At 45.5% G+C, this 72,089-nt stretch overlaps 1 pseudogene; it reads left to right on the top strand.

The window, feature by feature from the left end:
- The first annotated feature begins 6,752 nt into the window (after nt 1–6,752).
- LOC144251395 (tyrosine-protein kinase SYK-like) lies at nt 6,753–52,059 on the top strand (annotated as a pseudogene).
- The last annotated feature ends 20,030 nt before the right edge of the window (nt 52,060–72,089 follow it).

Below are 72,089 nucleotides of genomic sequence, written 5' to 3' on the forward strand. Positions count from 1 at the left end.
AAGAAGATTGGGGCTGGAGAAGCGTCAGGGAATCAGATGAGGAAGCATTTCCTGCCAGAAGCATCTGGCAGATCCTCATCAGGAAGAGCCAGTTCCTTCCCTCTAAGAAGGGAAGCTATGAACTCACACAAGAACCAAGTCCCAACCAAGTGGCTGCAGGACAGATACATCTATAAGTTTGGACCTACTTATCGCCAAGGGTCTCTGGACGCGCAGCGACTGGACATTTAGACTGTTATTAGAAAAGCAACATGCATTCATTGTAGAATTCTAAAGAGGAAGGAGCAACATGTTTCTATTGAAGAGTTATTTTGTGGAGAGCTTGCAGACCCTGAAGCATGAGAAAGTCAGTTAAAGTTTTCAGATCTTTGATGCGTACATTTTAGGATAAGAGAAGGCTTACAAGGATGTTATGAAGGAGTAGGTTCTTTGGTTAAGTTAAATATGAGTGGGGAGCAGCCAGATTGGGCACAGGCAGACTCCTGAATCTGGAGCCATCAGGGACCATCTGGACCACCCTCCTTAAGAGCATGATGTCGAACTGAGACCTCAGGTCAGAGAAGGAGAAAGGCAGCCAGGATACAGGTCCATGGCTGGACATGGACAGACCTGACCCATGAAGACAGGCAATGAGGCTATGTGGCTGGACAGGGGGAGCAAGCTGAGCCTGGAGGTCTCAGGCCAAGGCAAGGAGAACCTTGTAGGAGAAGAGAGTTTGGAATGTGGCATGAGAGGAGAGAGGTCACCTTGCCTGTGAGTAGGGAACAGACAACCAGGAGCACAGGACCAAAAGCAAGGACCAGAGCAGATGCCTTCACCTGAAAGATGGGCAGCTGCTGCTTCTCGGGCAGCCTGGGGAGATGGTGGGAGGCAGAAGTCCCGGGGATGTATTCTCAAGGAAAACTGCTGAGAGAGCCCAGGAGACCAGCTCATCTGGCCTCTTAGAATCCTCAACTTCTTGGCTGATGGGTGGACCTCAGTGCCCACGTGAGCTGCTGCCTCTTTGGGAGGGGAGCCTGCCCCAGCATTGCCCGATGCTTCTGGTAGGAGCAGGTTCTTTTCTGACCTGAGATGTGCAGAATGGAGGAAAGGGAAGATACCTCCCAGTCTCTAGGTCTCACCCTGACCAAACAGTTGTAGTTGGTATCATTTCCTAAGTGAGGAGACTGAGGGAGTGATATATTTGGTGAGGTTATAGGCATGAGGAATTGAAAGCCCCTTCTTAGGTCTCGAAAGATTGAATTGCCTCTTAGATATCCAAGCAATGATAGGTAAGCCAACATACAGATCAGGAGCTCAGTGGAGAGAGATGGGTATCCATTAATCCACCAGTATTTCCTGACCACCCACCATGTACTAGGAGCTGTTAGGACCATGGAGACCTGGCAGTGGACAGAGGCTTCCCTATTCTAACCTTCTAGAGCTGGCCCTCTGTAGGGGGGGAAGAAGATAGACTCAAATGTGACAATCAATGAGGATGTGTTAAAGGGCTGTCACCTTACGGAGATTTGCTATAGGGAAAAATTAAGTAGAGGAGGGAGAGATGCAACCCAGGGAATCATCGACAGTTATTCCATGTTAAAAATAATTTTTCTATTCCTAAGGGCACATTTAACCTGCATCATGAAAAGGCCCCAATAGAGCAAGGAATTCTGTTTTTAAGGGGCTCACCTGGCACCTGAAAACCATTTCTGCTGAAGAGCTACCTGCACAGGTGTGTGCTGAGGTGTATGGTCTGGTAGGCTGAGGGGCACAGGTATTGGAGGGCCTTACTGGGGATCATGTGATGTTACCCCCCTGTCGAGTTGTAACGAAAGGTCTTTTTTGTTTCTAAATTTTCTGCTGTTAAAAAAAAAAAAAACTGGTCATACACATGGAGAAAAATAATGGGCAATGTTGAATTAACAAAAAATACAGAGTGCACTCTAAGTAGCACTGAGAAAATGATCCCCAGAGGAAGTAAACTTGAACTCTGGACTTTCCCTGCAAACAGAGAAGGGGTCGGGGAGGTGGTGAGCAGAGTGTGTAAGCATCAGTGACGGGGACCATGGTAGAGTTCATGGGCACGCAGGAAGAAGGCTCATGGCAGGTGTGTGGCTGGCTCCCCCTGTCTCAGGACCCAGGCTTGGTGAGAAGGTGGAGCTCCTTGAATCTGCCAGAGTGGCTGAGAGTGAGCATGGAAAACAGAGCTGAGAACAGCAGTCTGGCTGTGAGGTTGGGGTGGCTGGTGGCTGGGATGGAGTGACCATCTTGAAGCTCGGGAAAGCGGAGGGCGGAGACCAGGACCAAGTGGGGGGGCCAGCCCTGAGAAGGCAGAAGTGCCGCCATTGCTGCTCGATCGCCGATTCTGTTTGTGCCTTAAGTTTAATAGTCCAGGGATGCCGTCAGCAGTTCCTATAGTGAACAGCTCTCCTGGCCAAGCACCCACCACACAGGACAAGGTCACTCTTCCTTCAGATCACCACCTGGTCACCTCAGAAGGAAGAGGGCCTCTAGGCCAGGATAGGGCTAGTATTGAGCACAGCGGGCTCTTTTTCTCCCCAGGGAAACCAGAGGTGGCCTTCTGCTCAGGACGGAGGTGGAAATGCAGCATCGGGGTGGAGGTTCCCAGAGTCTGGGAGGGTGGGGGCAGGGGCAGGGGTCCCCAGGGACAGGGTTACAGTTAGACAGAAGGTTCTACTGCACAGAAGGAGGACTGCTGTCGTTTCCATCTGGAATGTCCCTCAAAGGCTCATGTGTTGAAGACTTCCATCTTATCTGATGCCACTGTTGGGAGGAGATGGAAACTTCAGGAAGCGGAACTTAGTTGGAGGAAGTGGGGGGTCTCTCTCCTTGCTGGCCACCATGGAGCAGCAACCTTTTCTCCACCATGCACATCCACCACGGTGTGCCACCACTTTGTAGGCCCATAGTGACAGGGTCAGGTGACCAGGGACTGACACCTCCAAACAAGAAGCCGAAATAAACCTTTCCTCCTCCAGGTTTATTTTCTCAGGTATTTTTGTCACAGCAACAAAAAGCTTATAAATACAGTGACTGTCAACAGTATGTTGTAGATTTTAAAATAAGGGGGTTTTGAAAGTTTTCACCACAAACATATGAAAACTGACGTGGATATGCCAATTACCTGGATCTGATCAGTGCACATTTTATACATGTATCAAAACATCACACCATGCCCCGTATATTATTAGAAATGAAATAAACAAAACCAAAATGAGCTATAAAGGACTTGTACCTCAGAGGGCCTCTAGAGGACCCCAAGACCTTGTGACAACTTGCTCTGTCTTCTGTCGATGCACTTGAACATGAGATTCAGGCCACATCACCAGCAGAGCTGTAGCTATTACTAAGAAACCAGTGAACTTTCAATGAAAATGAGGTTCTGATTTATATCAATCAAAAGATGGTTGTTAGCATTTCATTTAAAATATTGTTCCTTTAAAAAGTTATTCAGTTGGAGCTCTTAGTGGATTAAAGCTACCTGAGGAGGGACATGGGGACCTGGAGGGGGTATGAGCAGTCAGTGACAGTTACACATCACGGGGCATAAGAGGTACTTCTGTGAGGATGGATGAGAGTGGTCAGGGGTGTGGGGGAGGCCCCAGGGGGCGTGAAGTGGGCCCAGGAAAGGGCGGGTGTCCGTGGCAGCCCTGGTGAGGTCCAGAGAGCCGAGGAAGGGATGCCCAGAGTGAGCCTCATGGCAGGGGCACAGGCAGCCTGGAGGGTGCACAGTCTGTGCGCACAGGAGGGAGGCCGTGGGAGGAAGTGTATGGTCAGGGTGCGTGGGGTCAGAGGTGAAGGTCAGCAGCTGCAGGTGAAGCTTGTCGTGGTGCAGGATGAGGACCATGCACACAGCCCTTGGGAGTCACTCCTGGGAGAACACAAGACTGAAGAAGGTCCCCTGTGTCCCTTGCTGGGCACTGCCAGGGGATCCACATGTGGGCAGGCAGCAGATGGACGCTGTGGCCTCCCCAAGAAGGCGGGAACAGCAGCACAGCAGGACAGCCTGCAGAGTGAAAGGAGGTAGGAGGGATAGTCCAGGCCCTACAGGCCCAGCACCCCTGGCTAGAAAAGTGTGGAGTGTGACAAGAGAGGACTTAGGGGTGGGGCCGAGCCTGCAGCAGACACCATGGCGAGAGAACGAGGGAGGGGAAGAGTCAGAATAGATGCACCTCACAAAAGACACTCGGTTTCACCAGAGACGTCCCCTCCTTAACAGCATCCTCAACCTAAGAACAAGTTAGACTGTGCTTTAAATTCTTAGAAACTTGTCTGACAAAGAAAAATCAGACATTAACAGTCAAATACTATGAAAAGCAAGCAAAAACATGACTGTGCATCTTATCACTCTGGACCACACCCCCGTCTTTGCAGGGCCACTCAGAGTGAGGATACTGTCCAGAGAAAATTCAGTGACCTGCATCAGGTGGGTGTTCCTGTGCTGTGCAGCCAATTCGAGGACAGTTCACATCCACATCCGAAGGGGTTGTTTCGTATAATCATGTGGGGGCTGTGCTATGTGTCATGTGGGGTGTGTGTGTATATGTGATGTAGTCAGTGGATATGATGTGGCATGTGGTGCAGGCATGTACATGTGATGTAGGGTTTGTATGATGTGTGTATGGTGTGTATATAGTGTGTTATGTGTGTAGTATGTGTGGTATATGTGTATGTGATGTGTATGTATGCGATATGTGGGATGTGATGTGTGTGGTATGTGCGTAATTATGCTGCGTGGAGCATGTTTGGTGATGAGTGGTGTGTATGGTGTTTGTGTTGTATGTATGTTGTATGATGTGTGTATGTAAGACACATGTATACATGATGTGTGATTGTGATATGTATGTTGTGTGAATGATGGTTGATGTGTATACGTGTGTGGTATATTGTGTTGTAGGTGTGGTGTGTTGTCTGTTATGTGTGTGAATTTGATGGTTGATATGTATATGTGTGTGGTGTATTGTGTTGTCGGTGTGGTGTGTTGTCTGTTATGTGTGTGAATTTGATGGTTGATGTGTATATGTGTGTGGTGTATTGTGTTGTAGGTGTGGTGTGTTGTCTGTTATGTGTGTGAAGTCTGTGACATGTATATGATGTGTGTATGTTGTGTGGTGAATATGTGATATGTGGCATGTTTATGGAGTGTGTATGATGTAAGGGTGGTGTATGGGTGATGTGCATGACATGCATGTTGTGTTTGTGAGTTGTTTGTGGGTTTGGTGTATTTGTTGGATACCTGTGTATGTGATGCAGTGTGTATGTCATATATGTGCGTGTGATGTGTGTGTGGTATGTTGTGTATGCCTGAGGTGTTCGGGGAGTCTGGAGAACATGAAGGGGCCAGTGCTTTCTCCCCAGATGAACAGTGAGGCCATCTGGATAATCTCCTTTCATGACCAGTCCCTTAGTTTAAAAAACACGCCTCTGTGGATACTTCCTGGACATCTCATTTACAAAGCTCCATGTTAAAACTGCATCTGCACCAGGTACAGTAGCGAATACCTGGAATCATAGTGGCTCAGGAGGCTGAGGCAGGAGGGTTGCAGATTCAAAGCCAACCTCAGAAATTTAGCAAGTCCCTAAGCAACTCAGAGACCCTGTCTCTAAAATCCAGTGAAGTGTTGGGGATGTGGCTCAGTGGCTGAGCACCCTTGGATTCAATCCCTGGTATCAATCAATCAATCAATCAATCACCTTTGTCTGCAGCTCCATTTCCCCTCTGCAGTGTGTGCTGGCACCAGGGGGCAGTACCTTCCTGCTCAGATATCCTTGTAGCTGTGAGCCTGTACTATCTATCACCCATGCATTGGAGGAGCCCTGGTCACCTGGGAAGCCATGTGACAAAGGGAGGTGATGGAGTGGAGTGGAGTGGGATCTGGGCATACTGTTCCCACGCTCAAGCAAACTGCAGGAGGATGTGGCTTGGATGCCTCAGGCAGCTACTGTCTGGTCTCCACCCCACACCACGGTTGGGGAGGCCTGTGGTGACAGAAGGGGACAGTGTTCCATGGTCACAGATGAGGCCCCCACGGCTGCTCTCTGGATATCAACTCCCCCAGTGGCTATCTGGAGTCATCTCTGTAGTTCAGATAGAGAGGCAAGGAGGGCTGGGGTGTGGCTCAAGCCTGGCATGCGCGGCCCGGGTTTGATCCTCAGCATCACATACAGACAAAGACGTTGTGACCACTGAGAACTAAAAAAAATAAAATAAAAAAAAGAGAGGAAAGAAGTTCAACAGCATCTTTACTGGCAATGCGCCCTGCAAAAATAAAAAATCGTCGCCATCTCCAAAGAAACCCTGGCTTTAAGCTTGTATTGGTCTCTGCTCCTGGGTGCTGCCGTCCACCCACACAGGGAGTGCCTGAGCCTGTTTTGCAATAACACTTCTGTGTACTTCTCTTTTTTAGTAGGTTTCTTCTTAAAATTCTTTGTCCCCCACCAAAAAAAAAAAAAAAAAGTGAATTTGGTGACTTTGGCCAAAGGCTGTGATTTGGGGTTATTTATGCAGAGGGCGGGTTGGGAAACCCTAAGTCGTGTGAGCAGAAATGACAGTGCATGATGGGAAGTCCAAAGAGGGAAGCACTTCCATTCTGAGCTGGGAGGATCTGTCTCCAGCTGGCAAGGGTTCAGAGGGATTCAGCCCACATTTCTCACAGCTTGAGTTGCTCACTGAAGTCTTCTCATCTTTGTCTTGTCCCCAGGTGTCTCCCTGCCTGGGCCCTGTCACTTCCTGAGGAGACGGCGCAGGCATGGCCAACAGCCCAACAGAAAGCACCAACCACCTGCCCTTCTTTTTTGGCAACATAACTCTGGAGGAGGCCAAAGATTTCCTGGTCCAGGGGGGCATGACAGATGGGCTCTACCTGCTGTGTCAGAGTCGCAATTACCTGGGTGGCTTTGCCCTGTCGGTGGCTCATGGCCGGAAGGCACACCACTACACCATCGAGAGGGAGATCAATGGCACCTATGCCATCTCGGGTGGCAGGACCCACAGCAGCCCTGCTGACCTCTGCCAATTTCACTCCCAGAAATCCGATGGCCTCATCTGCCTTCTCACAAAACCCTTCAACCCACTCCCCGGAGTGCAGCCCAAGACAGGGCCCTTCGAGGACCTGAAGGAAAACCTCATCAGGGAATATGTAAAGCAGACATGGAACCTACAGGTGGGTCTCAGTTGGACCTGCACCCTGTGTTCATGGGAACCTGGGATCCCACACAGATGTCCCCATGACATGCAAACCTAGTGTGCACAAATGAGCACCCAACTCCTTAACCATTAATTTTAGCCAAAAAGCGACTGACTCTAGGAAGACTACCATTCCTCCTTTATATGCTGAGGCAGGGAAACTTCATGCCTGGGATGTGGCTTTCTACACTACAGGAGATGTTGCCACCAAGTTCATGGAGGGACTTTTCAAAGAGACATTGATATTTACCTAACAGGGTCATGCCGTGCATAATGATTGGCCCTTGAATTTACAGATTCTTAATATCTCTCTCTGAATGTTCTGTCTCACACACACATAGGTGCACCACCCTTTCTTTGGCCACCTGGCATTGCCCACTGGGAACCATAATTTATTTAACTAGTATCCACTGATGAACCCTTTTATCAATATAAATACTGCTGCTAATGATATCACTCTATGCCAATACTAAGCTGGATTGCAATATCTCTGGTATAAAGCCCAAGAGCCAGATTTGCCATGGCAGAGGATGCTTGTGTTTAATTTGGACACGTGCACAAAAGTTTGCCTCTGGAAAGTTGGCAAAGGTGTCCACATTCTTACCTACCCTCCTTGCTCTTCTCAGCTACATATTTGGGATGGTTTTATTTTTATTTTTACTTCTTGGGTTTTTCTTGATTAATGCAAATTCAAACACTGGCTTCTTCGTTAGTAACTGTTGAAAAGATTGGTTTCTTTCCCACTAAGAAAGACAAAGTAGTTGATTGACTAAGTGCTCGGCCCAGTTTTCCACCGTTGGTTTCCATCTCGCTTTGCTCACAGGGGCAAGAGTTTTCCCCTGTGCTTTCTTTGATGATGCTTCCTACAGGTACAGGGTCAGTGAGGTGCCCAGTGTAACTAGGTAAAGGGGACCGGACACCTCAGGTGCCTTCCTTGTTCACCTCTTAGGGCTTCTTGACCTAAGACCTTCTTGGAATAACCAGGTTCTATCATAGAACTGTCTACCTAGTGGATGATTTGGTTTTCTGGGCCTTGGTGTTTATACCAGGTGGTATTCAACATTTTGTCTGGTTTCGAAAAGGCCAAACTCTTTCTTCCAAAACATCTTTCTTATTTATACACTTGAAGGTATTTAAGTCACTTTCAAGATCCTACAGTTTGTTTTTTTCTGAATGAATAAGTGATTGGATGGATGGAATCTGATCCTCCTTGGCCACATTAGAGCTCACCAAACATCAGACATGGCTTGTGTGGATTTTTTTCCATTTCTACCTGGTGTGGCTCATTCTCTCTCCCTGGTCACACAGGGCCAGGCTCTGGAACAAGCCATCATAAGTCAGAAGCCCCAGCTGGAGAAGCTGATCGCCACCATGGCCCATGAAAAGATGCCCTGGTTCCACAGGACATCTTTTGGGATGAATCTGAGCAGATTGTCCTGATAGGATCAAAGACGAATGGAAAATTTTTGTAAGTATTATGTGTTTTCCCCTCACCTTCTATCTCTGGACTTGCTTGGATAGTTAAGGGGAACTTGGCTTCCCCCTGAGTAGATTCCATGTGACCCCAGGAAGGGGTCACATGTTTTCATCTGATGACACATGTGCTGACCTGTCCTAAGGACACTTCATATTAAACTATTAACCGTGACCCAGTGTGTTTTGCCTAGTGTGTTCCTGAAGTGCACACCCTTCTTGGGTATAGAGGGACTCCATGTTTAAAGAAAATGGCGTTCAGCCACAGACAGTTGAATAATCCTTATCCAAAATGCTTGGGGCCAGAAGTGCCTTGGATTTCTGATATTTTTTTTCTAATTTTGGAAATATCTTGGGAAATACACATTGTGTATAAGAGAATCTCAGATGGTATTTTTGGTGCACCTATTTTGACCCACTACATAAGACCAGGTGTGAAATTTTGCACTTCTGGTAACATGTTCAAGCTCCCAAGTTTCAGATTTTGGAACATTTCAGATTTTCAGCTCAGAGAGGATCAACCTGAATTCCACTTTTCATGGCAAATATGGGGAGCACAGACAATGTCTGTGATCATGGAACAGAAAGGCAAACACAAATTTGTTCCTTCAGATCCTCCCACCCCCAACCTCAGACTGTACTTCTATTTTTTTCTTGGAACTAAGTGCTAACAGGGTAGACTTTTTCTTTTTTGTTTTCAAAAAGATTCCTGGGAGTAGTCTATATAAACAGTGATTATAGCTATTTAATCAGAATGGGTTTGCGGACTTCATTTTATAATCTCAAACATCAGAAGGTATGAATCCTGGGTTCTGTTACTCCTGGTCTTTATTGGGTCAGTGTAAACCTGAATTTGAGAAGGGCCTTGGAGGAGTGGGCCAGCTGGGTGGAGTCATGGTCCAGAAAGGTTGAGAGCTGTTTTGGGGTGAAAGCACCTGTCTCCCAAGGTGCTCTGGCAAGATGAAAGGGCAGATGGTTGCTGGCAGAGAGAAGGCTCATGTGCATTTGTCACAACTCAGTGTTCCCAACAGAGATGCTTCCCGGGGACCACAGAGGACCCCATTCTTGCCTCAGAAACTGAACCAGAAACAGTGAGGTAATCTAGTGGTCAGGCACATTGGTGAATACCCGGCAGACTCTGTCAACTTTTGCTAGAAACAGAAGTGTATTCTCTGAGTATCCACCTATTTAAAGAATTTTTCTCATAGTTCTGATTTTTTAAAATGATTTTAAACACAAACTTAAAAAAAATAAAAAAGTAGCCCAGGTTGAGATGCATGATGTCAGATTGTGACTTTCAGGGTGTTGCAGCCCCAGCTGCTGGCACTGATGGTGTGCAGAAGAAAAGGTGTTTGCCCTCCGTGTAGACACCTAGAAGCTCATTTTCTCAGTTTGGACTTTTTCCATTTCCTCAGCAATAATTTCCAACACACATTGCACAGGACTGCATTCTTCATGTATTGAGTGCCCGAGGGACAAGACCCAGAGACAAGGCCTTTGGCTCTTTGCTAAGAGGACCTGTTCTTAGACTCTTTGGGAAATAACCATGGAGCAGATTTTATTTCTCAAAGTTACCTGTTGCTGAAAAAAGTGTTCACACCCTACATGGGCCCAAGTCCTGTTCTCACCTTCTTTCTTCAAGGCCATGTATGAATTTCATGCAGAAGGCAGGGGACCCGGTGTGCATCCTTGTCTGTCTGCTGCACAGACTGACATCCCATGCACCCTCGTGGTCCTGGGGCTCACAGTTAACATAGGAGTGTCTCAGAACCACTGTGCATCTGCATCAGCCGATATTAGAGCTCATGAGGTGCAGGGCCCCTTGGAGAGGGCTTTTCTCTCTCCACTAACTTTTAGTGTTCCTTCTCCAACATCCACATTTTCATAGTCCCCCCAGTCAACTCTATAACTGGGTTCTTGTTTTTTTTTGGTGGGAGAGGGGTACCAGGGATTGAACCAGAGGCTCTTAACCATTGAGCCATGTCCCCAGCCCTTTTTCACATTTTATTTTGAGACAGAATGTTGCTGAGTTGTTTAGGGCCTTGCTAAATTGCTGAGGCTGGCTCTGAACTTGCCATCCTCCTACCCTCCTGCCTCAGCCTCCTAAGTCATTAGGATTCCAGGTGTGTGCCAGCGCTGCCAGCTATGGACTGGGTTCTTGCTCTGCCTTACATGGTGATCTCCAATCTCTTGGATGCTACCTTGCTTGTTGCCCACACCCCAGTCCCCACTCCTTCCTGGCGCTGCCAAACATCAGCACCCTTCAGTTCAGGCCTTGTGTCAGGGAGGTTACTATTGACAGGCAGGAGCCCATGGTGGAGCTGGAGAGTCCCCACTTCACAACCAAGGTTCCAATGCCAATTGTAGGACCTCAGACTACGGGATGACCTTCCTGAGGCTCAGCTTGTCTGGGTCTGTGGTCAGTGGTGATGTTGCCTACTGTTGCCTTGCAGATTCAAGGAAACACATGCCAAGCTCACAGCAGGGCATGGACTCTGGGTCCATACCAGTCTGCGTTTACCTCTCTCCACTAACTTTTAGTGTTTCTTCTCCAACATTAGAACCAGGAAATTCTCTTCACTAGGAACCTTCATGGTTATTTGTTACAGATAAAATATAAAGAGGCATCCTAGAAACCTTTACTATTGAAGGTTTTATTTTATGACGATGAGTCCTCCTGCAATACCTAAATGGGGTACTTGGTGGAGACCAAGACATTTCTGCGAGACAGTGGTGTACAGTGCTTGCGTGTCTGAATATGGGCTCATGTACTTTTGTAGACTGTGGAGTTTCTAGCATCCTGATTTTGGCCCAGATCCTCCTTGTGTCTGGCATGGAGCAGGGTCTATGTCAACAAATGTGATGATTCTCCCAAGTTCAGGTTGCCTCCAGGCTGGTCCAGATTCCTTCATCTTGACAAGTATCCGCTGGTGTTTATTTCGTGGGAAGTAGAGCTAACAAACTCCAGTGACTCTTATGAGCCAGCAGCAGATCTTGAGGCTGCACAAGTGCCATGAGTACTCCTGTCTTCAGTCTATGACAGGCATCTGTCCTACCTGCCCCTGTGGGGGTGCACCACAGTTGCAGGAGATCCCAAGCCTGGTTTTGAGTGATTCAGATCTGACCTGTCCTAAGATGTTCTTTCCTTCCAACAAATAGCCATGGCACAGGGTGTTTGAAGTCACAACTGGATTCCAGTCATGGCTGGGCATCCTCACTTAGAAAAGGCGGGTGTCACCAAGCTGTTGGTTTCTTTCTCCTAGTCCTTCCCAAGCCTTTATTTAGATTTTCCCAAAGAATGTGGCTGGTATCTCCTCTCCTGTTATTATATCTGCTCATCTACCCATGAACCAACATTACTGGAGTCTGTAGTTCTGTAAAGCACCAAATACTGGGTGCCCTGAGGGGTTCTGCAGTGGGAGAACTCAGCCCTGCAAGTATCTGCCTTTATGGAGCCAGCTTCTTAGTGAGAGACACTGAACAGTTAGAAGTGCTCTCTACGGTCATCACTCCACATCCGTGGGGCAATTTGTTCCAGGATCCCTTTCAGATACCAAAATCCACCAGTGCATGAGTCTCTTGTATAAAATGGTAAACTATCTGCACATAACTTCCCAGATAGTCTAAATCCTCTTTACATAGCTTGTAATACCTAATGTAATGTTAACCTTGTGGAAAGAGTTGTTAATCTATGTTATTTAGGAAATAATGACAAGAACAAAGTCTGTGCATGCTCAGTACAGACTGATTTTTTTTGTTTTTGTTTTTGAAATAATTCAGTTTCCCAGTTGGTTGAACGAGTATTGGATGTGGAAACTGTGAATATGGAGAGCTGATAGTCTGTTGAGGGCACTTAACTAGGATCCTGTTTTATGCCAGGTGGTGAGGGAGGGCCTCATTGCAAAGGAGAGACCTGTGGCCATAAGGATGCATCCCACCTGAGCTCTTGTGAGTGCCTCGAGGCAGGGGTGTGCTTGAGGGCTGGGCCCCAATGGGAGGCCAGCTAGATGGTGCAGAGGGAGGAGGGTAGGGGTGGAGGAGGAGGGATAACCTGGAAGGTCTCAGGCTTTGGTAGGCTATGCTCCAGGTGAGTTGGTGGGGCCACCTTTGGGATAGTTAGGGCCAGATGCACCAGGTGTTCAGGGTGGTCTTTCTGCCTCTCATATCCTCAACAGGCTCTGGAGAGAAAGGGGGCCCACCCTTCAGAGCCAGGCCGTGCGTATTCATGCATGCTGGAACAGTGGGGCAGAGTTTATTTTTTACTGTGACCTTGGGGTCTTTGCCTTCTCATGCCTGAGCACAGGAACTGTGTTTAATGCTTGTGGGAAGACAGGGTGGCATGTGCCAAGCTCTGCTGCAGAGTCCTCAGGGCACAGTGCAGAATGTCCCTGGTGCCCCATGTTCTGTGTCTGGGCTTCCAGCTCCCTGGTGATAGGACAAGCGTCACATTCCCTTTGAGTCCCTGTCCCTTCGTGTGGTGCTCAGGATGGTGGCTCCGTATAAGGTGCGCAGGGCCCACACCCTTCTCCATTTGAGTTTGTGGTTAGGGGTCACATCTCATTTCTGTCCTTGTTCTCAGGGCAATGTGGCAACAAGACAGAAGGCAGAATTTGAGGGCAAGGACTGCCCTTGAGTGTACTTGGAGACAGGGCCCTGTAGAGAATTTGGGGTTTCTGAAACTTGCTTTTGTTAAGATCCAGTGACTCCCTCCAAGTAGCAATCCATCCTTCAATGAAGCAAAGGTGATCCAGCAGCTGCTGATGACCAGACATCACCCATGAGGTGCTGCTTTGCAGGGCAGATGGATAACTAAATACAGCCAGCTTCCCATTTATGTGGGTTCCACATTCGTGGATCTGAATTTTTTGTTTTAAGGCACAGATAGACTTTTATTAGGAAGGTAGATGCACATTCAAGGGAGAAGGTAGGCTGTCTCAAAAGTAAGAAGCCCTGCCTTGAATTGGCGGGGGGGGGGGGTTTCAATATTTATAGAAGGGCTACATCAGGGGCTGGATGGGAGGTGGATCCAGGGTGTTGCCGCACAATATCATGCCAGTTTTCCTGTGCGCTTGTGTATTTCCCTCATTTTTCAAGATCACAAACCAAGAACATGGGCCAAAGTTTGCAAGTGTGTTTTCTGCATCTCAGTGACTTAACTCTGCATTTCAATGGCTTGAGGGTGTTTCCCTTAAGATTCCATAGTTCTGTCTCCTTATTCTAAATCCCTCTCTATTTCCTCCCCTGAGACTCTGATCCCTTAATCTTACTGTTAGTGAGGGGTGAAGATCCATCTTCTATGACTGCTTCAGGCCAGCAAGGGGTGATGACCCTGCCTAGCCAGGGATCAAAAGTCCTGTCCTGACTATTCTAAAGGAGATAGACACTGGTCTCAGTTGCAGGGAGGGGTTGATAATCTTGTGTTGCCATCTCTTAACATGGAATTGTTGCAATCTGGAAGATACAAGCTTTATTGGATTAAAAAGACCTGGACTGAGCAAGAGGAGCAGAAGTAGAGTTACCAGAGGTCCTAGCAGTGAAAACAGCCAAGTGAGGTTATGAAAATAAGCGCTGATAATTTTATCCGAAATATTTTTAAATTGGTACCTGTACTGAGCATACAAAGACTTTTTTTTCTTTCTTGTCATTCTTTCCTAAATAATATAGACTAACAATTTTTACATAGCTTTTACGTTGGGTATTATAAGTAGAGATGATTAAAGTTTACAGTAGGATATGTGTAGGTTCTGTTCCCTTTAACATAACTTGAGCAGCTTATGGATCTGATCCTTATGGGGTCCAGGAATTAATCCCCCCTGGATGCCAGGTGACTACAGCCACAGTGTGGTCTCGCCAGTGTTTAATGGAAGTCTGGAGAAGGCTCTGAACCCAAACTAAGGAAATGACCTGGACACTGTGGTGCCCAACTGTAATCCCAGCAGCTCAAAAGGCTGAGGCAGGGGGATAGCAAGTTTAAAACCAGCCTAGGCAATTTAGGAAGACCCTGTCTCAAAATAAAACTCACAAAGGGATTAGTGGTTAAGTGCCTCTGGGTTCAATCCCCAAAATCCCCCTCCTCCCCTCCCCCCCCCAAAAAAAAGAGGAAATGAGCCAAACCTCAAAGAACAAATACACAGAGAACAAAAACTGCTAAGTAAGTTCTTTTGTCCTGATGTTTCTGATGCCTGTCCACCCATCTCCCTGACTTCCCTGTTCCGGGTTAAGGTTCCCACACAGGTCTCCCACACAGGCCCATTCCTAGCCCAGGGTGACCCCAGCTAAGTCTCCCCAAACCAACCCTCCTTCCCTCAGACCTCCCTCTGATGAACCTCAGGGCTCCCTAATCTAGAAACAGAATCTAAGTTTTGTGATTCCTGAAGGAAAGTGAGGAACGAGAGATGGGTAAGTGAGAGATGAAAGACAGAGACCAGGCTGAGATACACAGGACAGTTTATTTGTCAGAGGTGACAAAGGCCATCTCTCTATAGACAGAGAGAGGCAAAACTGGCTGGGGGCTTGGGACTTTTATGGGGCAGACTCAGGGATCAGAGTAGGGTGGGTCCTAATGCAAGCTGTTAAGGGTGGGGTTGGTGTAAGGGAGTGGTGAGTCTTTCTCAGAAACACCCTAGGGCAGAAAAACAAAATTTTTCTTAAAATGGTGGCTGTCACTGAAGATGGCTTTCCAGATACTAAGCAGGGACCTTACAGTGTGAAGATGCTGGGCATGTGTAGAAGCCTACCAAACAGACTGAATTTGACTCACGAATGAACATAGGGAGCTAACTCCCAACGACTCCCTATGGGGTACTGTTGAGTGACCTGCTAGAAGTCCCATTTAGAGAATCACCCGAGTAGTCACAGGTGAAGCTGTGAGAATTCATTCTAGAAGTTTGTGGGGTTACTTATGGTTCAACATAGCAAGACCCCTGTTTGGGGGAAACTTGTGTCCTTGCAGCCCTCTTTAGAGGTGACACTGATCACCTTGTCTCAGGTGGGCACGGAAAGATACAGAGCCCGTCCCTCACTGCCTCAGTCCTTCCCCCCTTTTACCTATCTACTAGCTACCAAGGGCTACTTTGATCAATGCTTCTTACTATATCTTGTCTCCAGAGGTTAAGGGTGGAGTGGTCTTCAGGGACAGGGAAAGAGGCTCTTGGATGCCGACTGGCCTCATTTCCCTGATATTGCACACTGAACTCCAAGCATGCCCCTGTCACTGTCTCTGCCTGTGACTCCCCATAAGCCACCTATGACCTTGTCCTGTGCAGGCCTGTGACTGACCTGTTCGGGGTACTCAGTGTCTGTCCACCACCTGAATTAGTGAATTTTTGTGGATCTGTTCCACCTCCCCAGCTCATGTTTGCTCCTTGTGATCTGAAATGCTGTAGCACATGTTGTTCCACATGGGGACAGGTCCCTGTGAGACTATGTGGGGAAGGAATGAAACAGGATTCTTGGCTCTCTCTGATCTCCTCCAGCTTGCTATTTTGAGAAGTTAGTCACAGCTCAGGTGGCTACAAAGTGAATTTGTTAGAAAAAGGAAACAAAAAGTTTATTTCCTTTAAATTATGTATCCCTCCCCCCAGGGAAGAATCCAGGATTGGTGGAGTCCAGAGCCTGCAAAATTTGGAGACCCTCTTTAAAAAAATACAAAATTAAGAGCAAAGTAACCATAATCAATTACTGCCTTTTTTAAAAGCTGGTAAATACTATTAGCAAACAAATTTAGAAAAATAACATGATTTTCCATGAGCTGCCTGATACATCTCTAAAATCCCCTTTATTTTCTACAAGGTTTGTATCACATGGTATTTTGACTGCCTCCCCATTCACAGAAACTGAGTAATATTGCTCTCTCTATCTAGAAATAGATATCAGTCCTTTCTGTAAGTTCACAACTCATTATTAGTCACAATTTGTATATTTTTAGGGTCCTTGTTAACTCTAAGAATGGAAGTTGGCCACAGAGTAATCTTTCTGGGATAGAACTAAAATCCCTTAGGAGGCCCCTCAGCTGGCCTGAGTATGGATGGGGGAAGGTGTTATGGTTTAGATCCCCTTCCTCTCTCCCTCTCCGTTCCTGACCTCACCATGATCTGAGAGCTCTCCCCACTGGGGCCTCTGGCCATGACACTGTGCCTAATCTCAGACCCAAAGAAATGGAACTGGCAGAGATGGAAACCTTGAGCCAAAATCAACTTTTCATGCTCTGAGTTGATCCTGTTAGATACAAAGAGCAAGGGCTTCTTGGAGTGATTTTAACTAGTGAACCCAAGATCTGTCACGGGAGAGGAGCACTTATAAGGTGCAAAAGAGATGCAAAGCTTGCAGAGATGCAAAGCTGACTAACACAGACAGGGCACTCTGAGCCCACACAGAGCCAGAGACACTGGAGCCCAGGGTCTGAGATGGCCACCGCAGCCTGCCCAGGTCAGGATGGGCCAAGGGAGGGAAGGGTGGGAAACCAAGAGGGGGGAAGTCCACTGTTTCATTGCAGTGACCAAAAGGCCTGACAAGAACAATTTTCTAGGAGGAAAGGTTAATCTGAGGCTCAGGTCTTCGAGGTCTCCGTCCATAGATGGCCAACTTCGTGGCTGTGGATCCAACGTGAGGCAGAATTTCATGGTGGAGGAGTGTGGTGGAAGAAAGCAGGTCAGGATATGGTTGTCAAGAAGCAAAAAGAGAGAAGAGATGAGACTGAAGACAGAGATAAAATGTCAATTTCAGAGACCCGCCCACTGACCCACCTCCGCCAGCACACCCTACATACCTACAGTTACCACCCAGTTGATCCATTCCAGAAGATTAAGGCACTGATTAGGTTAAGGCTGTCATAACCTGGTCAGTTCACCTCGGAAGTATCTTGCGTGGTCATACCCATGAGCTTTGGTGAACACCTCACATCTGCACCAAGATGCTAGGCAATTCTGAAAACCAGGGATTTGAGAGGCACCCACGTGGGGCAGTTCTCAAGGAAGATGTGGCTTGTGGGCTTACCTTGTGGATCAGGAAAGCGTTCCTGGCCCCTTTGCTCTGGCCTTGGTTGTTGTACGTGATCTGGTGGGACACCTTATACTTGCTCCTCTCCAGTGACAGATCTTGGGTGTACTAGTTAAAATCACTCCAAGAAGCCCTTGCTCTTTGTATGTAGGGGGGGGGGAAACTTGTTCAGAAGGCCCTCTGAGCAGAGAGCAAGGAGGAGTGCAGTTGGCCCTTCAGAGGCCATGGTGGACTCCCCCCTATCCAGTTCCCTTGGACAATCACAGCACCTGTGTGGCCTTTTCTTATGTGTTCTGTATATGAATTCACATGCCCTCCTGCCCTTCCACCCCAGCCCCTTTCATGAAGGAATGAACACTTAGTCCCTGAGTCATCCTTTTTATATCAGTCATTTTCCAGGGGGAGTATGATGCACTCGGGTTATTTTTCCCCTTCTCTTTCCTCCCTTCCACACCAAACCCTTAGACTCCTCCTGTACACACACACACACACACACACACACACACACACACACACTCACTAACTCATTCAGGCCTCTCAGGTTTGGGGCTCCGTGGGAGGCCCTGCAGGATATGATCAACAGGAATAGATGGTTTAGAGGGCTGAACAAATCTTTGTACATTGCCAGAGACTAGAATATTCAGTGATTTGGGCTTAAAGAAAGGGCTGTGTCCACACATAATTTGGGGTGTGCAAATCAGAGCCTCGCAGTTCTTGTTCAGGATCAGACCTGGGAAGACCTGGCTTGGGGACACCAGAAGTGACATCATCACCCTGAATACCAGAACTTCAGAATTTAACTCCTGTCACTGATCCCTGCACCCTCCCTGCCCCCTGCCTCAACCACGTGACCCAGAAGACAGGTAGATACCGTGTTTCAGAAATAGAATCACCGATGCTCTTCGGTGAATGGCCACCTGATATAAGGCAGCCATAAAAAATTTATTCACTCTGCAGCCAGTTCCTCAGCTTGTGAGAATACACACTTTTGTATTATTCCCTCTGCCCAAGGAACAAATCTAAATTAGGGTTAAGGATAAAGATGGATGCGATACCTTAAGTTGGGCTTCACAGAACATACACAAGGGCCAGAGGAGATGATATACTGAGCAGCAGCTTTCACATCTGTGTATGTGTGTGTGTGTGTGTGTGCGTGTGTGTGTGTGTGTGTGTACACTAGGAGTTGTGCCTGCTGGGTCCCCACTCCCTGCATTGTTAATTCACTAAGATTAGGTTAAGATTTAGTTAAGATTAATGGTTGACATTTCTAGCAAGTTTGCCCATGTTGCTGATTCTGCTGGTCTGGGGACCTCGTTTAAGCCTATTTGAGATGTGTGATAGCTGTAAAGGCTGAATTAAGCACAGTGAGTGTGTGAGGTTTCCATAATTCACTAGAGGGTCTGTGCCCATATTTATAGGTGAGAATATTCCTGTATCACACCCCAAATGCTGCCATATTTGTCTGGTGAAACAGAGTTAACCTTAAAACTGTTTGTACTTGTAGAAACTTGAGTGGGACCATGTAAAACACAGGTTATGAGTCAGGCAAGCCTGACGCCTAGGAGCCTGATACCTTGAATCAACAATTCAGAAGTTTTAAATTACATGGCGTTCTGTGTCCTTGATTGGAATCTTCTGTTGTCCTATCCTGTCCCTCCTGAGATCTGAGTCATTCTTTTGTCCTGTGTCATTCTTTTGTCACTTAGCAGCCATCTCAATTATCAGATCAACTGTTGTGATATAGCAATGCTTGTATTCAGTTAATCCTTATTTTATTTAATAATGACCCAAGAGTAAGAGTAGTGAAGCTGGCAATGTGAATACGCCAAAGGTAACCTGTAAAGTGCTAAGTATATATAGTGAAGTACTTAATGTGATTCTTGGTGTACCTAGAGCTCAGTACCATCCACAAGGTCAGGTACCCACTGGGAGTCTTAGACAGCGCTGCCTTCATATAAGGGATCACTACTGTCAGGTTTTAACTTGAATCATTTGCACATGAACAAATTAATATATATAAAGCTGAGCCAGTGGTTCTCATGTATCTATCTTTTCTCTCATCAGTTCTAAAGAACTCTTAGCTATTGTTTTCCCCTATAAATTGCCTTCTTTCATGCCTATCATTTCTTGCTTCATAGGCTCCTATTTAACATATGTTAGACCTTCTAAATTTATCCTTCATAATTCTTTCTTATTCTCCATCACTTTTCTCTATATGCTCCACTGGGTAATGTCACTGAATTTATTTTCCAATTCACTAATTTTTGCTTGGTCTCTTTTAAATCTGCTGTTATACTCACTCATTGATTTTTCCTTATCAATTATGTTTTTTTTAAATTTCTAGCAGTTGTAGCTTTTCAAATATTTCTGGGAATTTTTGAGAGAATCACATTAGTAATTTTTATTATCCCATCTTTTATTTCTCTAAACATTTCATACATAGTTTATATTCCATATCCGATTTTTTGAAATGCTGAAAGTAATAGGGTGGGGAGATTAATCTCTGTCTCTTCCTCTCTCTTTTTAATCTATGGCCCTTTTCTCATAATTTGTGTTCCCTTGTGTTTGGGGTGCTCATTTCTGCTCTCATAATTCGATTGCTATTCATCCGTGGGAATCCTGGGTGTCCTATATTGGGATTGCTTTCCTCCAGAGTTGAAGAGGTTTTGCCCTGTTCATGTGGACTTCATATCCAGTGCCTGCCTGGTTGCTGGATTAAGAGGTCACTCCCTGCTCACTACAACACCAGTATTAGTGTTTGCCCTAAACCCACTGTTTTGCTCTTATTTGATACTCACTTTTTCCCTTCTCACATTTCAACTCAATTTTAGTTCTGTTTTTTGAAAGTGAGCTATGCATTTTACAGTAGCCTTCTCCTTGTTCATTATGGGTGGGACTGTTTGACTGCTGTGAGCCTCCGATGCCATGATGAAAACCAAGTTCAGTCAGAGCTCTCATCTGTGGCCGTGATTGATTAAAGTGGGCCATTTTATATTATGTGTGTGGCTTTGCAGTCATAGGCCAGCAGAAGAGCATCCCAGCCTGTCTGAAGGTAAATGAATGTTCAAAGGCAGTTGAGGGCGGTGCCCGCATCAGCTCAATGGTGCTGACACAATTTTCAATGACACTGAAAGAGAGGAAGCATGAACTTACTCCACCCTCATAGACTCCAACAGAGAGGTGCTTGTGATAAAATGTTTTAAAAGGCAGAAGTGCTAAAAGCAACTTGGCATGGTCCCCAACGTGGATTGCGTTCTGGACTGATCTTATTTTCCGTGTTGTATGGCCTGTGCATGCTGTGCCTAAACACTGCGATGGCACAAAGCCAAAGTCCCTACAAGTTGCCTTTTTATTTTATTTATATTTATTTATTGTGCCTTTTGGGGGATCAATAGCCTTGTCATCTCTTTTGAGTGGCATGACACTCTTCAGGATGTCATGGCCTCCCGCATTCCCTCCTCCCTCTCCCCTGAGCCCTGCTTTCTGGAGAAGCCACTGAGTGAGAACTGAGCACCCTCTGCCTCGCAGCCGCAGTGAATGTCCCTCCTGCCTACACAGCCGATGCCAGGTGCCCTTCGTCCCCTCTGGAATGACGTCTTGCCCAGTGATGCTCTACTCTGCCCTGAGAGGGACAAAAATGTCAAGGAGAACAGGAACACTGAGTGGGCGGGGATGTGCCTGGCTGCTCAGTTCTGTCATTATCCTAGAAGCCTCAGAGAGACTGCCTGGAGCAAGCGTCCACCACTTCCCAGGTCCTCAGCTGGCCCTCTGTGCCCAGCGTCACGACCATGCATTTCTTTCACCCAGGAGGGCACAAGAGGGTGAAGAAGAGTGTCAGCACTTCCAGGCGGTGCCCAGCCTGGGAACAATAGTCTCTTGTCTCGCCTCTGCATGGCACAGGTTCGAGGCCTCCCAGCCCAGGCCTGGGCCTGTCCCCCCTAGGAGGGGAGCCACACCAAGGAGGACAAAGACTGGCCTAGGGTCTGTAAGCACAACTTCTCAGCATAACCTTGAGATCAAGCCCCGAAACCCCCAAGCTTTCTAAGGGCAAACCACAGATCTGTTAGCTTCTTCTAAGGGAATCTTTGGGAAAAAAATTTCCAAATAAACAGTCCAAGGTTTTGGTGAACAGTCCGAGGCCTGTTGAACCTGACAGGAACACAAGGACTTGTGCTGGCTCTTTCAGTAATCCTGGTGCTGTCCACACCACCTGCCAAGGGGAGTTTGCTCAGGAACACGAGGTGGCCCAGAAGAGGAGCCAGGAGGCAGGTTCCAAAGCCATTTGTCTCATATTTTAAATTCCGTGTAGTCCAGCCCAGGACCTGCCTGCAGCCAGCAGCTGGCTCCCGGTTGCTGGCCCGTTAATGTCGCCGAAGCCTTCTGGTCTCCACCAGCTCCAGATGCTGGGCTTGTGGGTTCCCTTCTCGGTGCTCACTTCCTGCCAGCTGCCCGGGGCACTGCTCAGGCTGTGTGCCCACAGCAGCTGCCACACCTGCCAGCTACCTGTCTCAGAGAACATGCAGGGGCTGCCAGGTAGAGAGTAGGAATCTGCAGGACCCATTCCCTTGGGGAGCTTGAGAAAGTGGGGGTCTTTCGGAAAACATGTGTTCAAAAGCAAGAGGTGGTCTCCGATTCCTCTTTGATCCAGTGCTCTTATTATGCTGGTTTTATTGTGAGATATAAAACACCTGAGAGTGTCAGACTCTACAGAGGGGCAGCTTAGTGAGTAGGTATCAAGTCAACACCACCCAGGTCAAGAAATAAAATCCAGCCCGAGTTCCAGAGGACTCGACCCTCTCCCTCCACACAATCCTCTTGGGAGGGACCACTTACTGGACATTTTGGTGGTTTTTGGTTTTGTTTTTACTTTTACTGCCCAGGCGTCCATTTCTGTATAAATCAGTTTGCTTTGGGGGGACTTCATGTTCTTGGAGTAAGTTTTCTGTCTGTGAGACTTATTGATGCTTCATATGGCTGCCACTTGTCATTTTATTGCTTTGGTATATTGTATGAATAGATTGATTATACAATTTGTTTACTTTATGGTGAGTGAAAATCCAGACTGCATACAGGTGTCAATGAGCCCAGACAGAGCTGTTATCACATTCAGGTCCAACTTTTTTTTTTTTTTTTTTTTTTTTTTTTTGTAGTACTGGGGACTGAACCCAGGGGCGCTTTATCACCGAGCCACATCTCCAGCCCTTTTGACTTTTTTATTGAGAATTGCTGAGGCAGACTTGAACTTGTGATTCTCCTGCCTCAAGCCTCCCAAATTGCTAGGATTCCAGGCATGGGCCACCGAGCCTGATCCAGAACACTGTCTCAGGTGCACCATACTCGTGTTTTTTTTAATACCTGGAGATAGAATTGTTGATCCATGAAGGTGTGGATTGTGGGACAGCCCAAAGAGTTTTCCAAAGTGGTTGACCCAGTGCATGCTCCACCAGCAGAATGCTGCCCCCCCATTTTTAACAACATCAGAAGTTATCCGTCTTTGGGGGTTTTGCCGGGAGGAACAGTCTTGTGGTATTTCCGTGGTGGCCTTAGTTTGCATCTGCCAGATTTCTTATGAGGTTGATTGCATGCTCACCCTGGGCAGTCTGTGATCTCCTGTGTCTATTTTGGGGTTTGTTGTTTAAAGAAGCAGGGCCTCACTGTGTGGCACAGGCTGACCTTGAACTCCTGGGCTCAAGCCATCTCCCTGCCTCAGCCTCCTGAGCCGCTGGGATTGCAGGCGGGCACCACCACACCCAGCTAAATCAAGAAGAATTTTGATGTGACCTCTGGTCATCCTTCCTCCAAGACCAACTTTTACATGTATATGCATAATGCTTAATTATTTGGTATTTATATTATTTATACATCCACAAAATTCTGTGAGCCACTGATGTTTATAAGATAAACAAAGCAAGCATAAATCACCCCACATTATAAACTAGCTTTCCTATAGAGTAGACTCAGTTTTTGTCCATCTAAAACTATGTTTCACTGTGTACTTTTCTGTTGGGTGGGGGGGGGGTTCGTTTACCAGGAGCCCACTATGGCTTTAAGTGACCCATGACTGTGAAACAGGAATTCAATCTTGAGATGCTGGTGTTTCTATTGGTTTGGGCTGTTTTCACAGAGGGGGAGGTTTCAGTAGAGTCACCAACCAGAGCCAGGGAGGGTCTGGGTGTGTATCTTCCCCCTGGCCTGCGCCCTGAGCAGTGGAGCATAGAGGAACGCAGCCGGCCACTGTGCCTGGCTAAGCACCACTCGAGAAGAAATTCATGTTTCAAGTTCCAACCCCCCACGCCAGGGTTTGGTTTTCAAGTCCTGGGCTTGATTTTGGAGATGAGAGTATGTGGTGGGAGAAAAGGAAGTGTGGCCAAGTCCCATTCCAGAGCTTATCTCACTCTCATGGTGACTGTGGCCGTGACCTCTTGCAACCCAGAAGAGGCAGCAGGAATCCCCCCCCACCCCCCCCACCCACCCCCGTTCACAGACATTCTCCGCGGCAGCTGGGCCACAGTTGAGCTCTCCCCTGAGCATGTCCCCTTGGGCGTGTGGCTTCATGCTTTCTGACCTCTGCTTCCTCATGTGAGCAAATGCCAGGGCTGGAGAAGCTTCCTGGGGCCTTTGTGACTCACGCTTGATCAGACCTCATGATCTGGAGGGCCTGAACAGGGACAAGAGGGCTGCATCTGGTGGTACCTGAGATGCTCAGAAGACTCTCGTGGTGCATGAGAGGGTGTCCTCATCTGTTTGTCATCAGATCCCAAGTCTCAGTCCCCTGGGACACCAGGTGGCACTGAAGGTTACCCATGATGACAATGACAATGGATTCTCAGGGACCATCAGCACCACAGATAGCAGCCCTGGTGCTGCCGGCCACTCACTCCCCGGTGGATGGCACGTTCTGCCCTGAAGGACTTCACCTGACTCAGCTATTTAAACATTTTGAATCCCAGCCCTGCCCCTGCATCAGGAAGAGGGGAAGGAGTAAAGAAGGCCCTGAGGATCAGAAGCTTCACATCTCTAGATTTGTGCCCCAGAAAATTCCTGGTTAGGGTGCCCACCCTGCACCCCTCCCCACCAGACCCCTCCCACCTGCATCCATGGCAAGGCTGTGGGTCTTGCCATCTAGGGTTGATCCAAACCAAGACCCTGGTCCAAAAGGAGATGAGCCCACCCCACTCCACAGACCCTCAGAACCCTGCAAGGTCCCATGTGCTAGTCACCCTGAGCCGTGTTTGCTGTCCTCTGAGCCTTAGGCTTACCCTCCAGGGCTGCTGGGGCCCTGCTAGACCTGAGCCCTGGTCCTGAACCCACCAGCCTCTTCTTGCAGAGCATCCCTGAACTAGAAGTTGAAGCTTCCTGGACCCTCGAGGTTTGGGACAGCCCACAGGCTGTGTCACCAGCTGAAAGTTCCCGAGAGCATCTGCTTCCCAGGCTCCTGTCTCAGGACTGGCTGGAGTGGGGATGACCCAGTGTCTTCTCTTCCAGGATCAGGGCCCGAGACAATAATGGCTCCTATGCCCTGTGCCTGCTGCACGAAGGGAAGGTGCTGCACTATCGAATCGACAAGGACAAGACAGGGAAGCTCTCCATCCCCGATGGAAAGAAGTTCGACACACTCTGGCAGGTACACGTTGTCCTCTCCCTCCTCATGGCTGGCTCTAAGGAATAAGAGGGGACAGGCTGCTGTCCATCCACAGTGTGGCCCCCAGACCAGCAGAGCCCCTGGAGCATGTTAGGAATGCACACAGGGGTCTCTGCCCACCTTCTCAATCAGAGCCTGCTTCCTGATCTCCAGGGGACTTGCATGTTTGAGAAGCCAGGGCCTAAGGACCATTGTGCCAGATAAACAAAGGTCCAGAAGGTTCTGCCCTTTACCATTCAGGCCTGGGCTCTGAGTTGAACAGGCAGCCTGGCTTTGGGGAATTGGAAAATGCTTCCTTCTAAGATATTCTAACTAGAACCCAGAATAGTCTTTCAGACAAATAGACACAAAATACAGATGCAGATAGGCAGGGAGCCAGGCTCAGGGGCCGGGACTCAGAGCTGTGAGATGCAGGAGTAGATATCGAATTCAGGTGCCATCTGCACTGCAGGTAGAGCCTCTGTCTCTCTCTTGAGCAGCTAAGACCCCTGGTGAAATTAAGTCTGCATTCCTGGGCTCCAGGGTGCCGCTTGTCTAGGAATGTCGCAGCCCTGGTCTAGAAATGGTTTCCTCTTGGCCCTGTTCTACTCACAATGGGGGGCATTACCTGCGCATTCAGGAACATCTGAAAGTGTTCCCCTGCTTTTCACACCTCTGCAGGGAGCCACACGTTGCTCTCTGCTTTAGATCACACCTACTTTCGATGACAGGGAGGACCTGACAGTGATGGTCCTTTGTGCACCATGTTCCCAGGGCATCTGCAATCCATAGTGAGTCGGGAGACAGACAGAGACAGCCAGCCATCTCTGCCCACAGAAAAACCACCTTGAACTTTCGTGGGTGAGGGACATACTTGTGGCGAGTTCACAAGCCCCCACCCAGGCCCAGCCAGGAACCCACATGTAGTCAATCAGTGTCCAAGAAAGCACTCAACCCCAAACCCTGCCGTTTTTAAAAACTGAGACCACAGATCCTCATTTCCTTTAGAGTTACTTCCCCGGATGTGATTTCATTCTTAATGCTATAATCAGAAAAAAAGATACTCCTTTTTTGAGTAGCAGTTATTATAATTAGTCACACATGTCACTCATAACATGGGCATTGGCTTTTGGTAATGGGGCTCATCAGTATGTGTCTCCCTGGTGATCACAGGCTTTGCTTTATTTTAACGGTATTGATTTGAAAGAGTATTAATCTTACTTGTACCAGGAGCTCCAAGCACATTAGGGAGGTTAATACAGAATGTTGCCTTCTGGTATTCTTTTCCCATCATGGTCTTTTGCCTCCTGCAAGAATTATTTAAAGGCACCTGCAGGGGCTGGGGCTGTAGGTCAGGGCTAAAGCAGTTCCTAGAGTGCATGAGGCCCAGTACCATCCCCAGCATTGCAAAAAGAAAAACACAACTAAATATAAATAAATAAAGGCATCAGGAGTCTTTTCTGCTAGTCTAATACTTAGATCCCAGGCCTGTCACTTATATATAGCCACTTATTCAACTTCTCAATGACAGTTTTACTGGTGTGGTTTTTCACTCACAGTTTCAAAGGTTGTGCCTCACTCTAGAGTTCTAGGAGCTGTGAGATGCAGCTCAACATTGGTAATTGTTGGAATGTTCCTTTCTAAGACACTTTACTGTTTTCATTGGGTATATCATAACGTTCTGCCCGCACTGAGTACTTCTTAGTGTGTATTTTCTAGCCAGTTATGTCTTCCATTTTTAATGACCATGATTACTTTGGTTTTCCTTGACAGCATTGGAAAGTACCTGTGTGCCCTACTCCAACCCCAAGACCCCAGGATTATTTGACTGAGAGTCAGTAATTATGACTCTGCTCTATTTTCACATTATTTACTTTAGCTCAGGGGTCTGCAAACCTCTAGACCAAATCTGTTCCATGGCCTGTTTCTGTGCAGGCCCTAAAGACAGAATTTTTTAAAATGTTTTTAAAGGATTGTTTTAGAAATAAATAACTTGGCGATACTGATGTTAAGGGGTCCCCCAAAGCCTGAAGTATCACTATCTGGCCATTTACACAGAAGGTTTGAGGACATCCCTGGTTGGGTGCCCACCTCCCTAGACACCTGTAGAGATTTAAGTGTATTCTGAGTTCTTTTAGTCTGATAGGTGGTCAGTGTTTCTCTGTCCCTATTTTTACATTTCTTGCCCTGGTATTTACCACACTTTCTCCCTTTGTTCTCTTTCAGCTGGTGGAACATTATTCTTACAAGCCAGATGGTTTGTTAAGAGTTCTTACAGTTCCATGTCAAAAAATTGGCACACAGATGGGTGAGTTCCCCAGACCCAGGGATATCTGACTTTCAGATATGAGTCTAATCAACCATGTCTCAGATTTGGTTTATTTCAGGCTCCTATTGGATGAGGCCTGGTTCTTACTGAGTGATTAGACATGCCATCAGAGTGCTCCCATTTTAAAAACCATGGATTTAAAAGACAGCCAGTCCCTTTTACTTAAAAAAAAAATCATTCATTTTAGTTGCATAAGAGTGAAAGCTGGTGAAAGTGGATAAAAAGAAATGGGTGCAGAGGTCTGTAGTCTTCTCAAGAATCAGTGTGGTGCAGACACATTGATGGTGTGGGGTGGAGGAGGGGACAATGGCGGGGGGGATGTGTACAGAGGAAGCCTTCCACACTCTTTCTAACCAGGAGATGTTACTTTTGTAGCTCATCAACAAGGACCAACTGTTCATCCTGTGGTAAGTGTCACTAGACATACCTCTGGCAGCGAAGCAAATGTTTATTAGCACAAATGCAAAGCAGAGTTTAGCTAATAAGAGTAGTGTTCATTGTTTTGATTGTACTTCACAACATACCCCTTGATGAACTGGGATTTCTGTTGAGTGTTGGTACAACCAACCTATTATCAGTGCTAGGCTAGACAAGTTTTCTTAAGTTCTTGGTTGGGTTAAATTTTCCCATTTATTATCTATTTATTTATTTATTTATTTTTGGTACCAGAGATGGAACCAGGACACTTAACCATTGAACCAGAATCCTAATCCTTTTCAAAACTATTTTGTATTTTTTTAAAGAGAGAGAGAGAGAATTTTTTTAATATTTATTACTTAGTTTTCGGTGGACACAACATCTTTATTTTATTTTTATGTGGTGCTAAGGATCCAACCCAGCACCCTATGCATTCCAGGGGAGCGCGCTACTGCTTGAGCCACATCCCCAGCCCCACTATTTTGTATTTTGAAACAGGGTCTTGCTAAGTTGCTTAGGGCCTCACTGAATTCCTGAGGCTGGCTTTAAAATTGTGATCCTCCTGCCTCAGCCTCCCAAGCTGCTGGGATTGTAGGCATATAGCACATACCCAGCTAAATTCTCCCTATTTTCTAAAAGTATCTAAAATAAGGAAGAAACCCCCATGTCAAATCAGAAATAGGCCCTCTGTCATATTTGAGAAATGGAAACATTTTATTCAAGTTCAGACTTGAACTCTGGATTAACACATATGCAGGGCCATATGTGTAATCCATAGGGCCACATGTTGAGCAGGGTGACTTGGCAGGTAGATAAGATGTCTCCCAAGTGATAAATTGATATCAGGGAATTAGATCTTTCCGAGTAAACTGGTTCAACAAAAGCTTAGAGGAAGGAGAACTGGGAGGTGGATGATTGGTGAGATTTCAAAAGAAGTTCCTGGAGAAGGTGGGAGACTGTGAGTCTGGCCCAGAGCTCTTGTCCTGGCTCATGTCCACAGGGGGTGAGAACGAGGCTACTGTTCCTCTCCATCAGAGTTTTCCCAGTGTGTGCCTGAAGCCTCTGAAGGGAAACCCTGCCTTTCTTCTCCTTCTAGACTGCTAGGAGCTGACTTATATTCAAGGCAGGAATTGATTTTCTCATTCCTTTGGGGTACATCAGTGTGGACTTTCTGTGCCCTCTAATGCCACCAGGCAAGTGGGCCTTCTGTACCTCATTTTGTGCCTGATACCCCACCCCTCACCCCCAAAAGCCAGATCCAAAGAAAGCCACATCGATATGTATGTTCCGCCAGGGGCGATTGCCACTTGGGATCTGAGTCTTTGTTGCAACCAAGGAGGCTGCTCAGGGGTGGAAAAGATTTCCCTAATATTTTTCTAGTTCCTTCTGCCCAAGGAGTAACCACTACAGGAAGCATTTCAAGTGGTCAAGAGTCAACCTCACCCGTAGGGTAGGGAGGGACTCAGCCGAGCTCCGTTACAGAAGCAAGTTCAGGTAGGATGTCATGTATGCTGTCCTGAATTTATTTTCTGACACTAAATTTCCTGTTCCTCTTTGCCATTATGGTTTCTAGAGTTGGTCAGCGGGTGGAATAATCTCAAGAATCAAATCATACTACTTACCAAAGCGGGACGGCAGAAAGGTGCTAAACCGTGACCCCCTGCCCCCTGCTTGCTGTCCCTGAGCCAAGGTAGGACTGGCCTGGCTCAGCCGGCGCTCAGCCCGCCCTCCCTGTCCACTGCCCGTGTCGCTGTGCTTCGGTGCTTTGCCGTGTGCAGCCCTCGTTTGCACCAGCAACTCGCGACACCCACACCCCATGTGCACCGTGCTTTCCTTGTGGGTCCTCAGTTGCTTCGTTATAAAGTCCATTCATGTCCACCTGCTGACGCTGCTCGAGTGCATCTTCAAAGTCATTGCAGTGAGAGTGATCAGTGGTAGCTAATATTCCTATCAGAAGAGCTTTTCAAAGACAGCCAATTTTTGACTTGCCAGAATCACTCGGGGCAGTGTTATGTGATTGACTGTCAGTTGCATCTGTTGGGAACAGGTTTGGTAGGTGCACTGCATATAAAGACCACAGGTTGTATGCAGAGGGTGTGCCCCCCTCCCATTTCATGGCTGCTAGGAGGTTCCAGTGCAGAATTAGAGTCCATTATCCTAATTCATTAGACTTGAACCTTAGTTAATGAATTAGAATTGTGATGCATATTAACTCATTATCTAGTATTCATTCAATTCTTTCTATGTTGTCACAGTTCCAATACAGAACTTTAAATATAACAGAAAAGAGATGGAATAGGAGGGCTAGAAAAACTATTTTTCTTTTTGGGGCAGTTGACATCGAATTGATTTGTGTGTTTGGCTGTGTGACTGGATTTTTGAGGAGGGAAGTCATTTTTAATGATTTTATTTATAACGAATCATACATATGTGCATGAACTCTGGATTAACACATATGCACAATTGAACCTGAACTCTGGATTAACACATATGCACAATTCACAGGGCCATGTGTGTGTGTGTGTGTGTGTGTGTGTGTGTGGCATGGACTGCTTTTTCTTCCTATTGACTTTTGTCTTCAGTGGGAGTAAAGTTCATTCTTGCCATTTTTACATTCATCAGCACTATCCCAAACATTTTGGCATTTAATCCAATATTAAACTCATGGAAGAGATTGATTAAGCTAATTATTAAAATCAACACAAATAAAAAGCATAAGCACACTGCAATCCTATTTAATAGTAATTTTCCAAGTTGACAGCCATACTCAGATGTCCTTGATCTTGTTGACCACAGAACAGAGAAGTATTTGAGGGGAACGGCCCCTCACACCCCTGGGGGGAATACTTGGTCTGCCTTGGTGTTGGCGGGCAGAACCCTGCACAGCTCCACCCCGTCCGCTCACCATTGGCAACACTCCCCTGGTGTGGAGAGGCCCTGCTTGGTGGCCAAGATGGCTACAGTCCAGCAGGAGTCGTGTCCAGTGGGAAACAGGCAACGAGGTGTCTCCTGAGCCTAGGAGCTTCAAGACCTGCCCGAGGGAGGGTGCTCTTCAGGCATGAGTCTCCTTTTCAAAGTCATGATGTTGCATCCAGTTGAAGTCAGTGACCACCGTCCTGTGGCAGCCACACTCACAAAGTGCATTCGTCATCAGTGGGACATCACGTGTCCAGGGCTTCATAGAGCCCAGGGCAGGCCCTGCCCGGGACAGGCTGCCTTCCCCCAGCTCCAGGCCCAGGTCCCCTCACGTCCTTGGCCACCTCCCTGACACAAGATTTGCCAGATGGCCAAGGGAAGGGGCATGGTCCACGTCTCCAAGCCCCACCCCTTTTCATTCATCATTCCACTTATCCTGGCCTAAGGCCTACGTGCTACCTTACAGTCCCCAGCTGATGCGTCATCCCGGAAAGGAACATTTTCACCATGTACCTTGACCACAGCATCCTGTGTTTACCTTAATTCTATGGCTTACAGGCAGATGGCTCAGGGTTTGACCAGGGAAGCATGACCAATAGGAGATATATGTACACACAGAGAGAGCACACATGTGACATACATGTACACACATATTCACACATGCATACATGTGCACACATATACCTATCTGTATGCATATATGGTATGTACACACACTAACTACATAGATTTATACATGTATGCACATGTATATGTGTTATATATAACATGGGCTCCACATGTATAGTAATGTATAGTAATATGCATGTCCATACACACTCATACATATATAAGTGTACACACAGATGTATTACATGAACTTACCTTACAAAATCATGGGGGCAGGCTTAGCAAGTCCAATATCCATGGAGAGGGTTATTAGGAAAGGAAGGTCAGAAGCAGGTTGGAACCTCAGAGGCATGTCCAAAGCTGTTTTCCCCTGGCAAAATCAGTCAGTCTCTCTATGCTACCCTTTCTCTTTCTTGGGAAACCTATATTCTCTTCCTAGGGACCCTCAACTGATTATGTCAGGCTCACCCAGGATAATCTTCTTAACATAAATTAACTGTTTAGGTGTGGTGATTAAGTCTGCAGAACTCTTTCACTACAGTGCTGAGACTATTGTTTGATTCAATGACTATAGCTCAGGGTAACCAAGTTGTCATTTCAAAAACCCATCACCATGAAAAACCAATAAAACCGTCCTGTGAGATGACGAACCTCTGTCATTTTCTAAGTAGGCTTAAGCCAGCTTGGGTCCCTCACAATAGCTAAGGAAATACCTAGAAAATAAGATTTAGTATACCTTTTTAGACTACAGAGAATGTCTAAAGAAAGTTTAAGAATCTATAAATACGACTACATAAAAATAAAGCAATATACACATGATAAGAGCCATAACTGCCAAAAGAGAAATGTAAAAACTGGGAATAAGTATTATAAATAGTAACAATGACATGTATAGAATATTTATTTCCTTAATATATAAAGAGATTCTATTAATCAATAAGGGAAGTATTCAACTATCTAAGAGGATAATGGGCAGGGAATTTCAGTCAGTAATTGAGAGTAAAGTAAACATATATAGTTTTTAATATATTAACTGTTACTCAAGTTTATAATAAGAGAAATGCAAGTTAAAACTATGGCATACAGTTAAAACTATGGTTATACAGTTATGGTAGCAGGCTAAGCAAGTCCAATGTCCAGGAGGCAGGTTGTCAGTAAGGGAGGATCACGAGTAGGATGGAACCTCATGATCCTGTCCAAAACTGTTGCCTGTATGAAACTGAGACTGGTCCAAATCTAAAAGCTTAGTATATTGTGTCTCAAGGGTGTAGTGAATTACACTACACTTTATTAGAGAAAAAAATGAAATGACACAATCTACAAGAAAGGCAATTTTGTGACATCTATGGAAATTAGAAGTACATAAAACAATCGTATCACAGATGTATATATATGAAAGTGCTCATTCTAATGCTGAAAATTGTCAAATTCCTGTAATAATTTAAATGTCTTTCAATGGGAAATAAATGTTATCAGTTAAGTAAAATTGCTACTGTGAGAGAAGCTGAAATCTAGAATTATTTCCAAAATACAATGTTAACTGCTAAAAAGCAAAGTCATAGATAAATAGATAGACAGATAGATAGTATTGACATAGTGTGAAATATTCTAGAAGAATACAGAAAATGCTGGTAATGCTTCAAGTTTTCATAGATGCCAAAAATATCAGTAGATAATTGGTAAGGGAGCAGGATTATATTATTTAAAATAGGGATTAAATATTTTAATGATTCATCAGGAATAATCTAGAAGAATTCATACTTATGTTCTCAAAAATGGATGAGGAACTTTCCATTGTTTAACCGTTCATAATTAAAGAATCATGACAATTATGTCAAGTAGCCCATCTGTTATACTCAGGAGTAAACAACTTTTAACTTGTTAATTTGCTTAACATTAACAATTGTTTTTAACAATTCAGATAAAAAATATGTGTTGGAACTTAAAGTAACTCTAGCATCTATACAGCTAATGAAAAGTATGCTTTGATTTTCAAATGATTAGAGAATTTGAAATTTTCATAATAAAAACAAGAGTCAGATGCATTTTAAACTTGTCTTTAAAAATTAGTATCACGTTTGTGTTTACTTATTTTTAATTTATTTCTTAGTTATAGGTGGACACAATGTCTTTATTTTACTTTATGTGGTGCTGAGGATCAAACCCAGTATCTCACGCATGCTAGGCGAGCACTCTACCTCTGAGCCACAACCCCAGCCCATGTGTTTATATTTATATAACTGAATTTAACTAAAGAATATAAGTCCTGGGAGTCCTTACATAGAATCATATGCTTCTTGTCATTAGTCCTGGAATTCTGTTTGTCTTTTTTAATGTAAGCACAAAACTGTATCCATCCTCTAACCCCAATATTATTCATAATTATAATGCACTAATAAAAACATTGATAAAAATGTATCCTATTAAGAAAAATGAGCAGAATTTGACCATCAGCCTTAAAGACCCAAAGGTGGCTTTTCAGTTTTGCATTTCAAAGACACATTTCCTAAGATGATTAGACTGAGATGTGTCCCCAAATTTCTCAGTAAAACCCACTTTTTTTTTCCTGTTTTACTCAACACATACATGGGTAATTGAGATATTTAAAAACATTTCTCTAAATACTCATTTCCTAGGGCCCCACAGAGAGAACAGGAAGACAGAAATTCTCCAGGCACATCTTTTGACTTGGCAGTGCCAAGCCAGCAGGCTACATCACCGAGAAAGGGTGTCCATGTGGTTTTAGAGGGACAGATTTTACACCTTTACTGTCACATAAGAGAAGATTCCTTGTGCAGATCACGTGTGCTTTTGTGCATCTGAAACAACCCTAATACTGACCCACAACCTGGAATGACTGTGGTCATTCCACTGAAGATTACTGGTAGCCACGCATGGTTTACTGCAGCCAGTAGCTCTGAAGTTGACTGGCTGCCATCACGATTATGTTCTCACCTATATGACTACAGCTGCCTCACTTGAAAACACCTTTCAAGAACCTGACAGTAAAAATCAGGATCTAGATAATAAACCGGAGGACACTTACGGTACTGGGAAACCAGGAAACTCGGAATTAGCTTATCTCACTGTGCCATAAGAGCATTCTTTTTTTTCCCTACTCTTGTTCACTTCCAAATTCCAAGCACTTTAATAAAAAATTGTCAAAAATATTTTCTATTTGCAGTTAAACCTAAACTATATAATATCAGGGACCATAACTTATAATCAAACGTGACTTTTAAATTATTTCTATGGAATAGGCTATCATCACCTGAATTGATGAGATTTTAAAATTTCCAGTTTCTCTTTGGAAAGTCAGAAGCTCAGGTAGCTGGTGCCACCTAGTGGTGCCCAACAGCTGTGTTCTCTGTTTTGAGTGTTGGCAAAACTGGGTAAAAGGAACTGTCTGCATTTCCTTTAGGCCTTGTTGTTCTCTATGGAGAAAAGATGATAGTATTGATCAGGGCACAGTAGATTCCCCAAACAAAAAGCAGAAGGAAGGTGGCGAGGAATAGTAATGCTCACCAGCCATATGTTTTTTCACTAAAATTAACATTTCATTAAATGTTACGCAATAATAAATACCTTCATAATTCATCATTATGCCTTTGTGTTTACTCCGTACAGAGGCCTCAAATTGTTCTCGTCAGCTGAGTTTTGACTTCCAAGGTTTAAGCTGTTGTTGTTTTTCTACCAGATGACCTATTGACCCCTTAGGGAAAGGTGGAACTTGGATTTGTATCATCTTCATCATAAAATGGACATTGCTTTCTTACCTGACTCAGTGGGAACCCCCCATTTCTGCCACAGAATGTTCTGCCAAGTGCAGTGCCATCTTTTGTTCCAAACTGATCAGGCTCCAGAAAGCAGGGGGTGCTGAGGATGAAGGCATCCAGATAGGAGAGAGCTGACATGGTTAATGGAGGGACTCGGGGCTCTCTGTGGCTGAACCCTGAGACCTCCTTGTCACAGGGTGGTCTGTGTGGGGCAGCATAGAATCAATCCCTGAGCTACCTTTGCTGAAAATATGGAGCCCAAATTTTCAGAGGAGAGCCCCAGTCTATTTCCTTGTCCATAATAAGCCCCGAAAGACAAGGAGTATGTAACACACAGCCGATCTGAGTCTGAGGTACTCACGTCCAGGACTTTAGATTCCCTGGGTCAATCAATACTAATTCCTACATAGTGCTTATACACTGTATTCTTTCCAGTATTTTTTTAAACAACTTCACCTCTGTTTTAAGATTGTTTCTGCAGGATTTCTATGTTAGGTATTTGCACTGTGATTTAGTTGTAACAAGTCTTTTTGAGGTCCCCTTGCTCTGGAGAACATTCTACTGGGGGGAGGCTGAAGCCTCAGGATAGTGTCCTGAGTGAGCAGAAGACAGTAGTTCTTAAGGCAAGGATTCATGGTCCCTTCCTCCCTGGTGGCCTATCCTGGGGTATCCTTTAACTCTGTGTCTGTTCGAGTTTTGCCTTGGGATCTAGAATTTTCCTATAGGGAAAATCAAAGTATTCGAAATTATAGTAAATGTTAACCTGAAAAACAACTTTTAAAAAAGTATTCCAGCTTAGAGTTTGTTTGAGGGAGGGAACTCAGCAGGAAGGATGGAGAACAGGGTAATTGTATTATAAATTGGACGTGAAATCATATATAATGTTTAAAAGAGGCAGATTGTCATTTGGAATAATCTGTACCTACTCCCCTCTATTAAAGTCTGGAGAGAAAACTCGTTTTAGCATCAATATTAGGTTACACTTGGCACCTCCCATTTATAAGGAGTAATTTTCTTTCATCCACCCGCCCACCCATCCATCCATTCACGTGCTTGTTTAACACATTTTTATTGAGCACCTATCATGCATATGGCAGACACTCATGCAGGCAATGAATAGTATACCTCGGGGAACTTTTGTCATTTTTTATATGTCATAGTTCTTTTAAACAGTTCAATAAGAATGCTGAGATGATGCATGAGAACATAGATCTGATGATATCCCTCTGACAGATAAGACCTCATGTCCTTTAGCCTCACCACTGTGGGAGGCCATGCCCTCAGCAGGAGAGGAGGACATCAGGATGCACCGAGATGCACAGCCAGGTGGCCCTGTGGTACATTATGACGGAATTGTCACACGTTGGTTTCTGAGCTTATAACTGATAAGGCAGATGAGGATTTAGTATGTCCTGTAAGATAAGTGACGGTGTAATGTTAAGCTTAAGTGTCTCTCTGTTTCTTTAAATTTCTCCCAAATCTGGTGTTATCTCATTTCTTCCTGGCCAGTGTTTGGGATAAATAAAGTTGCTACTCAGTTCATACCAATGGGGAGTAGGGAGGGATTTGGATTGTGGATTTTCTGTGAACTAAATTTAGTAGCAATCACCTTGATTTTTTTTTTAAGAGAGAGAGAGAGAGAGAGAGAGAGAGAGAGAGAGAGAGAGAGAGAGAATTTTTAATATTAATTTTTTAGTTTCCGGTGGACACAATACCTTTTTTATTTGTATGTGGTGCTGAGGATCGAACCCAGCGCCCCATGCATGCCAGGCAAGCTTGCTACTGCTTGAGCCACATCCCCAGCCCAATCACCTTGATTTATCTTAAAGGTGAAGATGGGTCAGGAAATTCAGGATAAATGTGTTCAAGAAGGAGAGTCCTTAGGAATATAAGGAGTAGATTTTCCCCCCATTTATTTCATGATGCAAATTGATGTTAATCAAATGCATATTATTCAAGTTTGTAATGACCCGCAAAGCTTTGCTTTAGATGGGCTTCTGTTACCTTCCTTCAGGTAATCAAAAAACATTCCTCATCTCACAGGATCCATAGCTTTGCGATGGCCCGTGTTGGTGGCAGCCAGACTTTGGGACCTGTAGCTTCCTGGCTAGGGCTATCTGCCAGCATCGACTCAGATGGTGCTAGATGTCCCCTGCGGCCACAGAAGCAGGTGGCAATAAAATGTACCTGCACGCTTTGGACTTAGGAAGTAGATGGTAGCAGCTGGTGGGTATTGAATTTTCCTTTTAAAATATCTTCCATGTAAAATAAGATCAGAGAGACAGAGTTAGAGCAGGAAAATGAATCCAAGGGGAGCATGAATATCCTCAGCATCTTTTGGTAGGTGGGAAACTGATGTGAAAAGCCACAGAAGTGGGGAGGGAATTCTTGCTGAACGGAGGGGATGGTCTCCCCACACCCTCTGAGACCCCAGCTGGACCTGAGCTGCATGTACTCCTTCCACGATCCAAACAGTCGCTGGAAGAATGAGATAACCCTTTTTATTTTCCTTTTCGTTCTTCTGAATTTTTTCCTTTGTCTTCCCTGCATAAGTTCAACTGTAATTATTGGAAAATAAAAAAATACTCAGACCTACCTGAGTGTGTGTCAGTGAAAAAAGTGACACGGGGTCATCTGTGTGCTTCAGGCTCCCCATCCCCCAGAACCCTGCCAGAGAGCACTGCGTCCTTCAACCCTTATGAGCCAGAACGAGGACACTGGGCTGCGGAGAGAGGTGAGAAACACAATTTTATTCTCTGGACATTCACAGAGCAAAGTGTATTGGCACTTGTAAGTGGGTAGAGTTGGCTCCAGAGTTCAGCGCATGGTCTGTAGTTGTGAGACGATTGTCCCATGGTAGCAGCGATGTCATGTGTCCGGGAGCAGGACGGGCCTGTTGAATGAGATAGTGTGCTACCATCAAGACCCTCTCCATAAACTGGCTGTGTGGACAACATCCATGAGTCTTCTTCCGAATGTCTCCCCTTGGAATTTGGCATCTACTCTATTTGCAGTTCTGAGAGGGTCATGTTCTTGGAAAACCCTGTGTGTCCACTGTTAGTTTTGAAGAAGGTCCAGTCAGAGGTGTGGGGATGGAAGAGACGTGTGGGTCGCTCGTATTCCAGGTGTGTGGAGGGAAACTAACTCTGTGAGGCCGTGAGGAGACACAGTTCCTGGAGATACCCCCATCATGGCATGGCCTCAGAAGTGGGGCCTTTGGAGGGTTTCCTTGGGTCCTCTAGGTATCTATCTCCAAGTTTCTCTTTATGTTAATGAACTTGGAGTCTGTTTAATGCTATAAAACACCTTAAGGCAGTGCTTTAGAATAATGAGAACCAGTTATATTTCATTTAATTAACTTCTGTAGGTTGGGATTTGGACCTGCCCCATGGGGTAGACTCAGGCTGGACCCTGCAGGTGGTCCAGGGCAAGGCCAGGGCAGCCTGTCTCTGACTCCCCCGTGCACTAACTAGAGGTCCTCTTGGTTTGGTCCCTGTGAGTGGGCTACTGTGGACTGTCTCACAACACGGTGGCCTCAGAACACCTTGCATGTCACCTCAAGACTTCAGGAATGAGGTTTCCCACAGACGAGGCAGAAGTCGTATGTCCTTGGAAGTCACACGCATCACTTCTCCTGCGCTCTACTGGTTGACACAGCTGTAAAGGCCACCAAGGAGCGGTGACCTAGGCTGCACCTCTCAGCAGGAAGGATGTCCCATCACTATCAGACCTAATTTAAAGCCACCACAGCCCACTGTTCCATCTGGGGTTGAGGACCCTTTCCTGATGCCTCCCGGCCCTGCCTTCAGTTCTCTGTCACACCCTACGTTCCCACGGCGACCAAAGGGGTGACCCTCACAGGGAATCCAACCTCAGGGTTGTGTTTCCGGACTGTGTTGCAGGTCCCCAGATAGAAGCCATGCCCATGGACACAGAGGTGTACGAGAGCCCCTATGCGGACCCTGAGGAGATCAGGCCCAAGGAGGTCTCCCTGGACCGAAACCTGCTCACTCTAGAGGACAAGAAACTGGGCTCTGGTAACTTCGGGACGGTGAAAAAGGGCTACTACCAAATGAAAAAGTAAGTAGCGGTGCTCCATTATGCTATCATCCTCCCCCCATGAGCAAACATTCTAGAAACTTCTAAGAATACATCTATGATATTCGTTTAGTCCTGAACTTAAGATCCAGCCTGACATGGCTGAGTTCTTTATACATTATAAAGTTTGTTTATTTCTGGTATTCTTATAATGAGAGCATCCATTATGTGTACTAACTATGGGTGTAGGAACTATTTCAGTTTTAGTACATATGCCTTATAGAAAATCGGGGAATGGAAATAAGCAAATGCGTGAGAACAGCATATTCATACCCAAACACGACCACTCTTAACTACACTTAGTTATGTGTATTTTTTTGAAGTTTAATATACACCTGTATACACACATGAATTATCTTATTTAAATAAAACAACAGTATGCTGTTCTCGCTTATTTGGGGGAATTTTATAATGTGTCTCAATTTTCTTACCTAGAAAATTCTTAATTCCAAATACCATTAGGACAATTTGTATTTTTTTTCTTTCTGGTATAATTGAAAATCACAATGTACCATAAATCAGTTAAAATTCCTACATTACTAAAATGACTTTGCATCTTACTTGATCTTTAGAAGGAATCACACATAGAATGTCCCATAAAAATACTGATTTCTAAAGTCCTTTGAGACAAACCCTCTCTTCAGATAGGTAAAAACACTAATACAGGTTTGATAGGGTTCATTGTTTCATTCTATTTGCGATGGAAGAAATTTCGGTAAAAGTGATGTTTTCTTGAGTAGGTAATTTGCATGATTCAAAGATCAAAAATATAGATGAGGACTAGGGCTGAAGCTTGCCTAGTATATGAGAGGCCCTGGGTTTATCCCCAGCAATGTAAATGAAAAAAGAAAAACATATAGGCAAAAGCACACACAGAAACCCTTGCTTCTGAGGCTGCCCCTCCATATGTGTATGTATATTCATGTGCATTTACCATATGTGTGTACATATGCATAGCATATGTGTATGGGGTATATATATGTATATATATATATATATACATTGTCCATGATGCTTATTTTTATATATGTATATAATCACTATCTTTTTTTTTAAACTGAATATTAATTCTCATGTATTTAGGCACACATTTTTTCAACTTGTTATAGTTGGCCATATTTAAATTCCTTGCTTAATTAAGTATTAACATAGACATAGGTACATAATTTCCACTAGAGGGTGTGGGGAGGGAAGAGGCTCTCTAGGTTAATTTGGGGCAAATAACATCTTCACCATACTGAGTCTTCTAGTCAGTAAGCACAGCCATCCTTCCGTGAATAATGAATAATCACAGTTTTGTTCCTTCCTGTCCAATCCTTGTGTTTGTGTGTGTCTTATGTATTAATCAGGAACTGTAAAGCAATGCTTGATAAAAGGGGGCAGTAGCCTGGCCACTGATCCAACAGAGAAAACTTCCTATATTTTACCATTAGGAATGATGTTAGCTATAGGTTTTAGCTGCTCTCTATCAGAATAAAGAAGTGTTCTCTTATTCCTGCACTTCTCAGAGTTTTCTCTAAGAATGAATGTATGCCGAATTTTGCTGAACACTGTTCCTCCACTGAGATCACCATATGGCCTGTCTCCTTTATTGTGTTTATATGGTGGATGACACTGATTGGCTTTCAAAGGTTAAACGCACCTTGAATTCCTGGAATAAACTCTCCTTGTTTGTTATTTGTTCATTATATATTTTCATAAGTTACTGAACTTAGTGTATTAATATTTCTCTTAGAATTTTTACATCTGTGTTCATGAAGGATCTCAGTCAATTTGTTTTCTTTTCTCGTAATTATCTGATTTTTGGCATCAGAGTAATGCTGGCCTCAAAATGAGTTGGGGAGTTTCCTTCATCTAATATTTTTCTGGAAGAGTTTGTTGTTTCTTCCTTAAACATTTGCAAGAGTTGAAAGATTTTCACTTCTTAATTTTGACCCCTGCCTCACATCATACACAAAACCAGTTCCCAATGGGTAGTAGACCCAAATGTGAAAAGCAAAATAATCAGCTGTGTAGAGAAGGCATAAAGGGGTAACTCCATGTCCTCAGGAGGGTCCAGGGAGTTTTCTGGGGTGCTGTAATGTTCTGAACCTATCTGTATGAAAGCAACCACCATGGTCAACTACTGACATTCACCGAAGTTACAAGTGCTTTTCTCTCTAGTGTGTCAGAATGAGTCTCCTGTTCTTTTTTGATCTATTTTATTGGATAGTTCTCTTTTTATTCTTCAGTTTGGGGGCTCAACAAGAAACTTCCCATACTCCTGGGAATTGTATCACAGAGAGGTACAGTTTTTCAAATCACTTACAATTAAGTTCTATTATTTTATTGAGGCCTCACTATATTAGAATATTTTCAGTAGTTCAACATGATCTAGGTGGTGCTTTTTGTTATAATATTAAAAAAATCTTAATTTCTGCAAACTAAGTTGAAGCTTGCTTAAAATTAACAAATTTCAGATGGAAAAAAAAAGTATTTTTTTTCCAACTGTGAGCTTTAACAATGTATGTTTCATAATTCTGCACTGAGAAATTTGTTTTCCATTGCTATTAAAGGAATCTTATGATCACATAATCTTGATTGGTAAATCACAAGATGTTACAGAAGTCCATGTATGTTATGGTTGGTTTTATGTAGAGGCTCTTTAAATATTTTACCATTTAGGGGTTTTGCTTGGTTTGGGGCATTCTTTAGCATGGTCCCCTACCATTATTTGTAAGTAATGTGGTGTTACTCTCTTCATCTATAAAATAAAAGAGCATGGTTAGAAGACTAGGCATTCATCACATGGCATTATAAGATGTGCTCTGTTACAGATTTTTTGGTTTTGTTTTTTGTACCAGAGTTTGAACCCAGGGGCTCTCAACCACTGAGCTACATCCCCATACCTTTTTTAACATTTTATTCTGAGACAGGGTCTTGCTAAGTTCCTTAGGGTCTCACTAAGTTGCTGAGGCTGGCTTTTAACTTGCAGTCTTCCTGCCTCAACCTCCCAGGCCACTGGGATGACAGGCATGAGCCACCATGCCTGGCTGTTGTAGGTATTTGCATAAAATCACTTCTGCATAGGAATCATGCTTCATGGAAGGTAGTTTTGTAGACAGGAGTCATTCTGGAAAGTTCCCTACAGGTTATGCCCTGTTTTTCAGAGTGGTGAAAACAGTGGCTGTGAAAATCCTGAAAAATGAGGCCAATGACCCAGCCCTGAAGAATGAACTATTAGCAGAAGCAAATGTCATGCAGCAGCTCGACAACCCCTACATCGTGTGCATGATCGGCATCTGTGAAGCCGAGTCCTGGATGCTGGTCATGGAGATGGCAGAGCTTGGTCCGCTCAACAAGTATCTGCAGCAGAACAGGTATGGCAATGGGCTCAGAGGCCAAGATGCTGTGCCTGGAGGGGCAGGGCCCCTGCTGACCCCAGAACAGCCTGAGTTCTATGGGAAACCTCGCCCTTTGCACCTTCCCACGGTAGTCGATGCTCAGAAACCTCCAGAGAGGAGGCACAGTCTCTGGGTCCAGCTACTTAGAGATAATCTGTAATCCACCCATTTTTGTTCTCCTTTACTCATTCTCTACCCACACTTCTGGTTTAGCAATAGAATCAGCCCCTCAGATGATTTGGACAAGAAGTCTGCCCTCGCTGGGCAGAATATGACCACACCTTTAAGCTACCTTCCTTGCAATTCAAAGCATGCTGTGAAAATCAAACCTATTGAATATCAGGAAAATGGAGTTCCATCTGGAAGTGCTGTTATGTTAACAAGGTTGCCTCTGCTGCCTCTGTATAAGATTAGGGAATGAAGGGTCTCATCTTCAGTGTGCAGGAGGATTGAGGGTAACTATCCATGGTTCCTAACAGCAGCCTTGTGGTTTTCAGGCACGTCAAGGATAAGAACATCATAGAGCTGGTTCATCAGGTTTCCATGGGAATGAAATATTTGGAGGAGTGCAATTTTGTGCACAGAGATCTGGCTGCAAGAAACATATTGCTGGTCACTCAACATTATGCGAAGATCAGCGACTTTGGGCTTTCCAAAGCACTGCAAGCAGATGAAAACTACTGCAAGGTAGGAATGAGTCCCTGATGTTCAGAACAGCAGGTTGTCAAAAGCCCAGAGGTAAATCAACCTCTTCTTTATTTTATTACAGTAGGATTTTAAGAAGAAGATTCCCTAGTAACCATGCCAAAATTTTCTTATCAAACTCTGATTCTAGGGGGCTGGGGTTGTAGCTCATTGGTAGAGCACTTACCTAGCACATGTGAGGCCCTGGGTTTGATCCTCAGCACCACATAAAAAAATGAATAAACCAATAAATGTATTGTGTCCATCTCAACTAAAAAATATTCTTTTAAAAAAACTTTGATTCTATTTTTTTAAATGGAAATACTCAAATATGTCACACCTTGAGATTTACTCAAATTAGTCTCTTTCGAATTATGTTCCATGAAACAATACTCAATAATTTGTTTTGAGAAAGAAGGATGGAGTTCCTTCACTAAATTAACTTTGAAAACTATGGACTGGACAGGTTGATTCTTGTTAGGTTTCCCTAAGCCCTTTTATTTAACTGACACTGATGCTCAGAAGAGGGTTTTCCTCTGCTGTTTTTCTCAAACCTGATTCACGGTGTATCTAATAACATCTAATGGAACACTGTTCCAGAGCATCTGGTATGGATCTATTTCAAAACAGCCTTTAACGTACACATATCTACACATATGTCAAAGAAAGCAGATGAGAAATATCATATAAATCCATAATCTCCACCCAAATCATCATCTATGTCCAGATCAGGGCCCATGTCTTCCCACTAAATATGTGGAAATTGCTGGTATCCATTAGAATTAAAGTGTAAGAAATAAAAATAATAAAATCCTGGAAATCAAAAATCAAGGTAATTATGTGAGAGTAGAAAAGAAATATACCCTTTTGTTTGTTAAGGCAGAAATTATGCAGAATTGAGGATGGACTCTCAGGAAAACATAAAGTGATGACCAGGCCTAAGTATGTGTTTGTACTTCCTAAAAAATCAATTTCACAATGACCATTCCTGCTTGCCAAGGTGACTTCACTCCTGACTGTCACTCTTCTGCATGCCCTCAGATGAACTGATAACTAAAAGAAAGGAACAAGTCCCATCTTCACAGGAATGCAGTCACAGCATATTCAGAGGGTCTGTGTTGACCAACTGGAAAGTGTAACAGGATTTGTCACCAAGTTATTGGGACAAGTGTCACAGAAGGATTGACTCTTTGGGTTCCTAGAAATGTCCAGGGTTCTCATAAATAGAGAAGGTGCCCTGAACGGTCAATGAGTGAGTGGCAGAACACAGGGGACTGGGTGGCTCCAGACACAGGTTAGGGGGTTGCTTTGTAATCTTCCCTGAGCTGCACCACCTGCAGTAATCAGAAAAGTTCCCCTAGAGGACAATGCCCACCCATTCACCCTTTTTCTGAGAGGCAGTACGTGACTCCAGGAGGTGGCAAGGGGGTGGCGGATGTCAGTTATCTTGGGAATAGAAGCAGGCACTGATTGAACTTGCCTGCCCCAGGGAGAGTATTTGTGACTAGCACCTGCTCCCACACAGCCCCCTCCTTGTGCCATTGCTCATAAAGCAGCTGCCCACTGGGGTGCAGGTAGGACCTGAGCAACCTGAGACAGGTGTCAGCAGGAGCCCATCTGAAGGCCCAGGGGAAACAGCAAAGTAAAGTGCAGTCTGGAAGGAAGGGCACCAGGACATACGGCAGAAGGAAAAGCCTTGTAAAGCAGGCATCAAGTTGGAATGCCATGGCTAATAGAAGAGAGGACAGCCAGTTGAGAACAAGTTTTAAAGGAAGACATGGAGAAATACACATCAGAATATGAATGCTGTCCTCAGTATCTACTGCTGCTGCATGAAAGACCACTGCAAACTCAGTGCAGGGAAAGACCAACCAGCACCCATTTACTGATACTAAACTGGTTGGGCTCAGTGGGGACAGGGTGTTTTTGCCCTGCCCAGTGACTCAGTTTACTAAAGCAGCTGGGGATCCATCTCCATTGTGCTCATTTGTACAGCTAGAGACTGACCACAGCCTGTGGCCTGGGACCTCCACTGGGCTGTGGGCCAGCACGCTTCTGTGTAGTGCCTCCTTGTGGCCCTTGGGCTTCCTTGCAGCATGGCGGCTACAGGAAGCAGGGTCATTTTTCCCTGCTTCTGTTGGTCACTGCAGCCATAGCTCACCCAGATTCAAGGGACAGGATGGACAGATTCCCATGATGGGGAATGTTGACAGGTTTTCTATTTTGTTTTCCCTGCAGAGTCTGTTCCTTGTAAGTTGCTTTTCTTTTCTGTTTTGATTCATTCTCTTTTAATCTTTGAAGCTTTCTGCAAAGATCTAGTAACCTGCTTGTGCTTGGATGGGTCCCTTGAGAGGAAGAGCAACATACAACTGGTGGTCGATTTTAAAACTTCCACAGATATTAGATATTAATGTACAGTTGAGGAGCAAACCAGCAGATCTCTGAGAATCAGAGAAGGAGAAAAAGGAGGATACTCAGAAGTAAGGACCCTGTTAGAAGCAGTGAGATAGGACCCAACACCACTGAAAAGATAGAGATAGGGAGGCTTTTTAAGAAAATTTATATTTATTCTAATAATCGAGTTCAGGAGGCCATAAAGCTGGCAAAATAAAACATAAAAGAATCAAGAGTTAAGTCAGATCACAGAGAAATAATAGGAATGGAGGCACATGAGCTCCCCAGTGCCTGGGGAGCCACACATGGCAGCCTGCTCCGGGTGGTGTCACAGCTGTATTCACAGTGCCCTAGATCCACAGCTCCCCACAAGGGCAAACATAAACACTCAGTGTTGTGCACTCTAGCAGGATCGGATCTGTAACAGCAAATCCCTGGAAACCATCTTGTGTCCTCTCAGTAGGAATCTGGCTCCATGAGTCCTGAGAGCTTCTTAGGAAGCACACACTGCAACTTTCAGAAGTAACATTATTTTGCACGTGTCAATCTAGAGCTGTGTCCAAGATGCATGGTTAAGTAGGGAAATTAAAAGTAAGGTACAGAATACACATGCCCTAGTTTTATTACCAAAAAATACATATTACCCGCTTATGCTTGTATCTAGCTTGTTCTTGAAAGATACACCAGATCCTATCAAATTTGCTTGTATCCGTACAGAAGCTAGAGCTAGTAATGGAGAGAGACTGACTTTTCAGCATGTTTAGAATGTGTTAAAGGTTTACCTTGTTATTGGTTCAAAATTCAAAATGAGCTTGAATTAGCACACCTGACTACATGGTTCACAACATTGAAAATCAGAAAATGTAAAAATAATGCATCACATGATTAAGACAGCAGTATAGTTGGATGTGTAATTTTGAGAAGTCTAAGGGTATCCTACCATCTCCATAGTGACATCCCCAGATTGCTACTGCTGACCTACATCAGTGAAATGAAATCAATTTTCACTGAGATCATGTCCCTCTCACCACCCCAGGGAGATTTTGTTCATATGAAAGGGAACATCAGGGAGAGATAACAAGACTTAACAGTGTACCATACTAATCCCAAACCCTCCAGGGCTTCCCTATGCACAGTTTTGATCTTCTTAATACTACTGGATTTTTTTTAATTAGGAAGTTTAAAGCATTTAATTTCCATTTTTTAAATGGCACAGCAAATAGCCTATGCTAAAATAATTAGCATTGGCTTAAAACTACAGACCAACACATAGTTTTAGTTGAATATGCTTGTGAGCAGCCCGGTGTTGGCATGCAACCTTGACCTGACACTCAGGCTTGGCTGGTCCATTGCCAACTTCATGTTCCGTGAAGCCGTGTGCAGCCCAGAGGTGAAAGAAAAAGACAAGAAAAGAGAAAAAGGAGTGAGCAGTTTGACAGTTTGACTCAACCAATTCTTAAAAATATATATTTAAATCTAAAATTAGTGCTTAAAGTTTTAAGATTTCATAGGATTTTAAAATTCATTTCAGAGCTAAGGACATGGTAGAGTGCTTACCTGGCATTCATGAAGGCCTATGGTCAATCCCCAATATCACCAAAAAAAATTGTCTTTTCATTCCAAATATACACACACATACACACACATGCACAGAGCATTGTGTGAGTCATACTCTTCTCCATTTTAAAAATTGTGTTAAAATGCATGTAACATAAAATTTACCACTTAACCATTTTTAAGTGCATTGTTTGGTCATGTGCTCATGTTGTACAACTTACCTTCAGAACTCTCTACATCTAAAAACTGAAACTGTATCCATTAAACTACTTCCCACTCTCCCCTGTACATCTCCTGAATATGACTTCTCTAGATCCTTCTGAGTAAGCAGGATCATACCATATTTGCTGTGTGGCGACTGTCCTATTTTGTTTAATGTGATGCTCCTCGGTTTCTCCCGTGCTGTAGCAGGCATCAGAATCTCCTTCCTTTCAATAGATGAATGTCTGTGCAGATGACATTTGGTTAATCCACCTGTCTGCTGATGGTCACTTGGCTTGTGTCCAGGTTTCCGCTAATGGGGATAAAACCCTGGTTCACATGGCTTTTCTCTCCATCTGCTTTGTGTTCAGGCCCAGACCCACGGGAAGTGGCCCGTGAAGTGGTATGCCCCCGAATGCATCAAATACTACAAGTTCTCCAGCAAAAGCGACGTGTGGAGCTTCGGTTTGCTGATGTGGGAATTCTTCTCCTATGGGCAGAAGCCCTATCGAGTGAGTCATCCATGTCTACACACTTCCTTCCTAAACTATGTGGCTTATAGAAAGGAAAAGCACCAGATTATCTGCCCAAGAACCTGACAATCATGAACTCTGGGCACCCTGAGTCTCTTCTTACCTTTTGACAGTGGTTATTAACATGACCTCAGTTTACACAGACCTGAAAGGAATGGTGTATTTTCTTCATGGTGTGTCACACATATAGATATGCATAAAATATCTAGACCATGTTTCACTAGAGCTAAAATATAAACAATGACTATTGACAGTAACAAATTTACAGTTTGTTTACACTTCTCAGATTTTTTAATCAAAGTGTAATATCAAAAAGTATACAGATCCTAAAATTCAGCTCAATGAGTTTTCACAAATGAAGCACACATGAAATCAGCCCCCAGATGAGGAAATAGAGCAGAAATTCAGAATATCCTCATGTTATAATCAGCTTTTTGTGGTTGTTGTTTTGTTTTTGTCGCTGTGATTAAAATACCTGAAAAGAACAACATAGAGGAGGGAAATTTTATTTGGGGCTCACCATTTCTGAGGTTTCAGTCCATAGATAGCTGACTCCATAGCTCTGAGCCCAAGGTGATGCAGAACATCATGGCAAAAGAGCATGATGAAAGAAAGCAGCTCAGAACATGGGAATCAAGGAGCAAAGAGAAAGAGAGAGTTCTGCTCACCAGGGACAAAATATAAACCTCAAAGGCACACCCCCAGTGACCTATCTCCTAGGTCCACCCTTCCTGCCTACAGTTACACCGAAGCAATCCCTATTGGTGAATTAACCCATTGAGTAGGTTAGGACTCTCATAACCTAATCATTGCATCTCTGACAGTTCTTGCATTGTCTCACACATGAGCTTTTGGGGGATACATTGTATCTAATCCATAACACCCCATTCCCTGTTCCCCACATATAGCTCTTCCCCCAATCTGTGTACCGGATCTAACTTCTAACCTCATAAATGATATGCCCCTGGCTTGTGACTTATATAACTGACACCACACAGCCCATACTCTTTGGTGTCTTGGACAGTGAGGTGGTTATTTGGGTTTGTTGGTTAACACTGTGTTTCAAAAGCTCCTGTGTATTTTGCATGTCTTAGGGGATGAAAGGAAGTGAAGTTACTGCCATGCTGGAGAAAGGAGAGCGGATAGGGTGCCCTCAAGGGTGTCCCAGAGAGATGTACGACCTGATGAACCTGTGCTGGACCTACGAGTGAGTACCCAATACTGCTAGCACCTTACCCAAGAGCTATGGAGGATGATGGCATCACTTGGCATGAACAGGAAGCACAAATTCTACCTTGTCATGCATCAAGATATGCCCTTTCCTAAACAACAATAGGGGAGGGCCAGGAACTGTCCTCTTTAAGATACAATCAGATGTCTCTTAGTGACATGGACATGTTCTAGGAATGCATTGCTGGGTGACTTTTGTCTTTGTGCTAATGACATAGAATGTGTTTACACATACAAATGTCTACAGTGTCACTAGGAGGTATGATCTTATGGACCACTAGGTGGCGTAAGGGATCCTTGCTTCTGCAATCTTGGCTGCCCCATTTGAGAGCACCCCTGGTTCTACAATGTATTAGGAGATTCTCCTGATCACAGATGGGTTCAGTGTCAGGGGTCCAGCAGAGCATGGCTCAGGGTCATCACATAACATTTGCAGGCTACCTAGCACAGGCAGAGTCAAAAGTCAATCCCTAATTCTGGGTGCAATGCATTTTCCTTCCCTGATTACCTCCCACACAGCCCCTGAGCAGAATTCAGTTGCATTCAAAAAGCTTGAATGGCACCTGGGAGCCACAGGGCATGTTCTCTAAGAGCAATCTGTGGACCCAGAGGCCATGGTTTGAAGGGCTATTAGTTTCTCAGGAACTGCTGTTGAAATGTTTGCTATTCCAAAGATATTGGCAGTACCATTTATTTTGATGCCATTTGACAAAACTACTCATCTTGGTTTTGCAGAAACCGCTCTTATAATAGAGACTCTTGGTTCTTGGGCATGTTCTGTGGTTGTTCCCATGTGTCTAGACTGAACGAGGTGGAACTGTAGCTGTCTTGGGTCAAAATGGTTAAATGAGGACAGTTGTATACCTCTTAACCTCAAGTTCTAGTTTACCTACTGGGCAACTTTAACCACTTGCATTATAGTGAAAAGTATTGCAAAATGAGAAAAATAACTTCTAAGCAAGGATAGTCTCAAGGTTGTAAGAAACACAGTCATCCCTCAATGTCAGGGGTTCCCCATTCACAGGTACAGCCAAATGCAGAACAGATTTCTATAGATGGAAAATATCATGTCTGCACTGAACATGAACAGACTTCTTAATCTTATTGTTATTCCTTAAACAATAAAGTCCGACTATTCCCATAGTAAATACAATTTACATCCTATTAGATATTGTAAGTAATTTAGAGGCAATTTAAAACATACAGGAGGACATGCCTAGGTTATATGCAAATACTATACTATTTTGTAGAAGGGATTCAAGCATCCTTGGACTTTGGTGTCCTTGGGGGTCCTGGAACCAATTCCATGTGGTCGGACTGTACTCCTAAGGGTTCCATGACCTCTGCTCCTATTACGGAAAGCAGAGATAGCTATAATGTTTTTTTTTTTAAACCAATTCTTATTAGTCTTTTTATTCTTTGCTAATAAAACTTGAAACTTCCATTTGATCCAATAAAACTTTTAATAATCTTTCTTTAGAAATCCATTTTTATATGTTCTAAGTAAAATAATTACTGAATAGTGAAAAATATATTCTCAATTCCACTATTCCTTTTTTATTGGTTGTTCAAAACATTACAAAGCTCATGACATATCATCTTCCATACATTTGATTCAAGTGGGTTATGAACTCCAATTTTTTACTCTGTGGCACAACCGGTTAGCACGTTCCACTGTTAACCGGAAGGCTGGTGGTTCGTGCCCACCCAGGGACGTCAGCGAGCTCTGTAAATGTCTTTTTAGAGATCAAGATTGCAAAAAACCTTTACCCGTACTTTGCTTACTTCAGCACCTCATTGGCTCAAAGAAAGGCCTTGCCCTGTTAAGATTTGCAATAGAGAATGCTTGGGTCTTTGTCTCAGCCATGAAAAGAGGGAAATTTTGCTGGTTCTGGTGATGTTCTCCTGTCATCCCAGCAGCTAGGAGGCTGAGGCAGGAGAGGGCAAGTTCAAAGCCAGCCTCAGCAACTTAACAAGGATCTAACTACACAACATATCAAGATCTGCCTTTGAAAGGGTAGGAGGGAGGCTGGGGATGTGATTCAGTGGTTAAGCACCCCTAGGTTCAATCCTGGGCACCAAATAAATGGGGGAAGTTTCAGTAAGAACCCATATAACATCCCCTATCAGAAAACTGATACATGTTCAGCAGGAATGTGGGGAGGAGAGTTGCAGCTATGTCCATGTTTTTGGACTTAAGAAAATCGAGTCAGACACTACCTATCTGCAGCACATTCACCTGTGAGGTATCTTCAGACATGTTGCTGGCATCACCAGGAAATTCCAAGAACTTAGGGTATAAAAGATTCTGAGTTCTAGTAAAAACTTTTCTCTAACTTCAAAGTGGACATGAATCCCCCCGGGATCTTGCAAAAACATAGATTTGGGTTCCGCAGGTTTGGAGTGGGATCAGATGGGATCTATTTCTCACGGGCTGGGGATCACCCAGTGATGGGCGCAAAGACCATAGGGGACCACCAGGGGGCGCAGCTGCTTGAAATCTGGGCCTGCGAAGGCCCCAGCTTGGAAAATGCTTTTCACAGGCACCTTGACCCCCACCTGGTCTCTTCCCCTTCCAGGGTGGACAAAAGGCCCGGGTTTGTAGCAGTGGAGCTGCGGCTGCGCAATTACTACTATCACATGGTGAACTAACAGCCCCGTGCCTGCCCACCGCTGCCTTCAGTCAAGGAGCCATCTCAGGAGCATGTATTCATAGGCATCCATTTCCAGCCCTTCCATCTCCAGCTGCTGGGGGAGAGAGCCGCCCCCGGGGGGACATGCTGGTGGACCTGTCCTAGGACTCACCAACCGCCAAGCCAACGGGGTCCTACAAGAAGACAGAGGACATGTGGACTGGAGGGGCTGCCAGACTGGTTCGTGTCCTTTGTCTGGGTGGATTTTGTGCCGACGGATTCTAGGATGTTTCTAATTCCTTTTGTGTCATTCCCGTTCTTGGGGTCTTTGGGGTTGCAGAAAGCCCTGGAGACCTGAGGGCAGGGCCCCATGGCTCCAACCCAGTTAGCACTGACTTCGGAAATGAAGGAAGGGGAGGGAAGGGCAGAGGAAGCCGACTTCCCCTAAAACAGGACTCTGACAGCCCAAGATGGATCCTTGGCCAGAGAAAAGCTGTCCAGATGAGAAAGTGCTTGCTGTGAAGCCTAAAAAAAAATAAAATAAAAAAAAATAAATAAATTCAGCCAGAACAATTTCTAAGCATGGAGCCAATTAATAAAATAACACACCAATCACTAACAATAATAAGCCTAGGTATGGCTTTTGCTCTCTGTTATGGGATAGAAGCATCATCTAGATGAGAAGTGAGGACTGTGGGGGTACATCAGCTGAGGTTACATCTTCTGAAGTCCTCTCCCCTGCAGGTGGTCTTAAAAATTGTTCTTCTGTGCTTTTATGGAGACTAGTGAATGAAGTTCCGCGTGGAAATTGCATAGTGATGTCAGGCTGCCCTCATCCCGTGTCCCATCAGGGGCAGCAGAGTGATCAGGCTGCTATCTACTGAGCATGGGCCAAGCTTCAAGATGAAGTTTACCCTCTACAGAGGGGCTGCAGCCAGAATTCCATCTTTTATTTTTTTTTTAAATCATGTTTTCTGTTGCTATAACTGAACAGCTGAGACTGAGAAATGTATAAAGAAAAATTTATCTCTCACACTTCTAGAGGCTGAGAAGCCCAATTGTCAAGGTGCTAGCACATGGCAGGAGGCTTCTTGCTGCATCATAACACAGCAAAGGCATCACATGAAGAGAGAGCCATGCCAGTTGGAGTCACTCTTATGAAGCCACTAATCCCATATAATCCCCATCCTCTTGGCCCATTCTAATCCCAATCACCTCTCAAGGTCCCACCTCCAAATACCATTAACATGTGAATTTTGGGATTAAATTTCCAGTACATGAACTTCGGGGGACATAGTCACACCAGAGCAGAGGACAACATGGTGGCCAAAGCCATCAAAAGAGGAGTTTCTAAAAGAGAGTATCAGTCATATAAAACCAAAGACTTTGATCCTCACCACAGATAGGCCTTATTTGTGACTAAGTGTGACCTTAGGTTAAAGATGTAAGACCTGAGAATCCTGTTAGTCTTTGAATCCTGGACATAATGTTTGATCTTATATAAATCATCACCCACTAATACCAGTCTTATGGCCCTTGAAAGTTAAAAAGTTATTTATCCGGTATTTCAATGTCTATAGATATGCATAATCTTGGACACATCTTCACATCTAAGGCATTTTAAAGCATACACATAGCCATGGAGGGCAGAGGAAGCCCTGTTCCTAACTTGAGGTATGAAGGAAAGTAGCCATCAATACCTTTGCTTAGCCAAAAAAAAAAAAAAAAAAAAAAAAAAAAGACATGAGCTGTTGTGTTAGGAAATTTTTAGGAACCAGCCGCACTTTTTGGAATTGTGCTACCTGACCATTCATTCATTTCATTGAAGAGAGGATCCCCATGTGCTGAACTCACTGAGCAGATCCTCAGAGCACATTTACAGTCTCTGAAATTACAAAGATCAGTGAGGAAGGTCTCTGTTGGTCAAGCCATTGATAGATTTGGATCATGACAGGGAGTGTTGGATGTGCTGGATTTGGTAAAGTGATGAGTACTTCAGAGATGGACACTCTGCCATTGAACTCTTGAGTCACTTCACCCTAAGTGTGTCTTTAATAAAGGCCACCTGCTCCTAGGAACATGGATGCCCATGTGTAGCAAACAGGTTCTGTACTTGTTGTCTTTTTTTCTAGTGTGAATTTCTGACATCTTTGGCTATACCCCTCCCAGGAGTCCAGGGCTGACACTTGTCTAGAATGTGCCTGGGGAACTGGGATGCAGGAGCCTTGATCGCTGTAGAAGGTCATGTGTTCCTCTGTCCTGAGACTATCCAGGGCCTCTCCCCTGGGAGAACATGTTCCTGTGTGCACAAGGTCCACTGTGGCCAACCAGTGAAGTTAAATCTGTGTCCTACCATCAGGAATAATTTTCCTTTCCCCTGGGGTCACAAATAGAGAAAGGCAACCTCATTGAAGAATTTAGATTGTGAAAAGGGTTAAATTTGGAAAGTGGGGGAAAGATCTCCAAGTCCTTCTAGAACTTCTATCCTGAGCTGTATGTCTGTCCTTTCTTCATGAACTGTGGATCTGCTCAGTGGGGACTTGACAGCCCACACCAAACCAAGGAGAACCAGAAATCACCAACGATGCCAAAGCAGGAGTGTAGAGCATGAGCTTCATCTTTCTCTATGAAGACAACCTCAGAGTATTGGGTGGAAGAGTCCTGATCTCCTATTATAAAGGACATCTCTCTCTCTCTCTCTCTCTCTCTCTCTCTCTCTCTCTCTCTCTCTCTCTCTCACACACACACACACACACACACACACATGCAAAATACATACATGCATACATATACAAATAGACTGCATTTACATACATGCATTCACTTGCATTTACAAAGCCTGCATACACATGTACACAGTATGCACATGTGTTGCATGAACACATATGAATGTATGCAGCATGCACAAGCAAATGAGTGCACATACATTCACATGCACATACTCAGACTCTCACATATATGCAGATGTGGAGGCAGATGCATGGCACATATGGCACAAGTATCATATAAACATAGGCATCACACTCCAAATGCTTGATGCATCCGTGTGCACATATACACAGTGCAGCCATATGTGAACCATGGAATCCAGGCATGTCACAGGAACATGCACACATTCTCATCACACACACTGAACCTTGCTTCAAATAACCACTTAAAAATCAGTGGGGCACCCATCCTGCCCAGGGACACAGACCCACATCTGTGTTGAGACACTCCTCTGCTTTTCTGGGTCAAGTATTGGTGGGACCCCATGACGTAATCTTCTTCTATGGCCCACTGCGGTCCTCTGTTCCTGTCCAGTCCAGGGAGAGGTTAGGAGGGAATGATGGTGTTGGTGCCCCAGACCCTCTTGGAAACGGGAGATGGGAATGACACAGAGTGGCAATGGCCCTGGGGCTGCTCTTGAATGCAGAATGTGTGGACAGAGCACCTCCATCGCTGGCCTGGGCAGGTCAGGTAAACTGAGCCTCTGAGCGCCACAGTTGAGGCAAGGTGTGCCTACTCTGGCACACACAGATGCCAGGCCCAGTGACCTCAGATGCCAGTGGCTGACATGGTGTGTGCCCACGCCATTGGCTACCTGCTGGCAGGAATTTTGTGGACACTGGCCTAGGGCTTTGAGCCTCCACCCCAGGGGAGCAGGGGGGCCCTTGCCACGAAGTGGTCATTTCTCCTGACAGCGAAGGACGGCTTCAGAGCTCACTTAAGCTCAAGCACAGAGGCTCTGGACTCATGCTCCCCTTCTGGAGACAGGGTGGGGGCTTCAGAACAGGTTGGTAAGTGTGTTCTCATTTGGGGAAGGAAGAAAGCGATTTGAAAGCACCAAAACAAGTTTGGGGGTTTTGAATTCTCCTTTTTTTCTTCTGGGTGAACATAGCCTTGTTCTTCCTTTGCCTGGGCATTGGCTTTGGCCTCAGGCTGGAAATTCGTCCCTGCTCCAGGGAAAGCCCAATTTACTGAATCCTTGTTTGTGTGAGTCTGGGGTTCTGTCTCCAGGGCCTCCCTGCTCATTCCTTCTCTATGCCCTGACTCTGCAGCATATCACAAAGTGTCTGCCAGGGACTGTGGATCTGGGGGGTAGAGGTAGGCCATGCAAGTGTTTCCTTGATTCAATGACTTTGAACATGCCATAGAGAATATTCCCAGTGAAGCACTGCAGCTCCCACGGGCCTACAGAAACCTCTGAGGAGTGAGGACTGTGACCAAGGCCATTTCATGAACTGTTTTCTAGCTCACCATTTTCCAGCCTTTGTCCTCTGAGCCACTCGTGTGCTGCATGCCCATCAGCATGATGGACAGAGGGCTTCTGGTGCACTAGGAGGTAGAACCGTAAGGACACAGTGAGTGAAAATCCAGTCCTTTCCTGTCGGTTCTCAGGTGGTGGTGACACAAGGTGTCAGCTTTCTATTGCTTGACTAAATACCTCAGAAAACCCACTTAGAAGGAGCAGAGGCTTATTTGGCTCACAGCTTCAGAAGTCTCAGTCCATGGTTGCTTGGCCTTGTGGCCTTTGGGGCTGGGGTAAGGGAGGGCATCATGTTGGGAGCATGTGACAGAGGAAATTCCTCACCTCAAACACCTGGATACAAAGACAGAGAGAGGCAGGGGCTGAGGCCCCAGTGTCCCCTCCAAGGACACGCCCCCAATCACCCAACTTTCTCCCACTAGATCCCATCTCCTGAAGGCACCACCACCTCCCAGGCCGGGGACCAAGCCTCCAACCCATGGTCCTTGGGGTCACTTCTGATCCCAATTATAGCACATCATATATCCTCTCTCTCTCCCCTCTCTCTCTCTCTCTCTCTCTCTCTCTCTCTCTCTCTCTCTCTCTCCTCCCTCCCTACCCATAGGACTCATAATCAATGATTCATTCAAGGATAAAGAAAAGGTACCATTTGGACACAGAAAGGGGCCCCAGGGGACCTGATCTTTAAAGGCCACTTACTATTTTGCGATTTTGAAAAATTAAGCTATGGGAAGAGAGAACAGTTTTCCAAAGCTGCCACTACCAAATCCAAGAAGGATCTACCAGGATGCCCAGCACATCCTGAGCTAACCATCCAACCCTTCCTGCACTGACCACAGGCCTGTCCCCACCGGTCACTGTCCTGTATGGGTCATTAGACAAGCAAGTGAAGAAGCCCATGCAATGTTTGGCTGGGGACATTTCCAGCAGCTATTTTTTTTTTTTTTTTTTTAGCTAAGCATGATTGCACCGAAGCCATGAGTCACAAGCCTTTGCAGCTTCTCCATCTTGGAGGACTTTCAATGACTCAGTTTTCCACACCTGTCATCAAGCTGGGGAACAAGGAGTGGAAAATGTAGGCTGTTCATCAACAACTCTTCCTCATTCAGAAAAAATAAATAAATAAAGAGCCGATGTCTGGTGCTGTTTCTTCTGCCCAACTCAGGTGACATAAATTTCCATAAACCACAAGGTTGACAAAGCTGGTTGGAACACAGCATGACAAAGACCTCACGGCCTTGAACAGCTGTTGAAATTCTTCTGCCCCTGACATAGGTCAGAGGAAAAGCCTCTGCCTCAGGAGGTGGGCAAAAGGTAAGGAAATGGCCAAACCGTCACTTATCAAATCACTTTGCTAAATCAGAGTTGGCTGTGCCAGAAAGAAAGTGAATTCCATGGGAGTCGGTGAGCCGACTGCATAGGGAACTAATTTTTAATTTCAGAACGAAGCCAGAGGTTCTAGAAGGACATCTAAGAAGCGGGGGGCTCCTCTGGCTTCACAACCTGCTGGGCATACTCCTGGGGGTGCCAGGCAGCCCTCTGCAGGATGGCATGCAGATGGCCAACTCAGAGCAGCTCAGCATTTCATGATGTTTTTAAGCATGCCGTAATAGCATTCGGATTTGCACAATATTTTACAGCTCACGAAGCCCATTTAGGTGTATCTTATATTTTAAATCTAGAAACAACCATCTTTCTGGGATAACTGTTGTTATTAACTCCTGGTATTGCAAAAGAAATGTCACAGCTTAAAAAATAATAGCAAGTAGGGGGGGAAAGAGGCCAACCCAGATTTCTGGTCCTCAGGCCTGGTGAGCCATTAGAATAAGTCAGAGCCTTGAATGTTGGTGCTCAGGCCTTGTCCCTGAGAAGCCAGCATAATTTTTTTTTAGGTCAGGGTCCAGTAGCCCAGGCATTGACAGGCTCACATGGCCATCATTTGTCAGGGCCCGAACTTTGAGGACCTGGAGGGAGCCACATGGGACCCTGGTTCATGGAGTTGAGGGTCAGAGGCAGATCTGAGTTCTGATATGGGGGTTTCTTCCTTAGACTGAGGCCAAGTGCTATTAACCTGGTGAATCAAGTGCTAGGTCATTGAATGCTCACCAGAGTTGCCCTTGAAGTTGCCTCAGAATTCCAAACTGGCTAAGTGATGAGTAACCTAGACTTGTCTCTACTGATAGAAAAGCCCAGCACTGTTGATTATGCCATTAAATCTGATCACCTTTCTGTAGTTCCAACATTCCACCTGAGAACAGGCAATCGATAGTAGGGAAAGGTCAGACCCATTACCTGTCATATTGGCTCAGCACATTGGGGAACAGAGCTGGGACCTTGACCTTATTCATCACTCCTCTGTTGGAAGAGTTGAGCACACAGGGGTCTGGGGTGTCAGGTTGGACCTGAGCAGGGCATCAGGAGGCCATGGTCAGCCTGGGATGATGTTCCAGAAGAATCTCAGGTGGACAGTTGTTCAGACCATTCATGGGAAAGATTCTAGGAGATTCCAGCTCAAATGCCGTAACAGTGGCAGAAGGGGGGGAGCTGTGATTGGACGTAGGTGGTGGGGAGAAGAGACAGAAGTCCCCAAAATGGGCGGAATCTCCTGCTGGGGACATGCTCCATGGGCTGCAGCAGAGGCAACCTTGGGCAGCTTCCTGAATGTTCAACCAAAAGCAACACTCAGGTAGTTTTAGCCTGAAGCAACTCACTCAAAAAAAAATGCCCATATGTTTCCAGGGATAGGCCCAATATGGCATGTGCCCATCACATGTGACCTTCATGTCTCAAAGCCAGGCAGTCAATCAAGTGGGTGGTGGGCTTTGATGCCCTGGATGGTTGGCAGGGACTTAGCTCCACATGGAAGCAACTGTTTCTACACACATACATGCCACAAGTTTGTGTGTTCTCCAACTCACCTTTCATTTTCTCTTAAAAGTCCCCGTGGCTGAGCTGGGGATGTAGCTCAGTGGTAGAGCACTGGCCTAGCATGCATGAGGACCTGAGTTCCAGCCCCAGCCAGTTAAAATTAAAAAGTGCCTGTGGCTAATTCCAATACTAGACATGGGGAAGTTGGAGAGAGAAAAGATGGCAGGTGGAATTTATTACTTTTGGAAACTTTATTCGAAAAATGTGACTGTCTGATGAGGTCCTCTTCATGCTAGGAGCCTATGCAAACACCAGACCCTGAGGATTATATGGTAGTAGCTCTCCATGGAATCCATTGTGCCAATGAGCAGTATGATGGAGAAAAACTGGGTGTCAGAGAGAGTGGGTTTTACATGGGAAGGGTATAGAAGAAGAAGGAGAAGAAAAAGAGAAAGGGAGGAATGGAGAGAGGAAGAGGGGGAAGGAGTGATAGAGAAAAGGAAGAAGGGGAGGGAGCTGTAATTGGACAAAGGTGGTGTCCAGAAGAGATAGAAGTGCCCAAAATGAGAGGAATCGCCTGCTGGGGACATGCTCCATGGGCTGCAGCAGAAGCATCATAGTCTCTGTGGATTGTGGTTGAGCTGTGTGGTCATGTGACTATGTGGATATGTGACCCGGGAAGGGGCAGCTGAGAGCCCTCATCTGAACATCTGCAGCTGTCAGTCGGTCAGGGCACAACAGAGCTGCTGGGGATGAGCCCAAGCTGTCCCTGAAGTTCTCCCAGTCCTAAAGGGGCATTCGGGGTCCCAGGGTCCTCAGTTCAGCCAGCAAGATGTTCACCCACTTTGCAGCATCACGTCATAGGTCAGGCTTCCTGGGGGAGGCTGGGAGTCCTGACGGAGTTGGGGTTGTCCAGATATGTCCAAGTGGGTACATATCACTCACCCAGGACAGTCCTTCTGGACTGTGTTGATTCTAGAACCCTCATAGGGTTATCTGAGGCTGCCATTCAACTTTTTCCATGCAGTCCTGACAGAGTGGATGCAGGGGCCCTCCCTAATGAATCCCTGCCAGACACTCTTCCCAGAGTCTGCTGCCCAGAGGACCAGCCTACCACAAGGGTCTCTCCAGCCCTTTGGAGGTGAACCTAATGCAGCAGCACCTACTGTGTGCTGTATCCTGTGTGTTTTGGTGCATGCCACGTGAGTGTCTCAGTAGGAATCGACTGCTCTGGGGTCAGGGGGCATGAACCCTAATTGACACTGATAGCTACAGCCCAGTGTCCCTGGGATGCTAACATTAGTCTGTGAAGGCTCCTGGCCCCTCCCCTCCTACTCCTTAATTCAAAAACCCAAGTCTCGTCCCCACTGAGCCCAAGCCAGCAGCAGGCAGGGAGTGGGCAGGGTAGCAGGCAGCATATATCAATCAGGTTCTGCTCACAGTTGAGTCCCTACACCCAGTGCAGCTCCTAGTTCAAAGTTCTGTGGTATATAAATGGAGGTGGGGGCATGGGTGGCAAGGGAAGGCTGTCCCGGCACCCTGGTCCTGGGAATGGCAGCTCTGTGAGGCCACTTAGGGATGAACAGTGCGGCTTCTGTCCTGCTGTTCCCACCTGCATGGCCCCCGCCTCCAGAGTGGCTGGCCCAGCACCATAGCTCCTGCTGTCCCCTCCCTCTGCTCCCACAGCTCAGTGGAGTGAGGCTGGGAAACGCTGACCTGCAGAAGCGCCTGGCTGGGGTAATTTCTAGACTTCCCTCTCCCTCTCATTCCTTAGCTAGAATTTTAAAATTCAAAGCAAATTTTATTGAATTTAAAAAAAAAAAAAAACAAATATTACAATTCTCATCATGTGTCCAGAGCCATGTGCACCTCCGGTGTAACCTCCAAGGTGACCGTGGGCAAGGTCCCCAGTGGTTCCATGTGGAAAATAAAAAGCCTCCATGACCCAAGTTGGGGGGCGGGGGGGGGGGGCAGCAGGAGACCCTTCTCAAGGCAGGAAGGAGATGGGCTTCGTCGGTGCTACTCTTCAGGTGCCCACTAGGTGGCAGCCGACACTCGGGCGAGAGCAGGTCCCACCGCTCAGGAGCAGGAAATGAAGCTGAGATCTCTTTGGTGGCCTTTTTTTTTTTTTTTTTTTTTTTTTTTTACAAAACAGTAAAAGACAGCAACTGCATCCACTATTGAGAAATCACATTCCAATAAGTGGAGAAATGAAGTATTGAGTTACATGCAAAGTAAGAGGTTGGCACATGATTGCTGTATTCAGGGAAACAGTTTCTAATCTTTGATAAGAAAGTACTGGCCCGTGAAGGGATTTAAATGGGTGCCCTCACTCTTTTAAAGATGCACTCTACACATTTGCATGTCTGCTAGTTTAACGTTAAGATGTGGTCATTTGGAGGTTTGGTCACCAGAGATGGGAGGCAGAAGGGAAGTTATCCAGGCTGATTGGCCTTCAGACCATGGGAATGCTCAGCTCTCTTAACAGGAGCATGAACACTCCAGGCTTTGATTAAGGGAAAGTGTGAAAACAAAGTCATGACCTCATGCATTACTTAATGGAGATGAGTTGGAGGATTCAGCCACACAGAACTAGAGTCCAAGGAATCCCTAGACGAGTGTGGGTTGAGAGCATGGATCCTGTAACCACTTTCCCAGAGCTCCCCTTCACCACCACCAGGAACTCCCAGAGCTACCCCAGGCCATGGCAGGTCAGCTCATGCATCTCCTTGATTTCTAGATGTGAGTCAAAGCCAAGGAGGAGCCACATTCTGGATACATCCAAGAAAACCCTTGAGAAATGGCAAGAAGTATGGCACTTCTAGGTGAAAGGCATCTATTTCCACACACGTATTCCCTTGCCTCCTCCCAGGTAACTGACAGTCAGGCCTAAGCACAGTGCCAATCAGGAGATAGGGGTTTTCTTAGGCACAGCTGTGAGGCCCAGCGTGTCTTTCAACATTTCAAGCAACCACCAGGGCTATGCTGGGCCGTTTCCCACACTTGCCCTCAGAGACTCCACTCTGACTCCACTGAATTTGGATAATGCTCCACATCAGTGCCCATGCATGGGCTGTTTCTCTGACTGTCTGGTTTGGATCCAGGGGTGGGCACGGGAGCTGCTCCACACAGCTGCCCTAGTGACGCGCTCGCAGAATTCCTCCTGTCCTCCTGACCATGTGCTCTGCTGGCCTTGAAGGCTTAGCTCCACAGGGAGGGCGCTTCCACCAGGAGACACAACAATGGCCCTGAAGACTAGAAGTTAGGGTGATACCAGGCCATTTGGATCCCTCATGCCTCTGAGTCTGCAGGCTAAGCAGGGAGTTACAGTGTTGTCTTGGGGGGTTGATCCAACTACCAATGAAAAATTAACCTAGAACCCATGATAGAAGTCGGGAAGGGTAGGTCTGGAGATTCCCTAAGGCATCTCCCAGTAGCACCATGCTCTGGGATTAAGGTCCATGACAGTGAATGGCCCAGACTCCCAGGAAGGAAAGTGTAGGTCACTCCCCAGGCACAGAGAATCACCACGGGCTGAGGTGCTTGCAGACAGCACAGGGAACACAGGTAGTGGAAGAAGGTGTTAGGAACATCAGCGATGATGAGAGACCATTCTCAGAACTGGGGACTGCAGGGGTCATGAGCATCTCCTATTTTGTTTAGAGTACCACACTGATGTGCATATAACTTGTAGTAAGCAAACATTTTTGTTATTTTTCCTTTTTATTTTTTTTCTATCACGTAACACACAATTCCTTGACTGTATACCAGCATTTAAGTCCTGGTAACTTTCCAGCACACTATTTGAAATGATGGGACATCAGGGAGAAGAGTGGACATCACTCTAGGATTTCTCCATCTCTTGACAAAAGATGTCAATAAGTTTTGGATTGTGTGATGTTAGACTGGATGACGACTTTGGTATTGTGGGCCTGGAGATCGATTATCATTTAAGGACAGGGATAGAGGTGTCAAATTGACAAAGGATGGACTCGGGCTGGTTATTTTTATGTGTCAGCCCTACTGGACAAGGGAGGTGTCTAGACAGCTAGGAGAACGTTATTTCCAGGTGTTTGTGAGGAGGATGTTCCTGGAGATTGGCATTTTATTTGGTAGACTGAGATCGACTCTCACTAATGCCTCGAAGGTCCACTCTGTTGACCCTTCAGTCTGTTGGATCAGATTATCCAATCTGTTGAGGGTCTGAATAGAACAGAGAGGGGGAGGACAGGTGAGGTGGCTCTCTCAGCTGAGCTGGGACATCTTCTTCCCCTTCCTTCAGACACTGAAGAGCTTCTGGTACTGGGGTCTTTGATTCCAATGGCTCTGTGGCTCTCAGGTCTTTGGACTAGGACTGAATTATACCACTGGCCTCCCTGAGTCCCTGGCTTGCAGATGGCAACTCGAATGATTCCTGTAATGTCTCCTCTCCTGCGTCTTTCTTTACTCATCCCAGGAGTTGTGTTTCTCTGAAAACCCTGACTATTACTCTGTACATTTGCTGTAGATGAGATGACACACATCCTTCTATAACAGTCACAAGTTTCCCAAGAACAACTGGATAATTGAACAAATTCAGTGAAACAAAAATGTATTCTTTTGCAGATAAAGCAGCATTGGGGAGTTAATGATTTCACCTTGAACTCTCTTTTCATCATGCTGGGTACATCACGGGAGACCCTGGAGCATGAGATGGGGACACATTTGGCAAAGGAGATTGGGGCAAAGGAAAATACCCAAATTCTCTCTCTCTCTCTCTCTCTCTCTCTCTCTCTCTCTCTCTCTCTCTCTTCTACTCACATATGCTAGGCAAGTGGTCTACCACCAAGCTACACCCCCAGCCCTGTTCTCTATTTTACACCAGGGGGCTCCTCACACCCAACAGGAAGGTAGGTAGACCATGATTTGGGGTTCCAGAATCCTCAACTGGTGGTTTTAAAAATGCTTTCTTTATTATTTTTGTGACCTTGAGCAAGTTGTTCCATCTCTCTACGCCTTGGTCTCCTTCTTTGCATAGAGGATGGTGAGACTGATAATAACAATACTGACTCTCTAAGCAGTTTTTATTGCACTTCGGCTCCGTGAACAACAAACAGCCTCACCAGCTGCTTCTTCCCCGTGGCCATCCTCCGTGCCTGGGGTCTGGGCTCTTGAGGGTTCTTCAGGAGGACGTCAGTTTCATGGGACCAAGATGTGTGGGCTAGAGTCAGTGGACAGAGGGGCTGAGCCCTTCATCTGTGGGAAGACCCTGGCATGGCCACTCTGTGTCTTAGGTGGCTCACACGCCACGCTCACACACATGTGTAGTTTGTCATGCAGGTAGGTACCCAGCTGTGGTGGGGCATCTTCCTCACTGGGTCCTGGCCTTCCGGAAGGCCTCAAAAGTCCCCGGCTGGAAGTGAACACCTCAGACCCAGTTCATTACTTCCTATTGGCTCACCTTGCAGCCCAGTGAGATGTGAGATAGAGGGTGCATCCACCCAGCCTCCCTTTGGAGTGAAAGACAAATTGCTTCAGGTATCAGGAAGTCTGGCCTTTCTAGCCCAGCAAAACTTTTGAAGGGTCAGTGTCCATGTGAGAAGGGGGGCAGTGGTGGCCATCATTTATGGCTTTCTTTTTTTTTTTTTTTTTTTTTTTTTTTTTTTTTTTTTTTTTTGCAGTGCTAGAGATCAACCCAGGACCTTGCACATGCGAAGCACACACTTTACCACTGAGTTACGCCCCAGTCCTGGGTGATGATCTCACTAAGTCGACTTGCTCTGGTCATATTTTGTGTTTGTCATGGAAAGGGACTTGTGTCAGGAGACAACAGCAGAAACAGAATCATCAAGGGATGACAGGAAAAGGGCAGGAAGAGAAGGTGTATAAGTCAGCTTCTCATGACTGTAGCAGATACCTACTACAGTACAATAGACTTATGAAGACAAAAGGTTTATTGTGGCACCCTGTTTTGGGGGTGTTAGCTCTGTTGCTTTGGGACTGTGTTGGCATGTCACATTGGGAGCAGGTGGTATCGCAAAGCTTTTCACCTCTTGTCCAGGAAGCAAAAGAGAGGGAGGAAATCTGGGTCCCCTATGACCTTTGAAGGCACGACCCCCAAGGACCTTTGCTAGGCCTCCACCATTTAAACTTCCACCACCTCCCTGTAGCACCACCCGAGGACCAAGCCCTTCACCTGTGGGCCTTTGGGGACATTCCAGATCCCAACGGCAACAGTGAGGAGATAAGGGAATAAGTCCAGTAGTTCTTCATGTGGTTGGGAGAACTCACACAGTAAAATCTCCAAATTCATTCATACAGAGACACCAAGTATTTGCTGAGCACCCACTCAAGGCTCCTCCAGGCCCACAGCATCAGCAGGGCTTGTGTTCTGCAGCAGACACTGCCCTGGGCCTACGGCGTAGTCACCTGGCGTCATCCATAGACATCACCACCTGACCTGGGCCTGGCCCTGGGATTCAGCAGTGCTCTGTGGTCACCTGGCCCAGCCCACGTGGCCTACCCTGCAGTGTCTCAGGATCCCATGTGAATGGAGAACCCTTCACCTCCATCCTGAGTAACCTGTAGTGAATTCATGTCCACTCTGACAGGGACTCTAAGAGGTGGGTCCTTTAGGTCACGGGAGTGTCCCCTCAGAGAGGATCATGAAATCCTGGTCTCTTCCTCTTTCTCTTGCTTCCTGGCCACATGGTGAGCAGTGTGGCTCCACTGTGCCCTCTCTGCAATTGCTATCTGGAAACTCCACCAGAGTTCTAAAGGCAATGGGTCCACCTAATCAGGGACTGGAATCTCTAGAACTGCTGGCCACAATTCTCTTTATAAGTTTATTATCTCAGGTATTTGTTAGAGTGAAGGAAAGCTGACTTAGTACTGAGTACCACTTGGACTGAGTACTACGTGGACTCCTGCAGCAGGGCCAAGACCAGGGTGAGATGGTGGAGATGTTTGGGAGGCTCGGGGCAGGAGGCTTGCTGGCCTCACCCTGGCTAGGCCTTGCTGAGGCTCCTGCACATGGCTGAGGACCTACGCCAACCACATGCTCACTACTGGAGAAGCTACATCAGGAGAAAGTTCCACCCTGAGTTTCATTCTTTGCAACCAATTTAGTGGCTTTCAGCTTCAACTCACCATTGATAAATTCCTCTGCAAGAATGAATCTGCCATATATTAGGCTCAAAATCCAGTGATCCTGGCTCTCAGGCTGTGGCCGGCACCAGCCTATGGCCATCCCCGACTCTACCATTGTCACCAATCAGTCGTTTCTGCTTAGCAGAAGAGAAAGCACTCCATGGATGAGTACTGTGTGCTTGTGTATGTCTGGGGGAGGAGAGAGCAGACAGATACAAAGGAGAGAAATATTCAAACAAGGAGAGAAGAAAACCCATCAGAACTTTTTTAGTTCAAAGGCAAGGCTGACCTCATGGATATGACCTGTGCCATCACGTGGGCCCTAAGCCGGGAAGGCTTCGGTGCTTATGGATTTGGCATTACTGCCATCTTAGAATTCTTAATCTAAGAATTTGATCTTGGAACTTGTGTTTTGGAATTGAAGTCTCACGGGGCCACGGACAGTGTGCAAGATCAGAGAAAAATGCATGCAGTCTGTGTGTCCCAATATCTATTTGCCCAACTTACCTTCCCAATGCCAGCACAGCACGGGCACAGCATCTGTGCGGACCCAGGATGCAGGGGTTTCAGAGACACGCAGCGAGTCCTAGGTCAGCATGTGGCGTATGCAGGTGTCAGAGGGACCCAGACGGCCCAGGAAACTTTCTGTGGAACCAGAACTCACTCCAAGTGCAGAAAGAAGGCAGTGGCTCTCTAAGAAAGAGGACAGCTGTGGCGCCTGGCTTTCCCTTGTCATCTGAGCTACTCTCCCACATTGGCTGACCACACACCCTGAAGATGAGGGCACAGAGGGAAAGGGAAGGATCGAGCAGTCATGGTTCTGAGTCTCCGATGCTTCTTGCTTATCAGTCAGCCAAAGGCACAGAGTGCTGGGAGAATGCTCACTCATCAGCAAGTGAAATAAAAATGGGCAAGTTAATTCCCTAAAGCGTCTCCACTGCTCTTGTGAGGACAAAACACACGTGTACATATGAGCTAAAAAATCAAAATGTGACTTCCACGATTCCTCATGTGAGTTAAATGCTCTTGTGTAGTTGAAACCAGCACTGCACATACAGTATGATTCATGCTCATCATTTAAAAGTTCAATTTTACTTGGACTCACACTAAAGAACTGAAAAACAGCACAGCGAGTCAGTAAACAGGCTTTGGATGAAAGGAAAACTCAATTTTTCATATAATTTCATATTATTTTACTTTTTTCCTGCCTTTGGAACCAGGGCCCTACATTTTAACTTTGCACTAGGTTTTGTGCATACAGAGAAGGGTTTTGTCTGAAAGGCCCAGCAAACTCATAGCAGAATATGATTTTGAGATACTTATTTGGGACTTCAAAGGTAAAGTGGAATTTATGAAGTTTCTAGAGAGAGAAAGAAGAGTTAATTTTCAGGAAATGAAGTGACCAGGACCAGAACTGGTGGAGTCAGGTCGGGAGAACTGTGCCCCTTTAATTGCTGGGCACTGGTGGGGGACTTGTCCAGGTCCTCACTCGTGGTGGCAGGCCTGAGCTATTGAAGCAGCCCAAGCTCATGTCATATCTCCCTGTGGTCTAGAAGCCAAAGGAGAGGGAAGGGACAGTGGCTGGGACCTGGGCTGGGCTGGGCACACCGGGCTCCTTGGGGCCCTCCCAGGGTGTCTCTGCAGAGCTGGCCCTGGAGCCAAGCCAGCTTCCTGGAATCTTCTGAGACACAGCCTGGCTGGGCCTGCATGGCAGGTTGGTGGGCAGCAGTGTGCAAAGACGTGCTGGAACACAGTGTCCCCATGACAGCACTACCCCTGGGCCTGGGCTCTGCAGCCACGTAGGAAGTCCAGGAGGCCGAAGAGGCTGGGAGGCCAGGCTGGTACGCCACACGCCAGACACACGCAGACACACAGACAGGTAGACACACAGACGCACGCCTACATAGAGACACAGACACACAAACAGGCTCATGGACATAGACACAGACACACAGAGACACACAACAATTAAAATTTTCTTTGGCTTTGGACATCCACCCAAGGGACAATAGAGCACAGGAGCTTACCTGTGGGGACCTCCTGGTTCCTTACTCAGTGGACCAGGCTCTGAGGCTTGGATTGTGGGGAGCCTGGTCACCCAGTCTCACAACCGCAGGGGAGGCCCCACTGCACGGCAGGCAGAAGCTGTGAGGGTCCACGTTGGCTAGAGTGGAAGGGTACCTCGACTCCCTTTAGGAGCAGCCCATTTTGATTTGCACATATTGTGTTCCTACAAGTAAGATGTCAGTAGGATACATAGGAAAACATCTGGTTCTACCTTTGACATGTTGCCTTTCTCTCTTACTGATTTCTTCATTCTTAGGAATAACATTCTACCTTCTACAAAAACCTCTTGTTTTTTCAGTTCACTGAATCTTTCTTCAATCTTATCTGTTTTCCTAGAGAGCTCATTGATGGAGCTTTTATTAACAATCATCTTCTAAATTTCAGAGTTCTACAGATATTTTTTGAAACAGTTTCTTTTTATTTCATAGTTTGTCATCGTTAGTTCCTTGATCATGTTTCTCACAATCACCTCTGAAGCTGTAATCCGCATGTTAGCTGTTCCCTTGATCAAGAAGCATTAGCCTTGCTGAATTTGAATGTCGTGTTCCACAGCATTCATTTTGCTCAAACATTGGCGGTTTTTGCCTATCTGCTGTTATATTTCTGTTTGGAAATCCCTGATCAGCCCTGTTTCTCTCTGTCCTAGTTTTTTCATTTGTAAAATAAGGGATCCAAATAGATGAGTGGTTTTCAATTCTTTTGAGTTTGGGTGAATATTGTCAAATGAAAATTCATACTGTGAGATCTCTCCTCCTAAATATTTATTTTGGCATGGTTCTAGAAATGGAGGAGTCTTCATGGCCGATAGACTCACGGTGACTCACTTGCCATCCCACTCATCAAGAGGAACAGAACCCTCATTAACAGTTTCCAGATAGAATCTTAAAAAAGAAAACTTATACACACAAAAATCATGTTGCAAGTCACGAGGGAGTGCAGGACTACATTTATTTCATTTAAGTGGACCTACTGATTTCAAAGGAGCCATTTCCAGAAAAGAGTGGGCTGAGATCCATTGTTGGCCACTGTGTATAATATAAAAGTAGATGCTATAAATTCATGGCATTCTGCCCATCATAAAAAAGAGGAAAAATGCATTTTCTGTTAGACCTCAAGACTGCTCTTTCCCAACCATCGGTAGAGCAAACATCAGGTGGGCAGATGGTTTTGTGACAGGGAGGACAGTTTCTGATCCAGAAATAGGTCAGCGCACCAGTGGGAAAATACCTGTTGTTTTAAAAATAGGTGTGTGTGTGTATGTGTGTGTGTGTGTGTGTGTGTGTGTGTGTGTTTCCTTGAGTGTGCTTGAGATTCGGCAAAGAAAGGAGGAAGTAGGAGTTTTGAATTGGTTTGTCCTCTTTTATCTGGGGAGGAGAATATTTGCTTAAGTGGTTTTGCCAGGCTAATTGAATTCTTTCTTTAGAGGAAGACAGTTTTTGACTCAATCAAATGAATAAAAATGATTTTAAGATGCTGCACTCACAACGTTTTGCAAGAGGGTAACCTGCTGCTGCCTGGCTCTGGGAGGCTCCACCCTCCTCACCCTGCCTGTGTCCACCGCCACACTCTAGCCCCTCCGTCCTTTTGAGTGCACTCTGGAAGAATGCCCGGGTCCCTGGTTTCAAGTGCGAACATGCCTCACTGTCTGGGATAATTGGACACTTTGTCTTGACAGACACCACCACCAAGTGGTTCCTGTTTTCCCTCCTGCTGCATCCCGACGACCAGGGCCCGTGGTGGTGACTGCTTGGTGGTCCCTTCTAGTGCAGTGCTGGTGGCCTCCATCCCAGGCTCCTGCCTCCAATCACTGCACAGTCCTTATAGGCCCAGGGAAGGCAGCATGGACCAGAGCAGAGAGCAGAGACAGGAAGGCCAAGGATGGAGGACAGAGTGTTACAGGTGGCCTCTGCCTTCATGAGGCCCACCCCACAGCACAGTTGCTTTTGGGCTATTTTTAAAAATAAGATACACACACACACACACACACACACACAGCACAACACATGTATACACACATACACATGAAAACATATACTACAGTTTGGATCTAAAATGTCCCTTAAAGACTCATGTATCAAAGGCTTGTGCCCCAGAAGGGCACTATGAAGAGATGGTGGAAATGTCAGGAGAGGGGACCCAGCAGGAGGTTTTAGGAAATCATGGAGGAGCCTTGAAGGAGACAGTGGGAGGCCATCCCTTCTCTCCTCCTCTTGCCCTTTCAATCCCAGTTAGGAGGTGAACATCTTTGCTCCACCATGCTCTCCTTCCATGAAGCCTTGCTAGACCCAAAAAGCAATGGGATTAGCCAATCAGGCACAAAAACCTCAAAAACTGTGAACCAAATGAATTTTTTCTCTTTATAAGCTGGTATTTCAGGTATTTGTTATAGTAACGGAAAGCTGACTGACACACATACATACATATATATTCGCACACACATACAAGCATACAAATACAGAAACATATCCATATTGTACACAGCACATACACTATATATATATATATATATATACACACACATATGCATGCACTCATATGTACATATGCATACATACACACCTTATACACAACAATATTAATACATATACACTTGCATGAGCATACATGCAAGCAGACACATATGCACACGTATACATACAGGCACACATGCACACATACATCAACACAAATGAACATAAAAGTAGCACATCTCCTAAGCGTGTGGGTTGTTAAATCTTTATAAACGGAGCACATCCATGTGGCCTCATGTCCCTTCCTGACCCCTGATTGACCACCATCCTGACTGCTCATGCATACAGCACGTTCTGCTACGTTCTCTATTTTGTCTAAATGGAATCACAGTCTGTACTCTTCTATCTAGGAACTTTCATTCAAAGAACGTAAGCAAGAGACTCGGATGTTTTGTCAGGGAACAGTGGGTCATGTCCTCTCATGTCCACTCACTGCATTCATCCTGGGGGGAATAGATCCCAGTTTTGTTTTGCATCCCACCGCTGATGGCCAGCCTCTGGTTCTCTGTGCTCATTCCCACAAGCTGGTCAGAGGCTTCAATACTTTAAAGTTGCTGCTGGGTTAAAACAGATGGTGTGGCCTGAATCTTTGGGAAGGATGGGCAAGGGGAAATGTTGTTCAAAGAATACACAGTTTCAGCCAGACAAGAGCAGCTTCCGTGAACTCCCACACAGCATGGAGATGTACCTGATGATCGTATATTTCAAAGCTGTTTTTTTTTTTAAGTTGACTAAATATTCTCCCCACAAACAAATGATAAGCATGTGATGGACATGCTCATTAATTTGATTAATCATACCACAATGTGTACATACATTAAAACATCACACTGTATCCCACGAATCTACACAATTATTATTAGTCAATTAATGGAATTTTAAAATGACAGAGTAAAACCAGACTTTACACTAGAAAAGAAAAAAGAAAAGAAACAAAACAGACCCAGCCCTTCCCTGTGTACAGCTAGACTGGGTTCCCCCTGCAGCCTAGGGGCAGACTGAGAGCCATTTCTAGACCCCAGGGCAATGGCTCTTTCCCTTTCTCTGAGGGTGGGCAGTGTGGACAGAGTTCCCAAAGACGTTAAAATACAGAGAGCTGGTTGTGCGTGGGAACTTGCTAGCTCACCCCCACCCTGGGTTTGTGGGAAGATCTTAGATGAGAAGGGGTGGGCAGAAGGAGAGAGGAGGGGCAGGTGACCCCAGTCACGCAGAACAATTTTCTGGAAT

The sequence above is a fragment of the Urocitellus parryii genome, assembly GCF_045843805.1.
Source record: "Urocitellus parryii isolate mUroPar1 chromosome 13 unlocalized genomic scaffold, mUroPar1.hap1 SUPER_13_unloc_17, whole genome shotgun sequence".
NCBI lineage: Eukaryota > Metazoa > Chordata > Mammalia > Rodentia > Sciuridae > Urocitellus > Urocitellus parryii.